The sequence below is a fragment of the Fundulus heteroclitus genome, unplaced genomic scaffold (genome assembly GCF_011125445.2).
Source record: "Fundulus heteroclitus isolate FHET01 unplaced genomic scaffold, MU-UCD_Fhet_4.1 scaffold_413, whole genome shotgun sequence".
Classification (NCBI taxonomy): domain Eukaryota; kingdom Metazoa; phylum Chordata; class Actinopteri; order Cyprinodontiformes; family Fundulidae; genus Fundulus; species Fundulus heteroclitus.
The window spans coordinates 33,114-105,202 of NW_023396828.1; the positions used below are offsets into that span (position 1 = coordinate 33,114).

Below are 72,089 nucleotides of genomic sequence, written 5' to 3' on the forward strand. Positions count from 1 at the left end.
AATCACATTTCAAGTCAGTAAAAACAGGAGCTCAATCAAGAGAACTCGTTTTTTTTCCGCATAATTAAGACATGAGGGCCTTTTCATTGGAATCAATGTAATGTTATAGCTTACAAACCACAGGACGGATTTCTTCCTGACTGCTCTATCTTTGTGGGCTATAGAGCTTTTCATTTACCCTCACTGTAATGTATAAAACAATGCCTTGTGCCAGCAATTGACTCAAACCTCCTGCTTGTTCAAGAAAAATACAAATCACCCTGCATTGTTCAGCTCCCCAGAAGTGCAAGATCTATAAAAAAAAAAGCACTCCAGGGATTCGGATTAGTATTCGACCCAGAACGGTACACAGCATTAGGTCCACCAGGCTCCTTTTGGATTTCTGACTAGGGCAACAGCAGCACGGAGGTCCTGACGAGCACCATGAATCAGAAAATTCATGACAGATTTGTTACCTGTTTGAACATTGATTTACTGGGAGGATCACTAGAGGGAAATGCTCCAGATGCAAGCTCGGAGATGGGAGTGTGCTGACAGAGTGTAATCACACTGGGGATTGATTGTGAGATGAAGGTCAAATTCCACTCTTATAGAGATTAAAACTGTCTTTACGTCAAATTTGCTGTAAAGACTTCCTCACTTTTAAATGTTGTCACATTACAAACACAAACCTCAATGTATCTTATTGAGATTTAATGTGATTGACTAAGATTTTTTTGCATATTTAGATATTTCTTTCTTTTTTTTTACTGTACAAATGAAAAGTGTGATATGCATTTTTTCACCTCTTTATTCCGATACTACCATGTAAAGTCCAGTGCAACCAGTGGCCTCAGATGTCAGCTTGGACAGTCAATAGGGTACACAGGTGTATGAGTTAACCTTTATACAAATACAACTGCAGTGTAAAAGCCTTGGAGATTTTTTACAGAACGCCAGTAAACAAACAGCATCAAAAAGGGCCAAGGAACAAACACCAGAGAGCTCAGGGAGGAGATTCTGGGGAAGCGTAAAGCGGAGGTGTGTTATAAAACAATATCCTGTGAGCTGTGAGTTCAGCTAGGCAACCCACAAATCTGGCTTCTATGGGGAGTTAAACAAATGAAGCCACTGTTAAAAGAAAGCAATTAGAACTGTTGGCAGTTTACCACAAGCCAGACTGCAGACACAGCAAACATCTGAATGAAGATGCTCAAGCCAGATGAGACTAAATTTTAAACTTCTTGCGCAGGATGCAAAACGCTGTGTGGCAAAAAAACTAACTCTGAACACAAACACCTGCACCGTGGAACATAGTGAAAAGAAATCTCAGAGTGCATTGTTTCTTGGCAGAAAGCCTGCTTCTAATAAAACAAAAAATAATTACATTTTAGAATTTATTGAGTCCCTGAGCCTTTGAAAAAAAAAATGTTTAGCAGCCTTGCATATTCAGTTTCCAGTGACTCGGTCAGGATGTGGGGTGAGCAGTTCAGTTTGCCTGGTATTTATTTAGATCTATTCACTTTAGTTTAATTTTACCTTTTAAAAATGTGTAACATTTTGCAGCAAACAATAAAGACAGTATATTCTTACAGGAAAATATGATGCTTTCAATTATTCTCAATCAGTTTGCCTTTTATTTTAGCCCTATCCTGTATCTAGAATTCATCAAGAATTTGTTTAATCATCAGAGCTGATAAACTATGACTAACAATAAATCATTGAGGTTGGTATTCTATTTATTTTTGCTGTAAGCAAACGTTTCAGCTCAGGATTTTGTGCATCAAAGAGGATTTTGAGGGGAACTGTTCCTAACCGGGCTTTTTCTCCTCTCACTTCCAGTGGCAGACTGTCGAGCCCTGGAAGGTGTACAGAGATATTCCTCCTTCCCCACATACCTCCCAGTCAACTATCAGCTGCTAAATACGGAGTTGGGTTTTTTCCTCAAGGAAGCCAACCAGGACTTCATGAGGAACTCTAGCCTGACGTCACGGACTGAGGCTTTCTTCATCTACCAAGCCAGAAACCTGCCCTCGGTGAACGCCAGCTATGGGCCTCTCTCTGTGGAGCAACCTGTTCCTATAGAACTGCTGCAGAGTCCCCGGACGTTCCCCGCTTCGTCAGTTTTCACCTTTAACTGGAAGGTGCAGACCTTCATCATGAACACGCAGATTGATTTAGCCAAGCCCAAAGTACAGGTACTGTTTTACATAGCGGGCAGGGACTGGGACGACTACAGTACGATTGATAAGCTGCCCTGCGTGCACATGTTCGCTTTCCATGAGACCCAGGAGGTACGTGGCGCCTGTCAGCTGAAAGGGGAGCTGGGGCTGTGTGTGGCCGAGCTGGAGCCACTGGCCAGTTGGTTCAGCTCCCCCAGCGTAGTGCCAGGGCGGCAGAGGAATGCTGACATGTCCGAGGGCACCCCGGTGGAGCTCTACTATTTGCTGCGGTCCACAGAAGCGGGACAATGCCACTCAGAGGAGTCCAGAAAGGAGAGCTTCCTCCGCTCCAATCAAGAAGGGCTTTTCGGTATCTATACCTCCACCCCACTGAAGAGGATTGGTGGCGTGAGGCTCTTCAAGAACCCCGCAGAGCCCCCTTTTACTGACCACTGGCTGGATAATAACTTTATGGTCATGGTTCCAGCCACACCCATGAGACAGAGGGAGACCGTGTCTGCCTTTATCGGCGTCTCTCCTTACTCCACGGTGGAGATGTTTACTCTCAGGTAAGGATGCTTTTTTTTTTTATCTTTAATTCAGCCTGTACCTTTCAAACTCTCTGTGTCATTCTGTCCTTTGCCATTTTTTCACAATTTTCTAAATTATAGATATTTTCTAGACAAAGGCTTAAAGAAAGCATTTCCACCATCAATCATGAAACCAGCGGGAGAATCCAGAAATGTCTTTCTCTCTCTTGGAGAGTTTTGCCTAGTGTCACCCATTTACCCTGTCAACCTTTAAACACCATTTCTTCTCAGTGACTTATTATGTATTTTCATATATATATATATATATATATATATATATATATATATATATATATATATATATATATATATTACAGATTCACTTGTCTCATGTGCGACTGCTGGTCTCTGAAACAGGGGAGGCTCAATGGTGTTAATTAAATTCAAATGTAACATATTGCATTAAGACGCATTACTTCTTAACAAAATCAGCCCTTCTATGAAGGTAGATTTGTGTCTTTATTATTCAATCAAAAAAAAGGTTGCTTCAATCAAAAAATATATTTTCAATTAAAAAAAAATTCACTTCAATTAAAAAAAAACTTTTCAATCAAAGAAAAAAAGTATTTGAATCCAAAAATATATTTGAGACTCAAAAAAATACATTTGAACACTGATTTTCTTTGATTGAAAATGTTTTCTTTGATAGAAGTCAGTTTTTTTTGTTTGAAGCAATGTTTTTAATTGAAGTAGCATTGTTTTTTGATTGGACCATATAATGGGTAGGACATTTGTGTCTTTATCATTCAATCAAAAAATAAGTTGCTTCAAACAAACAAACAAGGGAATCAATAAAAAAAAGTCACTTCAATCAAAAGATAAACGTTTTCAATCATAGAAAATAGTTTTGAATGCAAATAAAATATTTGAGACTCCAAAAATTGCATTTGAACACTTTTTTTTTAATTGAAAATGTTTTCTTTGATTGAAGTAATCTTTTTTTGCGTTTGGGGTATACATGGGTAGGACATTTGTGTCTTAATCATTCAATTCCAAAAAAGTTGTTTCAATCAAAAAAAATATTTTCAATTAAAAAAAAAAAAAATTAAATGCAAAAAAAAAAATTACCCGTCAATAAAAAGGTATTGAAGAGAATGTGTTTTTTCGTTGTTTTTTTTTTTTTTTTTTTGAAGAAAAAAAAAATTTGAAGTTCAACATTTTTTGATTAAATAACTTTTTTTTTTGAAGAGAAAAAAGTTTTAAAGTTCAATTTTTTTGATTGAATCATTTTTTTTTTAAGTGAAAAAAGTTTTGAAGTTCAGATTTTTTCGTTTGAATCACTTTTTTTTTTTTGAAGCTCAAAAAGTTTTGAAGTTCAAATTTTTTCGATTGAATCATTTTGGAACAAACGTACCGTGGTGGGCGGGTGCTTCTCTATTGGTCAGACATGTTTGATTGACAAGTGTCTACACCAACGACGTCTTTCTGACAAAGAAGTCTTGTTCGGCACTCCCCAGGCCAGACAGCTTTTTACCAGCAAGAGGGAACAGCGGTGAAGTTATCGGTAAGTAGATAAAACAGGTTGAAAATAATTGTTGTCATGTTATTAGCCTATTCTGTTGATATTTACAATAAATTGTACGCTTACTAACTTTGTTCACGTTGAGGAATGTTTGTAATGGTGTGAGGTTAGATGTCTAAATATTTTCAGACAGGCAAGCAAAGTGGGCGAACCTATGGCCCCCACGCAGCAGCTTGCTATGTGCTAAAGAGCTACTGTGTTGAGTAAAGTAGCCACAGCGCTGCCTGTTTAGTAGATGCTTTTATCTTGAGAGCGGGATATAGGCTGCTTAAGCTGCTGTTAGTCGAGGTGCATGCGTCTCTCTCCCCCCTCCCCCCATACATTTATCGCTGGGTCCGGTGTCGGCCAAGTGCCATGTACTGTGCAGGGTATGGCAGGCTGTTTTAACATTTATTAGCTTGACTGAATATGTATACCAGACATCTCAAATACATTCCTTCCTAGTCAAAATTTACATTTCAGACATCTACAATAACATTTGTCCTATCTAAAATGAATATTTCAGATATCTTGAATATAATTCAAAGTAGTACAAATTACGTCACTTTCCCCATTCATGTGTATAGGGCTTTTATTTACAGACATCTACAATAACATTCTTCCAATCTAAAATAAACATTCCAGATGTCTAAAACTGAATTCCGACTAGGATGAAATCTAATTTCAGATCTCCATAATCCAGTCAATACTAGTCATCATCATTTCAGATATAAAAAATAAATAAAACATTCTAGATATCCAGATATATAATTCTTGACATCAAAAATATATTTCTACTAGTAGAAATGACATTACATATATCCACTACTGATTATATGATGAATTAAATTGGAATTTCAGATATCTAAAATTTCAATATGCCTATACAAGGTTGTGTTGTGAATTGGCACTATATAAATAACATTTAAATAAATTGAATTGAACTTCTGGTCACAAAAAACCAAAACTTTTAAAATAAGATTATAGAATTGTTACATTACAGTTAATCTTTCTCCTCTTCCCATCTCTCAGAGTTACCCTAAAAGCCATTTTGTCTTAGCTGATCAGTGGAGTGGACATGAGTATTTCTCCAGCCAGCCATCAAATAAACGTCACATAGTGCTAGGGTATTTTGTATGTCAGGGTTCGTTTTTAATCATGCCTTCCTCATTCTAGTGAATTCAGTCTATTTTAAGCAGAGGAATTTAGTCTTGGGTAGTCATTTAACTAACCATCCTTTTATGTTTCTTCTGCAGCATTGGAAGCAAAGTTGTACTACTTTGTAGCAAAAATGATTACAGTCTGTGTTGTCCGTGGAGGAGTTGCCCACCATTTTTTCTCAGAAGGGCTGTTTCAGCAATTTGCGGGCTTCCAAAGGTCCCTTTCAGACCAGAAGTTCTGCATGATCACAAACTCCGGGAGCAGCTAATCAAGGTATGAGTATAAACTGTCATTTGTCACCTTCAACACTTTTTAAAATGCTTAGTCCTGGATAATGTGGGCCTACCACAGATGAGGCTTAAAAGCCTCTGTGTGAAGTTTGCATGTTCTCCCTGTGTATATGTGGCCCCCTTTAGGCACACCGGTTTCCTTCCATTGTCCAAAGACATGCACTTAGTATGAGTTTATTGGTGGGACTCATGTGTCCGTCCATCCATTTTCAGACCCGCCTAATCCCTGATGGGGTGGCGGGGGTTGCTGGTGCCTATCTCCAGCGGTCACTGGGGGAGAGGCTGGGTGGACTCATGTGTATTCATCTTTATTCAGACAAAAGAAAGTGAAATCACCAATGAGGCTAATTTTGCCATTGAAGAAGCTGCAGACAGCATTAGCATCAAGGGTTGCCTTAGGCATGTCCCAAACTGGAGAAAAAAGGACTCCCTAGTTCGCTCCGCTGTCAAGTTTATTGTCAACGGACCTATGAGAGTTGCCCACGACCAGTAAAATATTCACACCCTCTTATCTTAACAAAGGTGTTGATGTTGTCATAAGATCTGAGGGGAAAAATGGGTTCCTCCATGTTTCTGTTAGCATACTTGTGTTGTGGTGCCTTTATCAGTAAGATTGATGGACAGGGATATTAATCTATACTTCTAAAAACCACCAACCAGGCCAGAAATCTGGATTTAGTGACAGATTCAGACCTAAATTTTAAGAAACAAGTTAAGGCAATTACAAAATCAGCCTTAAGAATATCAGATGAAATGTGTGATTACTTTGCAGGACCTGGAGAAACTAGTCCTTCTTTCATCTGCAGTCAGCCTAATTATTGTAACAGCATGTTTACAGATCTACCATTTAAATATACAGGGGTTGGACAATCAAACTGAAACACCTGGTTTTAGACCACAATCATTTATTAGTATGGTTTAGGGCCTCCTATTGCGGCCAATACGGCGTCAATTTGTCTTGGGAATGACATAAACAAGTCCTGCACAGTGGTCAGATTTTAAGCCATTCTTCTTGCAGGATAGTGGCCAGGTCACGACGTGATGCTGGTGGAGGAAAATGTTTCCTGACTCGCTCCTCCAAAACACCCCAAAGTGGCTCAATAATATTTAGATCTGGTGACTGCAGGCCATGGGAGATGTTCAACTTCACTTTCATGTTCATCAAACCAATCTTTCACCAGTCTTGCTGTGTGTATTGGTGCATTTTCATCCTGATACACGGCACCTCCTTCAGGATACAATGTTTGAACTAGTGATGGGTCGATGAGGCGTCATGAAGCGTTTCAACACATTGCCAAACTGTATTAATACTGTGCCGATACTGTGTCACTGAATACTGACAACTGCTGGACCTTAAAAATCCCTACAGCCAACCTGGTTGACAGAGTTAACTGACACTGATTTGATGACCAAGTATACACAATACAATTTAAATCATTGTATGTTGCATTGTATTATTTAATATTTTCATTTGAATTAAACATATATTTGATTTTTTTTTTTTTTTAGATACAGTCAATAAATAATGTGAATGAGGATGCTTGTGGACTGGCTTTTATATTTATTTATTTATTAAAAATGTTTTGCTACATGACCTTTCAATGCCGCCCAACCATAAAGGCGTCTGCCCAACCCATCCATCAGTGGCGCGCTCCGATCAGCACCTGCTGCTCACAGAGCGAGACTGTAGTACAACACCATCACACCAGAGTTGCAACATGGTTAAAAATGAACCATTATTAACCGTTACTTTGTTTACAGTTCAACTTGGATTTTATTTACTGCGCAGCATATCTTTGCTGTGCGCGAATGCACACGCGTGCAGCTTAGAGGGAACAGAAACAGTTTGGCGCGTCAGTCAGTTCGAAACAGGTGCTGTATCGGTCACGTGACTTTTCCGTAGCAATACACACATCGACACGGGTTTTGCTCTATGAGCTCGACACATGCGCCGACGCATCGGTGTTGCCGGACCCATCACTAGTTTGAACCATTGGATGCACATGGTCCTCCATTCTGGAGGACCATGTGCATCCAATTTGTCCTCTTTTGAACTCTGGTATGTCACCCATAATGTTGTGTGCAGTGCAATATTTTGAGCAAAACTGTGCTCTTACCCTGCTAATTGGACCTTTACACTCTGCTCTTATTGGTTCAATGTGCAATTAATGAAGATTGGCCACCAGGCTGGTCCAATTTGACCATGAAAGCTACCACACTAAAATAAGAGGTGTTTCAGTTTCATTGTCCAACCCCTGTAATAGACAACTGCAGCTCATTCAGCCCTAGCTAAAAACAAACCCTTGGACCACATCAGTCTGGTTCTGAGGTCTTTCCATTGGCTCCCTCACTGTCAGAAGACAGACTTTTGAGTTATGCTGCTGGTCTATAAAGCTCTGATTGTTTTAGGACCAGGATCTATCATTGGCCTTCTGATCCAACATAAATCCATAAGACCTCTCAGGTCATCTGGATGCAATCTGGACCGGTTCCCATAGTCAGAAGCAGACCTAAAGAAGCTGCATTCAGCTTCTATGCTCCACATGTCTGGAACAAACTCCCAGACTCAGCTAAAACATTTTTATGTAAATCCAGATTAAAGACCCACCTGTTCTTAGGTCTATAGTTAATATTAGCCTGGCGGCCCACCATGCTAATAATACGCTGAGAAATGCAGAGTGGTCACCACGCCGCGGTGCAGGCAGCCTTTGAAAGCACCCATGATTGTTTTGGTCTACAGACAGTGCTAAAGCACAACCTTGTGTCAAAATAATGCTTATTGTTCCTTTAATAAATTGTTTGTTAATCATGTTTGTTTTTTTATATGTACTTTTTTAATGTCCTCTGTACCTTGCTTTAAGGTTTTTGTAGAAATTGTCTTGTACATTAGATGTGCTTTAGAAATAAACTTGCCTTGCCTCTTAGGTTTGCAGAGGGCTTCAAGATTCTGGGGCTACTGAAAGAGCTGCAGAAAAACCTAGCGGTTGTTTCTGACATGTCCGTGTGTGAGGAGAAAGCCCTCACTGCCAGGGACATGAGCCACAGTGGCCTATTCTGCTCAGGGCAGCAATCAGCGCGTTCTGGAGAACCAGTTGGTCTGCTTTTGGAGAGACTGGCTGATTGACATTGAAGGTCTGTTTTTGCATTTTAGTCAATTTCCATAAATTTAAAATTACTTTGTACAATACATCAGGGGTATTTTTTCCATGTCTAACAGTCGTATTCTTCTATTGTTTTGTCTTATAGAAGAGGAGGATGGTCCACCCTCTCTCTCGATGTTCACCTCTGGAGCCTCTGCCATCCCTCCACTTGGCTTTTCCTGCCAGCCTGAAATCCAGTTTCTGCATGACACCAAGACAATTTACCCAGAAGCCAATACTAGTGTTGTTGTCCTGTTGTATCTGTCGCTGCACTCCTCCTACAAGGCTGTTAGAATATACATGATGGAGGGAATTTTGCAAGCTCCGACCTTTGGAGTTTCTTAAATGATCACGAATGTGACTATGAAAGGTTACGCTGTAAGGTGATGACGGGTTTGCATGTTTGTCCAGCTGTTGTTAATGTTTTACTTAATTTTAAGGTAAAACGTGGTTTTACAAGTCTGAAAAGTGTACCAGTGTTTAAAAAATACTGTTCATATGTTTTTTACTAAAAGCCTTTAGCTGGTCCTGAGGATAAAATATCAGAAGACTGTGCCAGATGATTCAGGTTCTGTCATTAAACTTGTGAAATGGTTTTAGATTTTAACAACTTTCAGGAAGTTGACAAATTGTTATCCAAGACCATCATATGTTCTCTTCTAGGTTTGTCTTTATGGCAATAAAGAAAATACTCAAAATTAAAGTTTGATACATAAAAAAATATTAAACTGAACTTATCATGGCCACTAATGACAAAGAAAAAATAAACAGATATTTTTGCCAAAAGGAGGGAGAAGTTTAACACAAGAAGAGGGCCAAAATAAAAATGTGTTTCTTAAAAGAAAGAGAATGAATAAATTTCGTCCCACTTAATGATTGTGTCCCACTTGTTGATTCTTCACGAAAACATGCAGTTTTATATCTTTATGTTTGAAGCCTGAAATTTGGCCAAAGGTTGAAAAGTTCAAGGGGGCTAAATACTTTCAGAAGGTTCTATATGTGAGATCATGTTGGTCCAGACAACTCCTGTAAGACAGCAGCTCCAGATGTAAGGGAGAGGTTGAAACATAAGATATGCAAACTATATAGAATTTCCCATTAGAGTCAATAAAGAAGCTGTTTTATATTACCTAGTCTATCTGATGTGTTTGTGCATAATGTGTACAGTCCTTTGGAGTTCTTATAGAAGAGATGTTGTGAGCGTCTGTCGTCTTGACTTAGTTGGGCATCTAAATTTGCAAAACGGAATCTTTCGCTCAGAGCACAATTAAAATGTGGTAGAAACGCAAACATCCGAAGGTTAGGTTAGGGATACAGTGACGGTATTCATGCTTCTTCCTTTTTTCTGAACTAAAGTTTACAAGTTCCTCACAGCGGCCTGACTGCAAGGTTTCATCGAACCGCACCCAACAGTTATTTCAGAATCAGAAATACTTTAATAATCTCAGTGGGAAATTATTTTCGTTACACGCTGCAGATATAAAAACAACATAATTATATAAATACAACATTCCCCACAAAAGATATATATATATATATATATATATTTACAGATCTAAAATAAAGTGATAATGGCAATGTGCAAAAGAATGATTAAATGTCAATAATTGTCAAATGTATTCTGCATCAGAATTACAGACGAGCTGCTGTGTGATTACTTTCTGTGGGCAAACCATGGTGGTACCAAGCCTGTCTGAACTGTTCCAGCCTCCTTTGAATCTCAGGTGGATATACAATATGTAAAGAAAGTCTGTAGATATCACTATCTGGGTTAAGATTCTCTGCGTCCTCCAGACAGTAGAATGTATGGTAGAAATGCTGCAGCACAAGCAAAAATACATCCTGCCAAAGGTGTTCTATGCGCTGATTATGAACTGATTCTCCTGTTATGAAGCCTCTGTGTTCCAGCCCTTGAACTAGATGCATGCATAAAGCAAGCAGCATGTTTTCATCCCCATGGTCTGATCTGACTCTTGATGGTAGTCCATAGTAAGATGTTGCTTTCAAAAACTGACAGAGTACTGTTGTTGCCCTATTGTTTGTACTGCAGCTGAGGTAATCCCACACGGGTGTCCTTCGATGGCACCAAGTATCACAAAGCCCCATCTAGAAAGTTGAAACAACACAAAATAAAATTAGTACTTAAAATAAGGATACAACCCCCTACCTGGAGACAATATACGATAATGATCAGAAAACCCGTATTAGAAATAAATCAATGGTTTCAACATTTTCTGCTGAAATTATGAATAATTGAATTAGTATATCAGCAAATATTTGAAACACGTTATCACCTAGTGCTAAAAATCAACATTATCAATCTTCAAAAAGACAAAGTTATATATTCATTGCTGGAAAAACACTCAAGGTCACTATATTGTTTCATTTGATAATTTTCTGTAAAAAGCAATTCAGAGCACAATAACTCAACAATAGAACTTAAAGAGCTACTGATATCAACCTGGAGGGTATCCCAGATAGGAGGCTTAACAAATATGGAAAAGCCTGGTTTCTAGGTTGCTAAATTCTGTTAAAGTGTAACTCTTCCCCAAATCAGCTGTTTGTTGTCAATAAACTCTTAACATGGTTGTTTTATAGTACTATCTACATATCCTGGTCATTATTTTTGAAAAATGATAATGCATATTTGTTGAAATCCGGCTTTTGTGTCCAAAACTCAGTATGGCGCCTTCCTAGGGTCAAACTTCTTGCATTGAATTTCAAATTAACATTAGTTTCTGCACGTGCAACGTAATTCTGAGCGTGTGACATTGGTCCCCTGGCTGCTCAGGACTATAAAAGCCAGCTCAGTCTTAAAAAACAAAACAAAAAATAGAGCATCTTCTTGTGCCTCCATAGAGAGCACTATTGCACTTTTCAAACTCTCTAGCGACCTTTTTTATCTTCAAAAAACAAATTTACCAACTTTTTATGTGTTGTTGGGGAGTGTATGTGAAAGCAATCAATTGTTCTGCAGTTAGTGTCTTGAGGCGGCCGGCAAGGGGCTGCTGTGAGACTGTGATGTTGGTTCTAGGTTGGACATTGGACATGGGCGATCTGCGGTATCTGCCTGCTGTTTGAGACGATACAGAGAGGGTGATCTGGGGCTGACGTGTCCACATTACAAATGAATCATGATGCACAAAGCTGCCGGTGATCCCGCCTGGGTTACAAAGCAGAAAATATATGTTGATTCTGATATATGATAATATATAACAGGACCAATTCTGTCCACCATTTGACTCTGCAGCGCCAGGTTGTGGCTTCACTGAGTCAGGGCCTTGAGCCAGCAGGTCAAATTGATCAGAGTCTGGTCTGCTTGGCTCCACAAAAACCTTCCTACACCGCCGGGGATGAGGAGGGTGAAAAATCCTCCAACTCAAAAGACCGAAACGTGGCGTAACTACCAGCATAACTCTGCTCACTCTCCATGATTCAGTACAGCAAATCAAGCAGCCTGTCTCACTCTCATATATATATATAAATATCCCACAAACTGTTGGGGTACGGCATATGGTAAGCCCACCTTGCAACAGTCCGACTCCACCTTCTTGCAGCAGATGTCAGGTTTGTCCTTCCCAACATTTAGCGTACCCTGGCCCGTGTGACAATCACATCTTGAGCACGAAGCAGCACCCTCATCATCTGAAAAATACAAACATGAAAGCATTAATGATTAAAAAATACTCTCACAAGCGGATCCAACTTAAATATCAATTTTCTGTAGAAAAGAGAAACCTCATTCCCAGAGTTTGGATACTGGTCCTGCAATGTGCTCACACGCTCTTGCAGCTGATTGTCATCTAAGGCAGACAGTCTTCCTCTTATGTGTAGGTCCACCAGCTTTGATTTGTTGTTCAAAAACGACGAGGAACATCCCATCATTTTTGCCTTTTTTTTGATTGTATGTCCTTGCTTCATAAGGACGTCTATGTGCTCTCTGGTAACAATAGATGGTCTGCCACTCCGCCCTAGGAAAACAAATGTTAAGTATTACATTTTATACAGAAGACAACCCAATCTTTAACAGCAAAAAAATAAAATAGAAATCAATTAATAAAAAAAAAAAAGAAAAGAAATTTTGTTTGTGAGGACTTACCTGAACTAACCCGCCTTATGAAGAAACGACGATCCTCGGTTCGATGGAAATGAGCTATTGCTAGCACTCCAACCTCAGTCAAACTGCTTTACTGTTCATTGTAGGTTTCTGTAGACAATAAATGTTCAATTCTGTGAAGGTTTCATACACAACTTTCTATTGAACGTCGCTCTCTGTCGCTACACATTCCCTGGCTAAGGGCTCGCTCAGTTTCATGCCCTTTTCTTGCAATTCTGTCAATTACTACCAACGCAAATTGACGGACAGAAAGCGGAATTTACAAAGTTGGATGTCTTACATATTGGTTTCAAAACTTTTGATCATTGATTTTTGATATCTGAAATAAAAACTATGACCGGTAAAAAATGGATTATGGAGATCCAGGATTAGTTTTCAGACATCCAGAAAGTTTATTTTAGATAGGAAGAAAGTTATTTTAGATATCCGAAAGTAAAATCCCACTACACATAAATGGGAAAAGTGATGTAATTTCTACTATAAATAATTATATTTAAGATATCTAAAGTTTCCACTTTAGATAGCAAGAATTCTGTTGGAGATATCTGAAATACACATTAAGTCAAGACTTTAGCACTGCAAAAAGGGAACTAAAAGCGAGTAAAACTTTCTTGAAATCAGTGTATTCTTCCTTGATTTGAGCAGCTAAATAAGACTATTTGCCAATGGAATGAGTATTCTTACCCCTAAAAGAAGGTTATTAGCTATTCTGCACTTGAAATAAGATGATGTAGATGAACTGTTATTATTTTAAGTGCAAAAATCTTATTCCGTATTTGAGATGTCTGGTATACATATTCAGTCAAGCTAATAAATGTTAAAACGTACATGGCACTTGGCCGACACCGGACCCAGCGATAAATGTATGGGGGGAGGGGGGAGAGAGACGCATGCACCTCGACTAACAGCAGCTTAAGCAGCCTATATCCCGCTCTCAAGATAAAAGCATCTACTAAACAGGCAGCACTGTGGCCACTTTACTCAACACAGTAGCTCTTTAGCACATAGCAAGCTGCTGCGTGGGGGCCATAGGTTCGCCCACTTTGCTTGCCTGTCTGAAAATATTTAGACATCTAACCTCACACCATTACAAACATTCCTCAACGTGAACAAAGTTAGTAAGCGTACAATTTATTGTAAATATCAACAGAATAGGCTAATAACATGACAACAATTATTTTCAACCTGTTTTATCTACTTACCGATAACTTCACCGCTGTTCCCTCTTGCTGGTAAAAAGCTGTCTGGCCTGGGGAGTGCCGAACAAGACTTCTTTGTCAGAAAGACGTCGTTGGTGTAGACACTTGTCAATCAAACATGTCTGACCAATAGAGAAGCACCCGCCCACAGAGCCGGCCCGAGCCTCTTGGGGGCCCTAAGCAGAATTTGATTTGGGGGCCCCCCCCCTCCCACCATGCAGAATCACCTATACTAGCACATTACTGACACAAATGTCACACTATAATGTTATAGAGAATATTATAAATGAATACACTATGCTAATGTATTATTACAAAATAAATAAATAAACAATACTTACAATACTTTCTTTTATTAAACCTTTTGAATACAAACATATTAAATAAAAATGCAAAATGTGCATTAAATGTGCAATATTTTACATAAAACCAAAATAAACAAACAATAATATAGTCAAAAATAGAATGTTACAAAAACAGATACTTAATAAGGAAAGCAAACATAAGAATAGCAAGGGTTCAACAATGAATTGTACAACAATGCCTCAAAATCGTTCCTTCCTAGCTTTTCTGGATGCAAAATCACTGATGACATCATTGTATGGTATTGCTTGGCCAACTTTGTTATTAATACTAATGACTGCAAGTCCACTTAGTCTTTCCTGGGCCATTGATGATCTCAAATATGATTTTATTAATTTGAGCTTGGAAAAGCTCCTCTCTGCTGAGGCAACTGTCACAGGCAGAGTGCAGGCTATCCTGAGAGCTATCCAAAGATTTGGGTAAAGCTCAAACATCTCATTTTGTGAGAGGTATGTGAGAAGCTCAAAGGCAGTCTTCATAGTTTGGGGAAGTTCAGGAAGACTCTCTATCTCTAATGCCAGTGCGCTACCATCAATATCAGCCTCCTCTCCACAAGAGAGTTTTTCCGCAAGAAGCTCACATTGTTCCCTCCGGACTTTTTGATCAAGCTCCCTAAAATTGAGCAGCACCCCAAAGTTATCTTTAACCTCACTTAGAGATGTAAATCTATCCTCCAATGACTGAATGCTACAATCCACTATAGCATTAAAAAATGACACTTCAAGCCTCTTCATAGCATCCACTACTGGCTCATCTGCAGCCTCATAGGCAAAGTGCCTTTTTGTAGAACGCAATCGCTTCTCTTTCAGCACTGCTTCTGTGTTCATCCGCTCACAAACTTCTTTAGCAGATGTCTGTGCATCACAGAAGCCTGTTTTTCGGTAACTGATAAGTTCACCTTTGTTCTTTTTTAGAAGGTTAACTGCTACATCAAGCTGCATGTTTGTTGACTGTAGAAGCTTGCTCGTGATGTTAATTTTAGACAAAATGTCATACCAGACAACACAACAAATCTGGAACCTAAATGAACCTATCTCTTCCGCTAGGGAGTTGGCTTCAACAGCCACTACAGGGTCAGTTGCTTTACTTCTCACTTCTAGCAGGGCTTCTCTCACCTTCTCTGACTGGTACCGCAAAGCTTCAATACTTTTTATCCGGCTTTCCCAGCGTGTCTCACTCCAGGATTTGAGCGTGATGTCAACAAACTTCCGTAAGACGTCCCACCTTTGAGTGGACCCAGCGAACAAATTGTACACCTTCTCCACATTTCCAAAAAAACAAGAAGCATCTGTTGATGATTTAGCCGCATCTGACACTGTCAGATTTAGTGTATGGGAACTGCAAGGCACATAAAAAGCTCTTGGATTCTTAACCAATAGCCTAGCCTGCACACCTTTGTTTTTTCCCTTCATATTAGCCCCATTGTCATAGGACTGCCCCCGACAATCCTGAAAAGGGATGTTCAATTCCTCAAGCCTGTTAAGGATTAGATTGGACAAACCCAGGCCAGTGGATTCTGGAGCTATCAGAAATCCTAAAAAGTGCTCTTTTATTTCTGGTGTTGTGCCCAGAGTGACTGTGCGCACCACAACAGACATTTGTTCATGGTGACTAACATCAGGTGTACAGTCTAAAATTATTGAATAATATTTGCAGTCCTTGATTTCTGCCACCATTACCTCAATTATTTTGTCACTGACACACTCTATCAGCTCATTCTGGATAGTCTTACCCAGGTATGTGTTGTGCTGCATTCCACTATCAATTCGTCTGATGTGATCTTTTAACACCGGGTCAAATTTTGCCATCAGTTCCACCTCTTTAAGGAAGTTCCCATTGTTGGCCTGATGCAAAGTATCAACTGACCCCCTGAGTGCAAGATTTCTCTCTGCCAAAGACTGAATGATACTAATCAAACGGATAAGAACATCTCTCCAACGATTTCTTTCTGCATCCAAAAGGGCCATTTCTGTTGCATCAATAGTCTTCTGCTTAGAAAGACGGAGGGCAAAGTCTTTCCACTTCACCATATTATTGCAATGATCTTGACTATTTTCATGCTGTTTCAGCAAAGCACCTACATTTACCCAATCACGCAGTCCCTCTGTTGACAGCTTTGTGGACTTTCTTGAGAATAATTTGCAACAGAAGCAGTAAACTGCATCACTTTTCTTTGAATAAATTAGCCAGCTTCGCTTGATTTTTTCCCCATTAACTAATTGTCTGTATGTGTAGTGGTAGTGAAAGCTTCGTCCATCTGATTTCTTGGGGAATGTAGAGGTGTCACTGATTGGCACTGGCCCTCTTCTTACCAGTTCAGTCCTTTCTAAGTCTGAGAGGAATGCTGACCATTCAACTGGGTCAATTGGAGGAGCTGTTGATCTCTCTTGGTAGCTGGAGCTTGTTGAGGCAGTAGATGGTAAATCTATAGCAGTGGGTGCAGATGTAGAAGGACCTGTAGGGACATTAGATTTAATAAAAAAGAATGAAATAACATAGCAGAAAATGTTATTGTAAAGCCAACACAAAACAAAAACTTTTAGATTAACAGACCTGTCATGCCGGCTGATTTTGAAACCAACGTATCGGTGAATGTAGGTGCTTGTAACTGCTCCTCGCTTTCAGGCGCATGTAACTGCTCCTCGCTTTTAATCGCTTGTGCAGCAGATGAACCTGCAATGATAAAACAAACAAACAAACAAAAAATAAAGAAATAAATAAAAAGCTAAATGTTTGATGTCATATTAACAGGCTATGTAAACATTTGCCATCAAGAAAACCCTCACCTGCTGCATCATCAGCTGTGGAGGCACTGACACTAGATGAAACATTAGGGGAAGGTAAAGTTGGTTGTTCTCCAAAGTACTTCAACAGTGTTCCTGGGGGAAAAAAACATTGAATAATGCATAGTTTATTGAGTAGAATGAGTTTATTTTCCCATCTTGCACCACAAGAAACTCCACACCTAACAATTCATAATTTATTGGCAAATGAGGCATAATTGCCATATGGGGAAAACTTAACATGGTGATCTACTGCAGCCTAAATACGAGGAAAGCACTGCGTCATCACTCACCACCATATTAATAAAACTGCAGTCTATTTTCATTTTTGGTATATTTTCTAATAAAGATAAATACTATCTCCCACCAAAGATCTTAGAGCAGAGAGGCTCTCTGCATGTGCAAAGCACGTGCGTAAGCGCACGTGCTTTTTCTATGAAGGTAGTAGATTCACTTCAACACAAACAGCAATGCTAGCTAAGCTGGCATCTGTGTTTTCTCCAACTTAAACCGATATCTATCCATCCATCCATTATCTTCCGCCTATACGGGGTTGGGTCGCGGGAGTTGCAGCTTCAATAGTGAAGCCCAGTCCAGACGTCCCTCTCCTCCGGGGGAATCCCAAGCAGGCGTTCCCAGGCCAGGCCAGCCGAGAAACATAGTCTCCCTCGCCGATATGTATCAATACATGAAATACACACCTACCTAGATAAATGTATATTAATAACGGGTAATATTTCACTGTTAATGGTGGGGATTTCGCTCTGGTGATGGATGGCTGATAAATATCACGACATGAGTTATGACGACGAGCTAGCTGTTACCTTCAGTGACGTGAGTGCAAATTGTGCTGCTGCTGTACAAAATATATCGGTCCGTAAATAATCATGCAAACATACCTTTATCTTGCTCTTTTTTCTCTTCCTCTTTCCTTTTCTTTTTTCTTTTTTCTGCACCAGAGGGATACATCCTTTTTTGTGACATGGCTTAGACCTTCCTATTAACGTGACGTGCGCGCCAGCGTGAATTGTCAATGCACGCGCGCGTACCGCGAGCCGCCAGCGCCATCGCGGCTGCCGTCGCGAAGTGAATGCGCATGAGCGGTTGAATCAGAAAATTTTTTTTCTTGAAATGTTCATTTATTAATTGATATTCATTCATTTATTCATTTATATCACTTGTTTAAGTTATTTAATTGTTTAAAAAAAAAAAAAAAAAAAAAAAAAAGATTGACCAGGGCCTGGTCAATCGTTTTTGGGGCCCCCTGCTTGGGGCCCCCTGGCCACCAGGGGGCCCTAAGCGGCTGCTTAGTTCGCTTATGCCTCGGGCCGGCCCTGCCCGCCCACCACGGTACGTTTGTTCCAAAATGATTCAATCGAAAAAATTTGAACTTCAAAACTTTTTGAGCTTCAAAAAAAAAAAGTGATTCAAACGAAAAAATCTGAACTTCAAAACTTTTTTCACTTAAAAAAAAAAATGATTCAATCAAAAAAAATTGAACTTTAAAACTTTTTTCTCTTCAAAAAAAAAGTTATTTAATCAAAAAATGTTGAACTGTTGAAAATATTTTTTTTGATTGAAACAACTTTTTTGGAATTGAATGATTAAGACACAAATGTCCTACCCATGTATACCCCAAACGCAAAAAAAGATTACTTCAATCAAAGAAAACATTTTCAATTAAAAAAAAGTGTTCAAATGCAATTTTTGGAGTCTCAAATATTTTATTTGCATTCAAAACTATTTTCTATGATTGAAAACGTTTATCTTTTGATTGAAGTGACTTTTTTTATTGATTCCCTTGTTTGTTTGTTTGAAGCAACTTATTTTTTGATTGAATGATAAAGACACAAATGTCCTACCCATTATATGGTCCAATCAAAAAACAATGCTACTTCAATTAAAAACATTGCTTCAAACAAAAAAAAACTGACTTCTATCAAAGAAAACATTTTCAATCAAAGAAAATCAGTGTTCAAATGTATTTTTTTGAGTCTCAAATATATTTTTGGATTCAAATACTTTTTTTCTTTGATTGAAAAGTTTTTTTTTAATTGAAGTGAATTTTTTTTTAATTGAAAATATATTTTTTGATTGAAGCAACCTTTTTTTTTATTGAATAATAAAGACACAAATCTACCTTCATACCCTTCTCCCCTTTTCCAGGAGCTGGTCTATGACCCTGTCATACCAACTGACTGTCTTTTACATTGATTTGACCAGGTTCCTCTCAATGGCCATTAAAGCAAGTTTGCTTAAAGGCTCTTGGCCCATTTTGTTGCATGTCTATAATTTGACTCATTTTAGGCAAGAGAAGTTTTGTTCTACTCCAGCTGATGTAGCTCCTATTGTGGCAACCAAACACAACAGCTTGTACAGCTGTGATATTGCCCCATCTAATTCCATGTTTTGTTTTTTTTTAAATACGAAAAAGTCACACAGTTTTCCTCTCTTCCCTTGCTAGTCACAATTTCAACATAGAACTTGAAGTACACATTTTAGTCTCCCTGAATGAAATAAATACTGTATATTTTCCAGAATGCCTGTTCCAGAGACACTTGTTTCATATCTGGATTGACCAGTTCCAGAAACTGCAGACTTTCTAAGTTTGAACAACACCTTGAAATCTGCTCTGTCAGATTGTCAGCGATAGCCATGTACTGCTTTCTGTAGTGATCCTGAGGGTCATGCATTTGTGACTGGCAGATCTTTCTCATGCACTCATCTTGATTGTCTTTTGTGAGATATGCTGCTTTTGAATAAACAACTTGAAAAGCCTCTTCTCTTTGACAAAGGGCAAGAGATATTCAGTTTTAGTTTTACATAACCCCACATCCGTAGCCCTCGGCTGGACAATGCCACAAACAACATCAGTTTCACTGAATATTTGGTTGTTTGCGTTCAAAAGGAAAATAAACTCAAAGTCCTTCGTTATGTACCCTTTGACACAATCTATTGTCTCATCATCCATGTTTTTTTCAGACACATGCTTTTCAAAAACCTGTAGAAGGGTATCATAATTATTTGCCACAGTGCTCACAATGCGAGATGTAAAGTTTCATCTTGTAGAAGCATTTTTGGGTAATTTTGAACACCCTACACACTCAAGAAATTACATTCTCTTTGTAGACTTTGAAAAGAAGTGGCACACCCAGTGAGAGTTGCAAAAAAATCTCTAAACTAAGGCAAAAATCTTTACACCCTGAGACAACACTAGGTTCAGCCTGTGTGCATAACAATGCACAAATATAGCACTGTGGGCCATTGCTTTAACCTTGGCCTCAGGCCATTAAATGAAGAACCCCCACCATAGGTTTGGGCCACTACTTTTTTCTCTGAAATTGTAGCTCTCATGTTGTGGCTTAAAATTTCAAACACAGACTGAGCATCTTATCCTTCTGACACAACAAAATATCCAATGGAACGTTCCTGTATTGTGCCTGCACAATCCACATAATGAACAATGACAGACATCTGTGCATGGCATGATAAATCTGTAGTTGCGCAACATACTCACGAAATTAAGTGCTCAGTAAAATTGTGTTATTTTCTAAAGATGAACAACATGCAAAGATTAAACAATGACAATGTGTTACTCAGGCTGTAGAAAATATGTTTGCGTTGTTTTTCTAGTTTCTTGCCAATGAATTTCCCCACAAACAAAGAAACACACTGAAGTGCTTGGGAATTTAAATTGGAACCAAGGTAACCAGGTTTGGCAAGCTGTGAAGCTAAACAAGCAGCAGAAATTCTCCAGGCTTCTTTTTTTTTGCATGTTTTCATTTAATCACCGGCTAGTTGTCCAGGAGTGATAAGGCGTTTAAAATTTTTAGTTTTTTTTTTCCAAGCTGTGAAATTATTTGTTTCATGAGAAAAAAAAAACAAAACAAACCAGGCGGACCAAAGAGGCAATGCCTGTGGTGTTTTTATTTGGCAGCCTACAGCACATGGCAGGCGCAGGTTGGCCATCTGAGAATGACAGATATGGAAAAAGCTCTGCATGGACCTAGGTGATAAAGCTTGTCCCCCAACATGTATTTGTTAGGATGGTTAATCACCGGAACAAGAAGACCTTGATCTGTGCATTCGCAGGATCATTATCGTCTGTGTCGTACATGCTTCTCGCTCAGAAGTTGCTGGCTGAATGAGGGTAGGCAGAAGGAGCTCATGGTCTGTGGAAATTTGTCAAAGTGATCTGAAAAAACCCTTGTTTTCAATTTTTATTTTGGTGAACTGAAAATGTATTTATTTTCCACTTGTATCAAAGAATATAATAAAAAATGTGGTTTCCACAGATGCACATGGCCTGTTATTCAGAAAGGTGCATGCTGTGATGGATTTTATTGAACTCTAATTTTTCAAATTTTTTAGTAACCAATCATCCAGCCAATTTATTGCTTTGTGAGAGCTCAGCAGGGGATTTCTTACTGTGATATTTGTATGTTGACATGTTACTTTTCATTTGACATTTCCTGATTTGATTTGTCCACAACTGTCCTAATAACAAACCGTCACTGAAGAACTGAAAGGCTTTGCTTGCCATTTATGCTCCTAACATTTGTGAGTATTGTATGTGTGCAGTGCCATTCAAAAGGATTCACCTGTCTTGGCATTTTTCATGCTTTGCTGCCTCACAACCTGGTATTTAATTGGATTGTTTGATAATTTGCCCCATTTAATTTACAGAACATGCCTACAACATTTAAGATGCATTCTTTTGTTATGAAGCAAACAGCAAATGGGAAAAATGGGAACCACCTTTTGCTGCAATTCCAACTGCAAGTGGCATTGAATAAGTCTTTATGAGCTTGCCAGATCTTACCACATTTAGAATTGTTGCCCATTGCTCCAGCTCCTTTATGGTGAATGGTTTTTGCTAATGAATTCCAACTCCCAATTTAACATTAAAACTTGGATGGAGCTTAACTTCCTCTACTGAAATGGTAATAAAACTGAGCTGATATATTTTTTTTTAAAACAGACTCGTTAACTGTGGGTAGCAGCGCCATTGTTCCTTTAAATTAATTAATTAATTTTACTGCTGTCAGGAACCTAGGGTTATCTTCAGTAGCCCGGGTAGCTTTTACCAGCTGAGGTAATTCAATTCAATTCAATTTTATTTATATAGCACCAAGTTAAAACACATGTCATGTCAAGGCACTTTACAAAGTCAAATTTAATCAAATCATAAAGATTGGTGAAAAAGTTTCTTATCTAAGGAAGCCCAGCAGATTACATCGAGTTTTTAATTGTTGGTGGTGAAATTAATCGGCAAGAAACTTGAAAAACAACGTAAAGCATATTTTCTACAGCCTGAGCAACACATTGTCATTGTTTAATCTTTGCCTGTTGTTCATCATTAGAAAATAACACAATTATACTGAGCACCATTTACCTTTTACAACAAAAGTAGATTAATTGATTTTATATACATAGAGACACACTCACACACACACACACACACGCACAGCAGATTGCATTTACTTTATTACCAGAGGCCAATTTAATGTCATGTAGATTAGATGATCGATTAAGATTTTTTTTTTTTTTTGAGGACTCTGGTCCAAAGATTACAACTTCTGTCTTGTCAGAATTTAAAAGCAGGATATTTAAAGTCATCCTGGTTTTGATGTAATCAAGATATGACTGTAGTCAGAGTAATTGATTGGATTCATCAGGATTTATGGATTAATACACCTGAGTGTCATATATGTATATAGTAAAGAGAATTGGCCGAAGTACTGAACCCTGTGGTACTCCAAAAGTGACCCTAGAGTTTGAAGAAGATTTAGTAATGACATGAACAAACTGGAATCTGTCAGACAGATAAGATTTAAACCAGCCTAATGATTGTTCCCTTAATCCTACAGTATGTTCAAATCTTTCTAGGAGAATATTGTGATCAACTGTATCAATGCAATACTGAGATCTAACAGGACAACTGCTGACACAAGTCCATTATCTGAGGCCATGAGAATATCATTAGTGACCTTCACCAGAGCTGTTTTGGTGCTATGATGAGCTCTGAAGCCTGACTGAAACTCTTGAAATAGGTCATTACTTTGTAAATGTTCACACACTTGATTAGCAACTACTTTCTCAAGAATTTTATAAAGGAAAAGAAGACTAGATATAGGTCTGTAATTTATTTAGTCTTGATCAAGAGATGGTTTCTTAAGTAAAGGTTTAATAACAGCTACTTTAAAAGCCTGTGGTCCATATCCATTTACTAAGGATAGATTAATCATGTCTAAAATGGGGGCATTAATCAAAGAGAATACTTCCTTAAATAACTCAGTTGGAATTGGGTCTAACATACTTGTTGAAGGTTTAGATAAAACAAAGATTTTAGGAAACTCAGGAAGCTCTACTGCATAATAAACAGTCCAGATACCAATCAGGTTTCAAAGATTCATCCAACGCTTCCTCACTTACTGAGGATGAGGTAATCATCTTTGGGAGGATGCCAATGATTTTATTTGTAATAGAAACAATTTTATTTGTGAAGAATCCCATAAAGTTATTACTGCTGAGAGCTGAGGGAATGGATGGATCAACAGAGCTTTGACTCTGGGTAAGTTTGGCAACTGTACTAAACAGAAACCTAGGATTATTTTTATTCTTCTTTATTAATGATGAAAAACATGCTGCTCTAACACTTCAAAATGTGTTTTTATATAACAATTGACTGTTTTTCCAGATTAGATAGGATTCCTCTAGTTGTGTAGAGCGCCATTTTCTTTCCATTTTCCTACTTTGTGTCTCATAGAACGCAGCTCTAGATTAAATCAGGAGTCAGCTTCCTGTAAATAATCACCTTCTTTTTCAAGGGGGCTATGTTGTCTAAGGCAAAACGCAACGAGGAAGTAACATCATCATCAAAAGCGTCAATTTGTGAATGGAAAGAAACAACATTGCTGCCATCTGCTGGGCATTTCTGTGATACTGAGGGAATTAAAAGGGGGACAGACTCTTAAAAGTTTGATATAGCATTATCTGATAAGGATCTACTATAATGAAACTCTCTTTTGGGGTGGAGAAATAAACTAAATTAAACTCAAAGGTTATTGAAATGGTCAGACAGAACAGGGTTGTGAAATACCAATGGAACCAATTGAATCTGGGATAGTATTAAAGGCTAAGGTTATCACATTCAGTATCAACATGAATGTTAAAATCCCCCACTATAATAACCTTGTTAGTGTTTAACACCAAATCAGATAAGAAGTCTTAGAACTGATCTAAAAATTGAGAGTAAGGGCCTGGTGGATGATAATAAGCAACAAACAGAAGAGGTTTTATTGCTTTGTAGTTTGGATAAGGGAAACTAAGGGTTAAATGCTCATAAGAATTGTAGTTATTAATTGGCCTGGGACTAATTAATAAATGAGACTGAAAGATGGTTGCTACTCCTCCTCCTCTTCCCGTAGTTCTGGGAATGTGGAAATTTAAATAATTGGAGGGAGTTGACTCATTTATACTAACGTGGTCCTCTTGTAGCCAGGTGTCTGTAAGACAAAATAAATCAATCTGATTATCAGAAATCAATTCATTATCTAACAGAGTCTTTGGAGGGAGAGATGTTATATTTAATAATCCACATGTAATTGGTTTATTTTTTGGTTCAAGTTGAGTTGTATTGATTTTTATGAGATTTTTTAGGGTTTGCTCCTTTTAGATCAGTTTTTAATCTGTTTAGTTTTGGCCATGGGAAAGACACTGTCTCAATGGGCTAATGGGTGGCTAACAGTACAGAAGCTGCAGAGAGGTGTATTAAATTATGGCTCTGCTTCCTGGTCTGGAATCTGGGTTGTCAGCATTGTGGAAAAATATTAAATCTGGCCAAATTCCTAGAAAGAAGAACTGCACCATGGATGCCATCTCTCCGGATCAGACCAGGTTTTCCCCAGAAAGTTTGGCAGTTATCAATGTAACCCATGTCGTTTTCAGGACACCATCACAACCAGCGGTTGAATGATGCCATGCGGCTAAACATGTCATCACTGGTCAGATCAGGCAGGGGACCAGAGAAAATTAGAGTCCAACATTGTTTTAGCAAACTTACACACCGAAGCAACACTAACTTTAGTGACTTCCGACTGGCGTAAGTGGGTATCATTACCGCCAGCGTGAATAACAATCTTTCTGTATTTACACTTATCCTTAGCCAGCAGTTTCAGTTAGGACTTGACATCTCCCAGTCTGGCCCCTGGCAGGCATTTGACTATGGTCCATGGTGTGTCTAATGCCAAGTTTCAGACAATGGATCTGCCAGTTACCAGAGTCGGCTTCTTAGTGGGTGTGTCGCTGAGTACAGCAAACCTGTTTGAAACATAGCGGGTTGGTGGTGATCTTGTGGCTGGAATCTAGAGCTATCATTCCTTCCTATTGTCACCCTGGTTACCCCGCTGCTCGGGTACTGCTGGGGGACCATTACGTGAAGCCAATCTCTGTGGCTCAGCACTAGCTAAGGGGCGGCTAATTTGCTTTTTGTTCAACAGCACGGAGCCAGGCCTCCAATTCTGACACCCTCACCTCTATTGCTACAAAGACACTACATTTATTTCACATACCGTTATCACTAAAGGAGGCAGAGCGATAACTAAACATCAGACACAGAAAGAGGAGAAGACTTAGACAGAGATGGAGAAGCTAACAGAAGGATAGGGGAGGAAGCCATAGTAAAAGTAAGGCTAGGTTAGCCTAGCGACCTATTACCACGCCGAGAATAAATAAACCATGTCAAACACTGAGTTCCCAAATGTGAATTGCAGCAACAGGGAATTTTAAATGTGCTTATGTGTTAGAAACAGAAAGATGTCACAGCAAAGAGATTTAAGATAAAGTCTAGAGAGTCTGGAATACCAAATCACTATCCACACTGTAGCAACAGAAAGCAGGAAGTGACGCAATACACCTTACCACAACCTCAGGAGCTCAACAGCGCCTCCACTCATAAGGTAGATTGATAAAATCAAACCTATAACCACAGACAGTTATAGTATAAGAGCTGTAACCACTCTACTTATTAAAGCAATGCGTTTTAACTGTTATATTACTTTAGCAGCAGTAGATGTAATAACTGTTATTCTGCTGAAAATTGATCAATTAGATGATGTTTCTCAAGGTTATTATGCAGAGAATTTCTTAGTGCCCGATACAAAGTCCCAAACATTTCAAAAATCTTGTATCATTCTCGTGAGCCCAGTATTGTGTATCATCTTGTCTTGCAAGCTGCATGTTACGTATATCCCTTATAAGAATCATAAGCTACGTTTTGTAATATTTCAAAATCTTTTAGCACAAAAGTTTCCCTCGATGCTAAGCAGTTACATAAAAAAAGCTAGAGAAAAGAAATTTGGAACTTTATCATGTACCTTTCACTTTAATAATGCAAGCAATACATGCACTTAGATAGACCTATGTCATTGTTAATTCATTATAATATTCAAGAGCTATAGGATTCATATGCAAATCAAATGCAATTAGGGAAGTGATTTTAAAGGCTATTTCCTCTTTTGGTGTTAGATTGCACAGTGAAGGGAAAAGGAAAAAAAAAACTGTACAAAAGAAAATTGCTCTATTTTCTTTCTTGGCGCAGTGCTGCCATGCAGCATGAGTCACTAGATCGTGGGGGCCATTATATAGTGAGAGCACTGTGCACCCCAGCAGTAGTCAGACATTATTTTAACACTAGATTGTTCAATTCAAGTTACATATTTCAATGCATTTCATGAGAGGTGATATTCTCTCTATAAGATGTATTCGTTTCCCCGTATATGTAGAGCACTGGACACAAAAACATGTAGAACAGCTGCAGCCTTCTCCCATGATGTAGATGTAAAAGCAAAGCAACTAAAGCATTGCACTTTTTTTCTTTTCTGAAAATTACTCGAGTGACAAGAAACACTGACTTCAGGCAGTTTTATTTATCCCCTTTAGGCTTTTTTTGTGTTTTTTCTAAAAAGGCAATTCCCTTCCCGCCCCAGGGGCGTCATTAGGATTTAAGGATATGGGGGGCTTAGCCTCCAGGAAATTAACAGGATGAAAATGAACATAGTGGGGGAGCAGAAGATTTCTTAAACAGCTAACAAAAACTGAGAATCTGCATTTTTGGATACATTTAACAGAGATACCTTACTGTATAAAAGCTTTAAACAATAATTCTATTTTTATTGCAATAGAACAACAAACATAGGAAATATGTCTACAGCATTGACAAGTAAAACTCTGCATATACAGTCCCATACTTTACAAATACTTCTTGTTTACTAAGAGCCACATTGAATCATACAAAATTGTATGCAAAAAGAACTGTATTGTCACAAAGTACACATTTTCCAAATAACATAACTGCTATGGCCAGTTACTTGGTGGGTAGGAAGCATCAACGAATTCCATCTGTCTTTAAATCTGTCAATCACATTGTTGTGACTCAGATGCTGAAGCACATCTTTTTTAATTGACATGACTGCAAGACTGTGAGGTGCATGAGTGCAGCCGACACAGCGTACTAAAGGACCTTTCACACGAGCAGCTGCTCATAGACACTGTTAGGGCAACTCAGATGGTTGCCTTCAGAGAAGGAAATGTTTGAATCCAGGAGGATGTGAGCAGACAACATATCTGCTGGTGAACATCCAGTTTCTGTTTTCCGAGCAAGAAAGTTTCTGCCCACCAGAACCTCCTCCATTTTCAAGTCAATGGTGCACCATGAAGTAAAGGGACACCAACATATATTTGATCATTGTTGATTTAATAATCACAGTTAAAGTGATTTTTTATTTAGAATTATATTTGGACCACATTATGTTGAATTTGTTGGCAGTGTTTGTAAAAAAAAATAGATAAAAATACAGCAATTTATTTAGAGGGGCTCCAGCCCCCCTAAAATAGGCCTAGTGACGCCAGTAACATACAGATCCCTTCAAGAAAACCGCTCATAAATACCTTAAAAACAACACAACTGTGTTGTTATAGAACATTTAAACATTTCTGACTTCAAGAGTTCAAGCCTTTATTTAGGGAGGTAGGGCCCAGTCAAAAACATTTGCTGAACTACATATTTCTTTCAATTAACAGGACTCTCGTGCGACTGTGGCACATGTCATAACTAGAATAAGTCTTATTAGATAGGCTAAACCTATTTACAACATAGGCATTTGGTGACCTTAGTGGCACATTTAGAAGAAGTACTAAACTTTAATCTAAAAAGAGATCAGTTTTAAATAAGTCCAAAGCTCTGAACATTCTTTGCTCATCTGGGAAAATTTGCAGGCCAAACCGTCGTGTTCTACAGTGGCCTTGCCACTTTCCCAGGCTGACCTTGCAATTAAGGGAGAAGTTACTGGCAAAGATCCCTGCAGGTTATCTTCTGAGCTTAACATATTGTGGTGCAAGTGGCTTTTAAGCTCATTGTGTGGCTGCCTAAACCTAATCATGCAAAATTAATATTGATATATTTATGAGATATGACTCTTAATAAAATGTTTCTCGAGATGGATTTCTGATGTGCGGTGTTTTCTCAATTCTCTATTTTATTCTACTTCATCTCTCCTCTCCTCCATCCATGTGATCTGGAAATCGATTCCAGCATACCACGATGAAGGATGTCTAAACTCCTAAAATACACCAGAAGGAAGGAAGAGGCTAGGGCTCATCTTTTAGAAAGCTATGTGCCACTTAGGCTTTTAAAAAGATTTATAAAATACTTGCAAAAGTATTCATAACCCTAGAGCATTTTATATCATTCTATAGCCTTAAACCACATTGCATTCTGTTGAAATATTCTGTGATTAAAGCAAATCGCGTATTACAGTGAGGTTGTGGGAGATGGATACACCCGGTCTATTTTTGTATGGTCTCTGTGAACAGAGTATATTTTAAGTGCAGCCCTGGCCATTTTATGCTGTTACTTAATGACCCATTTTTAAATAAGAAAATTGAATTCAAACATAATCCTTTATTCAACCAACTTTTTACCAAAACTGTAAGTTTTTAAAAAAAAAATAACACATGCTCTCTGGGCTCTTTGAACCTTGGTGAAGGAGTGTTTCTGGGTCTGTGTTTTTGATTGGTTGTGAAGGTATACTGACTGTATTAACCTACATGATAGGCTTGAATGCCAAATGAAGGAAAAATTTTCTTCTATTGAACTTTTTATTGATCTCTTTTTTTCTATTGAACCACACTATCGATCAATATAGCGTTTATATGGTGTAATTGAATTATCATCCAGCCCTACATCCTACTGAAGATTCCATGCCCACAACATGATGCTGCCAATATGGTTAACTGTGATGATTATGTATTCAAAGCATTGTGCAGTGTTAGGTTAGGTGGTAGAAGAAAAGTTACATCTAGGTCTTGTATGGCCAGAGCACCTCAGTCCACAGCTTTGCTGTATTCCCCACATTGTTTGTGATAAACTGCCAACAGGACTTTTACTGGTTGTCTTTCTACAAAGGTTTTCTTTTTGCCACTCTTTAGCAAGGCAAGATTTCTGAGATGCATGACAAACAGACTGTATTGTTTGATAACCAAATTCTGCTTCAAGTCTCTCTACAACCTTATCTTTGACATATCTGTTGTGGTAATTGGTCTTTATGAAGCCATTTGATCGCTGATGTTTTCTAACAAATCTTCTCGGAGCAGCTGCATAAATTAATACAGCTATATGTACTCTGAGGGAAGAAGGTTGAGCTGGATTTTATTAATGGGTAGCAGAGTAAAGAGGGCTGAATTCAAAAGCATGTGATTGTAATGTGATAAAATGTGAATAAGTTTAAGGGGAAAATACTTTTGCAATGGACTGAATGTCACTACCTTTGTGTGCAGAAAAAACACAATAATTGTATTGGTTACGAAACAAGTAGGGCTGAATATAATTTAACCTTGAGTCTCTCCTTTGCTTGCATGTTTGGTTGGAATCAGGTCTCTAAATGTTCCTTTCTTTTGCAGTACCAGCGTGTCTGTGCACTTGTGCATGTGTGCTTGTGCTTGAGTAAATACATGGAGGTTTGTGTCCATATCCAAGTGTTTGCTCAAGTGTAGCAAGAGGTGTAAGCATATTTATTATGCTAACACTGAACACCATACGGGTTGCATGAACTGCTGGGATTGGATTAGTTTGCCTTGTCTTCAAGAGGCAATAGCTTAGTAAACAAATTGTCTACCATTACGCTTCATTATGCACGCTGATGGACAACAAGGACAATGGAAGATGCTGTTATTCCTCGTAATACAAAGTAAAGACCAAAAGGCCAACTCTGATACAGGCGGCCATAGAAAACTGAGTTGATTTTTTTTGTGTAAAGACAACAATCAGTCTGTCATTTATTTTTTTTTATTTTTTACCGGGAAAGATAGGAGACCAAGGTTTGCATTGTTGAAAAATGTGTGGGCTTTATTAACATGCTTTGTGAAGGGTCAATGTTGGAATATTAAAGAGAAAAGTGGGCTGACTATAGTTTGTCAAGCACTCCAAGAGATGTGAGAAATCATAACAGACCATCAGAGTTTAAGTTATGCCTGGGATTTTGAATCACTGCACTTTTTTGTGCAGTGATTTTGTGATTTTTTTTTTCAAAGGCCTGTAGTAATATGTAGGCCTAACTCGTTATCAGGCCACACTGTTAAGAGAAGTATTCTGATTCAAAGTTGTCCAAACGGCCCCAAAGCACTTAGGTCCCACACTGTTTTTTTTTTTTTCAGCCATGTTTTGCTTGTTGTATTTTACAACATTCGTTTTTATTTTTTTCCACGAATCCAAGTCAAGTTTCCAAGTTAAGTGTTTGAAGAGCATGTTCAAGTCAAGCCATTAAAGGGAAAATCCCAAGTCAAGTCTCAAATCCTTTCCTCCATTTGTGGGAGTGGTGGCCTATTGGTTTGAACGCTTGTGTTCTGAGAAGTCTGCAAGTACCCGGTTCAAACTCCGCAGATTGCCATTATGGGTCCCTAAAAAAGACCCTTAACCCCAGATTGTTGCCCACTACTCCCTAAGGGTGATGGAATAAATGCAGAAGACAAACTTTGTTGGAATGTACAATTGCAATGACAAATAAAAAAAACCAAAAATAACAAATACTACACCAGCAGGACATAACGTTATTTCAGAAGAAACGTTGGATTCAACCAGAGTGAGTTACTGGCATTTAAATCTTAAAAATGTCATGTGAATATGTACCTTTAAGTCTCAGGTCATTTGCGCCAAATCCTTATAAGGTCTCAAATCTTTTTCTCCCAGGCCAAGTATAGTCTCAAGTTTTTTTACTCCTAGTGTTGAAATAAGAAAATTGCAACAGACTTAAATTGTCTTTTGTAAAGGCATAGATATTTATTATCCCATGCATCTAGACATTTTTAGTTGGCATTGACTCAGAAAGCTAAAGGCAGCTGGGGGTCCATCTGATTAGCTGTTTGACTTCCACTAATTTTCTTCACTTCTCTACAAACACATAGTGATATGACATATTTCTGCCCACAGGTAAGGGCATATTTTTTGATCATAAAATCACAGAACATCATTCAAAAAATCTGTTCTATTCATTTTATTTCTTATTTAATAAGTAATACAAACAAGAAGTGCTTTTATGCAGAAAAATGCCATTTCTGTACATGTCTTTTTAGTGTCAATTCCTGTTTTCAAAATTTCCACTCCTTTATTAACTAGTATAATAGAGAGTTAAGTCCTTCTTGTGTCCAATAGTATCAGGAAACCATATTATCCAGTTTAAATCATACTCATTTTAAGGTACATTTCAAATAAGAAAACTTACAACGAGGCACAATGCAGTGAGTGTTTTGAGGATGCCAACTTAACAGCTAAGATCTTGGCAATAAATATTCTTTACATTCTTTTTTATTAATCTGAACTCATAAATCACTTAGTTCAGTTAGCGAGACATATTATGAAGCAACATTGAACAGTCAAAAGTCTAATAATAAATCAAACGCAACTTTTCTAAAGATTACAAAAATGTTGCTGATCCCATCAGCTATGTTTGTATTCGAGGCTCACATTGCATACAATGATTCTAAGTTAGGTCTTGTGTCTTCTGAGCACAGACTTAAATCTGAAGTCTTTGATTTTGAGACCAAGTCTGACACTTGAGTCGTCTCTGCTCTTAGCCATTGGTAGTGTTTAGCAACTAACAATCCTCAACGTTTTCAAACTCCAAGCATGCTGACAATTGTACAATAAAGGTAAGACACAAACCGCTGATTACTCCACATCACCACTCTTTAGCTATTTCTTTTAGAAACATCTACATCAACGTACATTCTGGGATAACAGCAGTCAGAATGGTGAGATTATATTTAATCCCTTTCTTTTAGCTCCAGGCTTTTAGCTGCCATCTGCACTTGCAAAAATAATAGTTCATGTAAATTACTGAAAACCCACTTTAGCTCGGGATTAAACCAAAACATGAAGACTAGCTAAAGTTAAGGAGATGACTTAATGATTTCACATCAGACCGCTTCAAATGGATAAAGTCAGGAGTCATGTGCATATGTCCGATTCATCGAGGAACAATCTCATTTGACAGCAATCAAATGAGTTTATAGTCCTATGAGAAGGACTATGAAATTAGTGCTATGGCCATGCTTCTGCTTGTGTGTGTGTGTGTGTGTGTGTGTGTGTGTGTGTGTGGGGGGGGGGGGGGGGGGGTAGTGATGAAAGAATAACTAAATGCCTTAGCATTGTTGGCAGGCAAGTGAGCAATAAACCATTTTCCAGCTTTTCTGTTTTTAAGGGACAAAAAAAGCAGTGCAGCACAGTGATTAAGTCTTAACATATCTAAAGCAAGCACCTTCAAAACTGCAATAAATAAATATTGTCAGCTGTCTTTCAGTCAGTCTTTTATTTGGTTTGTAAGAGGATTTGGTGTGATTTGGCATCCAGCTGCAGAACACTCCTGCATTTGTAAAACACATCGTGTTCTTTGCTGCTAAAGTCCAAGATTGTGTCAACAACAGAAAGTGTTTGAAGCTTTCTTACTTGTTTGAATACATAAATAATTAGATAAAAAAGAACAACAGATACAATCATCAAAAGCCTTTTTGAAAAACAGCTGTTTTGTTTTTAGATTAAGTTAAAGTCTCCCCACGTTTCCAGCACACCCTGTTGAATCTTACAAGGTGTCAAACCTCCTCATGTCGTATGCGGAGCTCGCTGATTTAAATATGCACCACTGCGTTCGGCACTTTTTTATGAGCTTGTAGAGTGTGTGGCTTGGCCAGCAGTTCAATTAGTCTGGCTTAGCAAATGCAGGAGCCATGGGCTGGGAACACAAAGCTGCAGTACTGCTGTAAAGGAACAGGACAGCGGGGGGGTTTAGGTCCCATATATGGCCCCCATTGTTTCCATCTAGCCCATTTGGCAGCTCTTCTGGTAAAAATTGAACATTATAGAATCAAGAACGGCATTCTTAAAGAAGTCTCCACAGATTAAAATATTGTTACTGCATTGTTTTACTAATACCGCTGATGGCATTTGATTCCACCATTTCAACACTTCAGAAATAACTATTGTGTTGTCTATGGCAGACATATGTAAAGCTTTCAGAGCTGCTTACAAATCTGGTGTACCATGACTTTGCTGCTGTGAGCCAATGCATACACCAACTGTCTTCACTGCCAACAAATCTTCTTAAAATCCATCCATTCATCCATCCACACTGCAACTTACTAAGGTAACAAATCTAAGAGGGAAACCAGACCTGGTCCCAGCAACTTTTTTCAGCACATTCTGTTGATCTTACTGGGACAGAAGGGAAATATACTCCCAAAATGATGTGGGTCTGCCTCACAGTCTCCTCCCAGTACAAGGTGCCTGGAAAATCTATTTGGGAGACCCTCTGTAGGCATCCTGATCATATCCCTGAACCATGTGAGGTCCTTTAGATGTGGATATGCAGCAACTCCACGTTGAACCTTTCCTGGATGTTGGAGCTATTCAGCCTATCTATAAAGGTGAGGAAATAATACATTTTAATTATTTTTTTGGCCAGGTTTTTACTTACAATTCCCAGTTTGGAATAGTCGGCATCGGTTTGCCTTAGCTGAGGACAGCATGGCGCAAATATCTGTCCTTGTGTTGGTGTAAAAAAAGCAAATCAAGGCTGCAAGGAAAACAAACAAGAAATTCATGGACCAAATCTGGATATGAGCAAGGTACAACACCTGCAAACACATGTTGCCAATAGCCAATGAAAAAAGCTGGGCAGACACATGCAACTGTAAGCCAGTGATTGATTGGATGTTTGTTTTCTTTGTCCTCCTTTTCTTTCTCTCCTTTAAGGTTTAATTAGTGATTCGAGAACAACACATTGGTGCATTGCCATCACCAATTAGTATGGTAATTACTAAATTTACATTTACTGTCCGTCTCACAGGATATTGTGTATAATGTGTTCAGTTTACTTTAGCCGGATTGTCAAATCCTGTACTCCATGATTTCTCATCATTATTTCTTTCAGTCACCAATCTGTTACTGTAAATCTTAGGAAAACTGTGTATTACAGGGTGTCCCTGGCTGTGCTGGAGCCCAGCAACCCACCAGAGGAAGCTCATTTCACTCTCTTGTATCTGGAATCTTGTTCTTGCAATCATGATCCATATCTCATGGTGATACGCGGGGATCATAAAATAGACAGACCTCTAAGTCAAGAGCTTTGCTTTTTGGCTTTGATTTCCTTTCCCTCACCATGACAGATGCCACTGCTGCAGACGAGGCCCAAATCCATATATCCATCTCCCAGCCCATCATATTATAAATCATATAGAAGACAACAAGAAACTTGATTTCCTCCGCTCAAGCCAAAGACAGACCTCTGACGTGTGGGGAGCAGTCCCCCTTATTTCTGTTGAAAATAATGTCCTCAAGTTTAGAGAATCTGATTCTGGCTTACTGGCTGCTTCACACTTGGCCACAAATGGCTCCAGTTCCCGCTTGGGGGCATAGCTGGAAGACGCCAACAGAACAACATATTCTGCAAGATTATCTGGGGTGAAAAGCTGGTGGCTTAAAGCCAGCCTCCAAACATTGGATGTCTATGAACATCTTTCTCGATACATATTTCAAGTTAGCCACCCCTTAAATATATTCAGTCCTGAGAATTTTGACTTTTTTAGCCCATTCTCCTTCAAAACAAAGGCATTGCAAGGAGTTGGCTCCCCCATCTGATTGACCCTAAACCACATTTAGACATCACTACACGTCTTCATCTGGACACCTTTTCACGTTTCATTTCTCAGCCACATTTTCACAGTCTCTTAGGCTTGCGAGCATGTCATCTGTTTCGTGTGTTTTTAATACAATTTTCCTGGAGGTAGAAAAGAAGAACTTCACATTTTTTTTTCTTAAACTGAGGGTGGGGCTTAAACTTGTTTCCTAATTTCTCAGTAAATGAGTATTTGATTTCTAGGTCTACAATAAGACAACACTATTTAAATTCGGATTATTTGTCTTTCTCAGCAAGCCAGTGTGTGTATGTCTTCTCATTCACTGTACTGCAGCCACCTCTGCCTCGGAGTTTGATTGAAAGAGCCACATCTGCAGACTTTGCCACAACTTATCCCTATTGGTGCCAACTCTCCTACTGTTGTTAATTTGCCCAAATAATAATCATATTAAATCGTTGTGTTCATAAAGTTCATAAACTAGATGAACTCAGGTGAATTTCACTAATAAATGCTGATTGCTCTCCTGTTAATCAGCACTGTACTCTGCAGAGTGGCTGCTCAACAGTGAGCTTGTGAACTGAAATACTTTATCGTAAGTCAAAGCTAGATCCAAACTGATATTTTTAAAGGTTTTTGATTGTTGACTGAGGTATTTGATATGCAGTAAACAGCAGCTGCACATTTTCAGTTAAACCTGGGCTGGTGTTGTTTGCACAGCTTTATAAAAATAGAAGAGCTCTTTTTCATTCTTTATTTGCATTCACTCTACATGAGCTGGATATTTGATCAGAGTTAATGTTTGTGATAATATTAAAACATTGTTTCTAAGTATTTGGTCCCATGAGGTTGGATATTAGTTTGCAAGTACTTTGTATTTTATTATATGATGATTTACAGAGGCTACTTTTGAAAACCAGACCTTGTGTCTTATAATGGGTCACCTGTATGAATAAAAGTTATGAATGAATGACATTTTATATTTACACAATGAATAGAGAAAGAATACCCTTAAACTCATAATTAGTTCTTTCTGCATTCAACAGTGGGCTTAATGATCGTATTTTATTTTTTACTTGTTTTAAAAAAAAAAATATTATTTAACAGTGAAACAGTGAAAGGCAGACTCTTGGATATTATAAGCTGGAAATGTAGAGTTCCACCAAAACTTCAAAAGACTATCTCACCATTGTTACGATCTTGTTTTCCTGTCCAAGCTGTGGAAAATCTGTGCATAAAAACGCTCCGAGCTAAACTGCTCCATCTGTGGATCACATCATTACAGCTCATCATTTTAAGCTGTTCTTACTCATACCTGGACTCAGTTTTTTTTTTTTTTTATGAGGAGTGATCAATCTGTCTGTGGCTCCAATATTAGATTGATTGTTTCTGTGGGTAAAGCTGTTTCGTATTGCTTCCACGGCGAGTGTGGCACGCGCTCCGCTGCGCTGTAAAATTCATTCGTTTGTGTTGCCGCTCCCTGCAACAATAGTTGTGAGAAGAGTGGAGTGCAGCAGCACCTCAGTGGAGCTTGGGCTGGGCTCAGGTCAGAGCTGCGATGTGACGGATATTCGAGAAGCCAATAGAGAGAGAACATCTATCAAATCGCTCCAGATGGAGCAGTAAGCAGTTGTTCAATGTGGAAACAGAGCTCTAAACGCTGCTTTCTGAATCATAGAGGCTCATCATCATTGCCTCCCGGGGTTTTTCTCTGTCTCACTATTCAAGGTTTAGCTCTATTGGTGGTTTTAGCCCGATTAGAACTGCAGCTTTGCATATCGCATATTATAGTCACATTACGCTGTCTCTGACGATCAGGCAGAAATTTCCTGAGGATGATCAATCTTTCCGTTTGATCCGCTGATAAATTTTGTAACCACCCAGTCCTGCTGAGACCGATAAGATTAGCATGTTAATTGAATGTTGATGAATAGGGTTACACTGAACCTCGCCATATAATATCCTTCTGGAGGGCTAATAGAGGCCAAGCTCCCTCCACTGATGAATATATTGACAAGAACAGAGTCTCAGAGATCACAATACATTTGGAGCTCTCTACATTATACATGCAGCTGTAATTATTTCTTTGTAGATTGACTGAATGGAATTACAATTACTCCTTGTATCTGTTAGTCAGTGCTTATTAATAGGTTAGTGTATTCAGGCCCCAGTATTTTGCTTTCTTTTGCTCTTCATGACTTTTTTATTACCTTGCAAACATGATCAAAGTGCTTTTCTTATAATTAATTAAGCACGACCCCATAAGTTTGCAGTTTCAAGCTCTTTCTCAATTCAGTTTATTATAGATGGTTCATGGCTTGTTTGCATTGTTTTTGGTTAGAATAACCTTAATTTTAATGTTGTGATTAAAAAAAAGTTATACATTTTGATAAGCGAATAAATAACCGACGTGTACTAAAACTCATACATCCACGATAATAAGCATTTCTTCACACAATTAAAACAAATTAGATGAGAGGCTAATTAGATTAAGCCATTGCTAAAGGAATATCCATCACCCTGCATATGCCCGGGAAAAATACAGCAGATCTAGCAGAATGGGCTCATGGCTTAACGCTTTGGCTCAATTTGATTGTGTTGTCCATTAAACTGTGAATGATGCTTTGCTTATTAGCAGTCTGGAGGAACGGCAGTGTGATTTAGTGCGGGAACACAGTAAGACTTAATCTATTTTCATGGACCTAAATGCGCACTAAAACTCTAACTACCGCTGTAAGGGGTTGTATTACGTCTTCACTGACTTCTGTAGCCACTTGTTTGCTGACAAAGGCTAATTAGCTCATATAGTTGCTTTACTGATCTTATTAGATGAAAATTGGAAGAATAAATAGAAAAAAGTTTGTTCAGCCCCTAAACGTGACTCTCTGGGCACCTTTACGCGTCTGTTCTGCAGACACTCAGAAAAGAACAGCCAAATTAAGAAAGAATAGGATTATCCATCTACTACATAGCAACAACATGTTATTGTGAGATGGATAGCCATATTTTTATATACTGGTGCATTTAAGGTACATGTTTATCAAAATATACTGTATTTTCATGTCTTATCTCTAAATAATAATTTAAGCTAATTTAAATTGTCTTTCAAGAAAAGCAAAAGACTGGATGCATCTGACATTGGTTTGTTTGATAAGTTCTTTAAGAAGACAACTGTGTTTTTTCTTGTTATAAGTCCTAATGATGTCATTGCTAATCAGCGATTGCTGCGTGTTGCTCAGACAGACACACATATGCATAAAAAAGCCGCAGTATATAAAGGTTTTGGCAAGTCATCTTGGTAAGGCAGCTAAAGTGATTTAAAAAGAAATACATGGAAAATATAAAATAGAGGAAATAGCACAATGGTGAATCTTCCCAGGAGTAGCCTTTCAAACTAAAATTGCACATTCATGACTCATCCAGGGGCTCATAAAGGAGCCAAGAACAAAGCACGGCTGTCTTCGCTTGGCTGGATTAAAGTCGGAGTTCATCATTCAATAAGAATGAGACTGAAGCAGAAAAGGTATGTATGGCCGAGTCCAAAGGCCAAATCCATAGTTTATAAAAAATTACACAAAGGCCCCTCTCAGGTTTGTCAAAAACATTTTGATCACTCCCAAGGCTTCGGGAAAATATTTTGAGGACCGATGAGATGAAAGTGGAACGTTTTGGAAATTACGAGTTAGGTCTGTCCGTCCGCCCATCCTTCCATTCACCCATATTCATGCTCACAAAAAACCTTCCTGTGGGGCTGCATTATAATCACTCTACAAAAAGAAGCGGTTCAAAGCTTCTCCATAGTGATGTAAGAGACTGATGGCAACTGTTGTTTCCATGGCTGAGACAAGCCGTTACTAGGTTTAGGTGGCAATTACTTCTTCACACAGGCCCAGGTTGGTTTGGATAGATTTTTTTCCTTTAAAATGGTCTTGCATCACCATTCAAGTGTAACTTTTGAGTTTGACACGTAAACAAAAGCAAAAGAAATCTGCAAGGATGTAAAAAAACAAAATTTCATAGCATGGTATGTTTCAAAAGTCCCCCAGTCTCTATCAAAAGTGTGATACAGAAAAAGATGACTTAAAGACACCACCGATATTTCATGTTGCAGCTGGATTAACAGAAAGCCTTTCTGAAAGGAGCTTAAGTGCTCCAAACAGCTGGCTATGGGCCAGAACTTAAATGACACCAAGGACATTATCATCTACCCACATTAATATTTATACTCCACAGATTTCTGCCGGGTGGATCTGATGATATTGATTCACTGAATTAAACACATTCCTCTCAGTTTCATGGTCTCTTGGCCTGGCAATGCTTCTGTTTTGGTTTGATGAGCCATGAAGTTAAACTTGAACAATGTATCCACAATAATACGCTTGATTCCAGCAGTATTCTCAAGATTAGTAAATTGCTATTAAGCAAAATATACGACTGCCTATTTATCGGTAGATGAGTCTCTTACATGTTGCCTCAGTTTTATTAGCATTAACAAAGAAGAACATCACCTTTTCTACAAGACGCTTCAAAGTGGAAAATTATACGCTGACAGGTAACTTAGAAAAAGCATAACGTCTGTACTGAGGTGAACCCTTGGTGTACTTCCTACAGAGGAGTGTGATAAGAAGTGCAGAGTTGTGAGACAGACTTAATGACAAAAATAAATTCATGAGGAAGAGGTTTTAATAATGTCCAAAGTCTTTTATTGCTCATTCATGTAATTGAATCTGGATGTAACCTCTGCTTTTAACTCATATGAATCATCTTCCAGTAATCTATGGCTTCAGTACTGTTAGCAAAGTTTTATCAATATAGATGTCAATTATTTTATTTTATTCATTCTTTTACTGTGTTTTGTATGTTGCTTGGAACCTTATTCCTCTCCTGATCTTACAACTACACATAATTTTTCTGAGTACTGTTTATGTTGTTTACCTAACACATTTTTATGTTCACAGTGCCTGTTATAATTTCATGTACTAAGATGTAATGACCCGAGGTGGGTTGGGTATTCAAAATTGTACTCAAGTATTACTAGCACTACTGCAGCATATTTTTACTTAAGTAAAAGTAATGAGTAGCAACCAAGAAATTACTCAAGTAATAGTGAAAAAGCATTTTGTAAGTAGGCTTCTCAAGGACTGAGTAACTAATCGTAACATTTAATTTAAGATTTAAGATGATGTAATCGGACAAACAAAGAACTATAGAGTTATGTATACATCCTGGTATGTCAAAGACTAACTAATAAAAAATATTGAGAAAAAAATTGCATAATTGCAAATAAAAAACAAATTTAGGCCGAAGAAAGTGTGTATGTTTTTTCAATTTAAGATTTATGAAACCAATACTTTCAGCTGTATATTAAGTATATTGCCAAATGTATTTGGTCATCTGCTTTTACATGTACATGAACCCTGAATGTGGCCATTAACAGAGAGACAATACAATGAGGAAATGGAGAGAACACAAATACAAGTGAGTACCATAACCTGACACCTAAGCATATAACATCATCTGGCTTTTTATTTCAGCTGGGCAGAAGTCTCAGACTGTTTCTATTAATAGATTATTTTCTAATCTTTTCATTGTTATAACTGCTCTTGTTCTATCAGTTGCACTGTATATGTTGCATTTTATTGCTCATTTGGAGTTTTGTTTATTTCATTTAATCTACCTGCACAGCATATTGGTCAGTTTAAGTGTGCAAACTGCTCGATTAATAAAGCTTGCTTGATTGATTGATTGATGATAGGTACCAGCTGCGCTGCAATCCTGCAGGGACATTGCATAGATGGAAAAACACCCGACCTTGCCTGCTACCAAACTTCCATGGCCCACAATCTCCTTGTCTCTCTAACGTGCGCCTACATGGAGGCTCCCTCTTTTTGCTATTTTGGCCTACACCTGGCAAGGTCTCAGGAGCCGAACCCCCCTGATGCTCACCGATGAGCCTCTCAACCAGCCCTGGGTTTCCTGGGCTTCCAAATCTGGCAGAGGTTGAACAGAAATTGTGTTTCCATTGTTGAGATCTTCAAAATACTCTTGTGTCTGACCTCTCACCTTTGACCAATGGGGAGGGGGAGGGGGGCTACCAGGGGCCAAAGTCCTCAGACCACATAGACCCCAAAATAATATGGCATCTCAAGCCACTCAATGATAAGATGTCAATTCTGTTGAGGACATACGGTGGCTCCTAATTAGCTTTGTCGGTAGGCTGACTAAGCTGACAGAGTGAGAAGCCCTGTTATCCAGGGAAGCTTGGAGTAGAGTGGCTGCTACTTTGTATCAAAATGAGTCAGCTCAGGTAGTTTGACCACCTTTTAGTGAAGCTTTTAGGGGCATGTTCCCCATAGAAGGGATGACAGGGCATGTCAAGAACAGGCCGGAGGGTTTACATTTCAACATTTCATTGAAAAATAGCTTGTCAGAAACCAAATATGCCCTTCGATGAAATCCATGGAAACATGTTTATTGGCATTAGAGAAATCAAACCCTTCCCATAGTTGCTGACCAGCTTTTACTTGCTTCATCCGGTATTTTGAAATATTCCTTGCCATTATATTTAGTTCCCACCACAGATTCACCATCAGATTCAATGTCAGGACTCTTGCTGCTCCAATAGGTCAAAATTAATGTCTTCCATTTAGCTAAGATGAGGGAAGAAGGCTGAGAAGGGGAACCCAGATGTTTGGTAAAAAAAAATGGTTTCACAAGTAAACCCCTTTTCAGAAATCTGTGATCTGCGTAGGACAGTCCTATAAAAGTTTGATTTACAATATTTTGCAATAGGTTCATCTACATTTTTAGGGTATCCTTAGTGCAAAAAAGCCTAAAAATGCTAATGTTGTGTTTTAACAAATACAGTAACTGTTTCATTAATTAATTAATTAAATTGATTTTAAAATAACCTCCCTTCAATGTAGAATTAAGCAGGTTTTACTGGTCTAAGAATTTGATATTGTGAAGATGAATGAAGTCATGACCCTTTAAAAAAAAAACAGTAGTTTGTCACCAGTAATCCAGGTGTGAACTTTTGCAATGGGAACATTTTATAACACATTTTGATGATGGTCTTGTTACTTGTGTTTGACTGAGTGATCTGCTCTTTCAGCAGACACAATGGAGTGCAATGCATGAAAAATCCAATGACACGGGCTCTACCGGGACCAACTTAATCAGAGTCTGCTATTGATTTTAAATTCTAGAAAGCACTGGAAGTCAAGCCAAAAGGTAAAACTGGAACTCTTACATTGATTTTCCCTTTTTCACCTTACTCTGTTGATTTCTTTATTTTCTGAAAAACTCCGTGCAGCACCGTGTTCCTGCATTTAGCGTGAATTTCCCACCCCACTAAATGCAACATGATTTACTCGGGTTCCAGCCTTTGTCCCAATTAGAGTATGTCTTCGTGCATTTGGATGCATGATTTCAAAATGTTAGTTGTACCAGTAAGTGTCACATTCATCCATGATCAAAACGCCCTGTCATCTCTGTCAGCACAGCCTTGCTGCTAGCTGAGCGGCATCCAATCAAAGGTTTCAGTCACAGCACCATTTTTCCATATCCTAGCTGTACTGTGGGAGTAGCAATCATGTTGAGAATGTATAATTTTAGTCTACTGTCATATTACATTGAAATAGCCTGCATTAATTTCAATGCAATTACTTGTGTCAGCGCCTCTGAGATACAGCATCAAATTAAGATTATATGTAAAAATAAGGGGCAACATAAGGCAATCCATAAACTGCATAATATATCCAAAATGGATAGAATAATCCCAATGTGACTGTGGGATTTACAGCGTGACTCAATCTTTTTATCTTGTGTATACAGTGTCATGAAAAAGTATACAACTCCTTACACATTTCTTTTGATTTTTCTTTTTTTGTCACATATCCTTCAAATCATCAAAGAAATATTAACATTTGACAAAAATAATCCAAGGAAGTTTGGGGGGAAACATTATTGTAACCAACATTGCCATAGGTGAGGATATAATTTATTTCCCTGTAAAATCAAGAGTTGACTTCAATTGTCACCTGTTTTTGATTTAAGTTTAACCAGCCACACCTAGGTTGGATTTTTGCCAGACAATCAAAAGCAAAAACAGGCCAGCTGACATCCTTACCTGGGCTCAGGACATGATAACCTGAGATGGGCCCCCCACCCATGACACTGTGTAACTAATAGCTTCATATTTATCTTTTCAAAACATGATTGGTACTCCCTTACTCTCCTCTTCCCTTCTTCGCCCAGCTATCTGCTCCAATCTTTGAATTTCTTAGCTTTCCTGGACAGAACAGGTTCTCTCAAACTCCAGTCCTCGAGGGCCAGTGTCCTGCAACTTTTATATATATATATATATATATATTAGGGCTGGGCAACGATTAAAATATTTAATCGCGATTAATCGCAGTGATTAATCGCGATTAATCGCGATTAATCGCATTGTATTTACAAACTCCAAGAATGAATTCAAAAGTAGTGTAAAGAGCACTTTTATTTTAATGTTCTGCTGCCATATGAACAAAAGTGTTGTAACATTTGTAGCACTTATCAGTAACACATATTTAGTGTAAAGCTCAACTTAAACATGTAAAACAAAAAATAGCAATAATAATAAATTAAAGCTTATTGCCACTGACAGGGAATTCTCTTTATGGGGAAAAAATCTACCAAAAACAGGCAATTTCTGAGGTAACCGCAAGGAGCAGCATTATCATTTTATGTTCAATACCAAAGTTTAACTTGGCAGTGGTTCCAACTAACTTGTTTCTGTCATATTCCATGCTGGAAGAACTTTAAACTGAAATGCTTGCTAACTCGATATGCTTGCGTTTATTTGACGTTGACACGCGGTTTTTTGTTGTTGCTTTCTCGCGCGCATATAGTGAATGGCAGGGGGAAAACAGGCAAAAATACATGGATACTTTGAAACGAGAAGCGACTTCACCGACGGCGTCGATGCAGACCCCCCCCCGCTCCGCTCCGCACAAAACTTGTTCCGGCCGCCAACTCACCGCCTCGCCTCGCCTAAGCTCGCTCGCGGTACCTGCGGGAAACACCGCCTTCCGCATGTCAGCTGTGTTTTTTTCCGGCCAGCACCTTTCTTCCTCTTTGAATCTGAGGCTGGGCTGACAGCGAGGTTATTGGCGCATTATCGCCACCTACTGTTCTGATTCAAACCCCTACACCGCAGCAACAGACCTTCACAAAATAAAAGCATGTGACCAACATGCGTTAACGCGCGTTAAAGAAAATATCGCCGTTAATAGTCTAATGAGTTAACGCGAAATTAACGCGTTAACTTGCCCAGCCCTAATATATATATATATATATATATATATATATATATATATATATATATATATATATATATATATATATATATATATATATATATATATATCCCTGGTCCAACACACCAGAGTGAATAATCAGGGTCATTAGCAGTACTCTGGAGAACTTGACTGCTTACTGAGGAGCTAATTCAGTCATTTATATTCAGGTGTGTTGGACCAGCGACACATCCGATTGTTCCAGGATACCGGACCTCGAGGACTGGAGTTTGACCCCCCTGTTCTAGATTATACCCCTGCTGATAGTTTAAAGTGACACAAATCTAAAATAAATAAATAAATAAATAATAATTACAGTTGTGTATTGTTTGTTTTTGTGTCATAATTTGATTTGAATTCAATTGGAAAACCTAAAATGTATTTTCTTTTCCTTTTTTGCTTCTTTTGCGAAAGTATGCCGTGCAATATTTGCTAACTGTGTCTCAAAAAATAAGCCCTAACATTTGACGGGTTAACCTGCACAACTTAGGGAGTTCGCCCTGTAACTGGTGGGTTGCTGGTTTGACTGCCTGCTCCGACTGTCTCAGTTGTTGTGTCCTTGGGCAAGACACTTGCGCAAGACACTTGCGCAAGACACTTTACCCAAATTGCTTGCTGGCAGTGGTCTGAGGGCCCGGTGGCGGCGATGTATGGCAGCCTCACTTTTGTCAGTCTGACCCAGGACAAGCTACAAACATAGCTCAACATTGTCAGGGTGTGAATGTGTGAGTGAATGGGTGAATGACTGACTGTATTGTAAAGTGCTTTGAGGTCATTCGGACTTGATAAAGCACGATACAAGTACAAGACATTTACCATTTATTTACTATAACTCAGCCACAGACTAACACAGTTAGAAGAGGTAATCAACTTTCCATTGCTAGTGTTAGCCCCTCTTAGTGGTTTCAATTTGTAATGTGGAGAGATGAAATAAATTCAGGAATGACTTCAGCACATTTAATTTGATTAAATTTTATCTATATAGCGCCAATTGACAACACGTCATCTCAAGGAACTTTACAAAGTCAAATTCAAATCAAACAGACAGATTGGTCAGCATATTGAACAGAGTCTTTGACGAGCAGCATTGATACCTCCTGATAGAGTGTGTAGCCACGGTGGACAGTCATCAGCATTCTCGATGGCTTTGCAGCAATCTCTCATACTGAACATGCATTTGGCAACGGTGGAGAGGAAAACTCCCATTTAACAGGAAAAAACTTTGAACAGAACCAGGCTAAGTGTGAATGGCCATCTGACATGAACAACTCGGGGTTAGAGAAGACAGCAGAGACACAAAAAGCACAGAAGCACACATTGATCCAGGAATCCTTTCTATGTAAGAGAGGGTAATGGCAGACGCTCCGGCCCCCCATGATGGTGTCACAGCTAAATACAACACCAGACCAGACGTCCCTACTACTACATGACCAAGTCAAAATATGTATTTAATTGATGCATGTGTCTGAAGGTCATTCACATATCAATGTGGGGTCTTTTAAATTTATTCAGTTGTGGCACTTTCAACTTTTTATGTGCTAGGTGATTTAAATTGTTTATGTCTCAGGCTTCTGCTTTTGTGACATGTTAAAAATTGAGTTTCAAATGCTATGGGTGGAACCTTGTTTAACAATTGAAGTTCTACTGCTTTACCCACAATTAATTCACAACCTTCAGCCTAGATCTTGTGTAAAGTAAAAACGTCAAATCTGGAGCATATTATGAAGCAGCGCAACCATTCACGTTTACCAGCCTCCAAACGTTACCTATTGGACCTAATTATAATTTCCACCAGCAACGATACACATTAAGTCCCTGACAGAAACTGCTGCGTTTGATGGTGCTATCAGAGCAGAGTACACAGAGATCAGAGAAGTCCTGCTGTAGTCTGTAGTTTACAGTGGATTGGAGACCAAGCAAGAACTCAATGTCAGAAGCTGTGTCAGCAGCCACTATTGCAAGAACAATTAGACTAGATTAGAAATAAAATGGAAAGATGCTTTACTGCACCACAGTGGGGAAATTCGGGTGTATAAGGAGCAAAGAGCAAATTTACGACATAAGAAAAAATCAGTCTCAGACGTAGCTTTGTTTGCCAGATATGTGTGCACATACGAGGAATTTGACTCTGGATTGTACAATGCTCAAAATAAGCTTACTTATACAATAATACAATAATGCAGTCATAAAACTCAACATAGTCTGCAGTATAGAGGACACATATGACCACACTATAAACAAGAAGACAAATTTACAATATATACGGTGTTGTGGTCTCTAAAGAAGGCACCTCACACCCCGAACCCTCTCCAAGTCGCAGAATGTTCCACTCTACTTTGTTCAGCCATTTTTGTAGTATGCTGGGGGACGTGTGTAATGAACAACCGAACATTTAGACTTATCTACTTTTAGATTCTGCATCACTTAGATTGGACTATAAAATCACTCACTAATTTCTGGATGGAAGGAAGATTTTACCCAGTATAACAAGCGCTTCTGAGCAGGATTACCAACTATAGCTTTAACATCAAGAGAGTTTATGGGACAAGATCTCATGACACTCCTTCCAGAAGCACATCTCCATTTTGTTAGCTCTTCTTACTCATGATTGTAATTTGTCGCCTTATCCAAAATGTATTATTTTTGCAATGCAAAGAGTGGAGTGTTACCAACCTCAATGACGCAAAGATACCCACGGTGTGTTGATCCTTCTTTGTAGTTCAGAATTCAGGTGTTTATGTAGCTTATGCAAATACATCAAATCAAAGACGGGAATGTTAAAGAAAAGCTGTTTACACCATTTACAAATCTTCCTTTTTGGAACAATCTATGCCTAATAAACAGCTGAAATCTTCACCTGCTTTTAAATCCCTACTTGTTCTAAACTACTCGAAGCTAAGACTTTCTCTTTTGAAATACAAAGAAGCTCAGGACACGCACAAGACTGCATCGTCATCTTTCTTAACATTTGCAAGATGTTTTATTCATCTTGACTTAGTCATTTCAGACCATGTTAGTCACTCTGAAAGAAATGGCTTTGCTATCATGGTCCATAGTTATTAAAATTCTACCCATCAGCTAAGAGTTATCAACTTTGCCCGGAAGACAAACAATTATAATGTGTCTTAAGGACAGTCATGGAGGAGAATTGCACTCAGGAAATAAGTAGTTAGCTTGACTGCTCTTTAGAGTTAATTATTTTTTATATTTAATTTAGTTTCTCAGGTTTACTTTTATTGCATATTTGTTCACAAATTGTCTCTGTTGTTTAAAAGTCTTATTAAGAATGTGGTTTTAGTTAGGGTCACGTTGAGTTAATTTCTGCTTGTTGATAGAGAATTTACTTTATATTTACTGAAGAATGGGCCAAGTTGGGGTTCTCAAGGTATGATAAATATGAATGAAAATAATTACAGCTCCATCTTGTTACGTTATCCCATGACAATATAAAAACAAATACAAGACCTAATTTATTTTATTTATAACAAAAAAGCAACGATTAATATATATGCTAAAGCAATTTGATTTGATATATTAAAGACAAAAATTCATACCTGCTATGATTAAAAAATTAAGTAAAGATAACTTCACTATATACATAAAATGATAATAATATATAAAAATGTATTATAATATATATGTAATTTATAATATATATAGTAAGGGCTTCTATTTTAGTGAGGCTAAAATATTCTCCATGCTTCTGGAAAAAAGCTTCTGTATGTCTTACATTAGCAGTATTTTTACCTGTTTTGCTTATAAAGACTGCTTTACGGTTACTCTTTTATTGTTTCAATTTTGGCCATTTTTTTTTTTTTTTACAGATAAAGGTTAGTAATAATGATAATAACAATAAAACTAATAATTTGACTAATATAAAGTATTTTGCCCCCTCCTCCCTCATACCTCCATTTCATCTCTGCATTATTATTTCCAGCTAACAACTTTTATTTCAACTATTATTTTTCCCAGAAACCATGGCATGTCAGTATATTTTTAGTTTTCATGGATTATAGAAAGGTATGGTCATTAAAATTGGCAAATTTCCTCTTCACTTTCATTTAATCGTATATCGTCTGAAAGCTTTGATTGGGTCTGGTCACCATTTGGTCCAGCTGACTTGTAAAATATGCAACATTATGACTTCTGATCCACCCAAAAAAGTTTTGAGTTACGCTTCTGCTACTAGACATTATTTATTGGGGTCACATTTCCCTACAAGACTATGAGTCTATTAAAGAAAAATACTTTTAAACATTAGTTGTCAAAGTGGTTATGAAACGTTACTTGACAAGCACAGTATAAATACAAGAAAAAATCTAATTCAGGAGGAGTGTATGGTATGGCAAAGGGCCCAAATTACCAGTACCTATTATAATAATGTTATTAAAAAAATGTATGTGCAGTTGTTTGGATTTGCATATAGAAACCTAGCAGAACTATGGAAAAACACATTTTGCAGAATTTTACACAGGAACACTTAGAGTTCAACAAGCTTTTATTATCTGGTTAATAAGTTGGGCTGTCTGCTTAGGTAGAGTCCGCAGTCAGTCCATTAACTAATATGCAGCTCCCCGCCTACGTAATAAGAGTGAAGGGTTGATGTTCCTTTAGTTTCCAAATCATGACCCGGAGTTTTTCAAAACTTGAATGTTTCTCAATAGACAAATATGTCTTTTTATTAAAGGAAGTAAGAGTGTCTTACTTGTCTTTTAGTCAACTGATAGGCAGTCTGCTGCAGCAGGTGTGGGAGTGGCAGTCCCTCTTTACTCTGTTGTTCAAACAGCTATATGCTCCTGCTATTCCAGTAGCTTCTCCTGTATCTCGTTAAAATGACTTTGGAACAGAATGGGGAAATGTTGTTGTAGTTCTGAAACCATAGCTTTTTAAAACTTTGCTGCACCTTGTGCCCCTTCATGCATCAGAATATCTCTGTCAGCTAAAAGCATGGCGCCTTAAAAACATGTATGACAGATGAAATCTACAGGCTTTGTTTACTACTCGTCAAATCAACAGCGGGGCTGCCGGGGACCAAAGGTGACTTGGGGAATAATGTTATCAAGAAATAAGCAATGTTCACGCAGACTGCTGTTGTGATTAAAATGACAAGCTGTTTGTGCTCACAGCTTGATTGCTGACCAGCTATAGTTTTCGAGAAGATTGGCTCACAGAGACTTATAATAGAGGTGGAAATTGCAGACAACCTGCAAAAAGAAATTCCACAACCTGTTATTTTAGCCAGTAATAGTAAATGCATTTGCTGATGCTCAGTCCTGAAGTGCTTCACAGTGCATTTACATTTAAAACCCCCCAAAAAAATGACCAGTTATGAAAGAACATTTTCATTGTTTCCAATATATTTGGTTACCACAGTGTTATGAAGGGAATATATTTTATGGTTTGAATTTTAATGCGTTTGTGTGACACACATGCAAATGCAGAGGAGCGTCTTTGCCTGTGTTACTCGCATATCAGTTGCTTTTATTAGGTATACTATTTTAATCCAGCATATTTAAATTCAGACAGTGTCTTGGTGGAAATAGAGCAGAGATCTACATTATCAAAATGCAAACTCTCTTTTCTACATTTTATTATCTTCTTCGTGTAATAACCTATGGAAGAAACTGTTATTAACCCGAGGAGACCCTTTCTTGTTAAAGAAATATGGAGATCGAACGTGGAGGGACTTATAAAAAATCTTTTTGTCAGGAAGTTGCAAAGGGATAATGTAATATTTGACTTTAACTCAATGGTTGTTACATTTTCTTCCATGGCTGCAGCTCCGATCGGGCAGCTGAGATGGCTGAGCAAGAGGTTAGGCCTAGCCTTGATTTTATGGTGTTTAATTTATTAATTTATTTATTGTTTTTGCTGTTTTTTAAAGGTTGATTTGGTTCTGGTTGTTCCTTAAGATATTTACATTTAGAAGCCTTGAATGTGCAAGGACCATTCAGCCCTGAGTATTTTATCTACCATGAGAGTTTACATTTCATCCTGCCTACACTGACTTTAAATAAGGTGGTAGAAAAAAATTGGCTTCACTTGTATATTGGCTGTGTAAATGCTCTTCTGATTGGTTAATTACTGGTTGTCACGTTACCCTTCCATAGTTGCAGCTCAGACAGAGCCGCTGAGATGTGTGCGAGAGAATTTAAGCCCAGCCAAATAAAAAAACGTATCCGATGGACTTGCCACTGAAGCAATTGCTGTACCAGGATGAGATGAGAACCAGACCGGAGACAAGCACAGGTCAAGAGAGCCGGTACATTTTACTGAAAGGTGACGCAACAAAGTCTGGATCACAGTAAAGCCTTTTGATGTGAATGGGCTATAGTTCTTTCTTCATACCCAAAATCTTTTCCCCTAATATTAAGGTTTGCTATTTCAATTGAGCATACTCAGTCAAGGAGTCCTTTCTATAATTGACTGGAGAGACCAGAAACATTGTGATGAAGGTTAAACGTTTAGAGAACAATAGTAGGGGGGAATAAACAAGAAGTGTTAGTCTATTTTTATTTTTTAACTTAAATCAGTAGGAAACACAGCTAAATTTGGTATTATAAATATAGTCCTTAATTATGAGTACATTTTTGGATTGCAAAATAAATCAAACATTGTATAATTACCTAGAACCACCTCAGTTATTTAAATGTATGATCTGGTCACTCCCAGGTATAAGTAAAGGATTCATCCTTCAGAACTGATTTTTGATATATTATGGGATTGATTATTTTTGCATGTAAAGATCATTTGAAGTAGCTAATAGACGCTACGGACTCTATGATTGGAAAAAACCATGCGCTTTTCCCCTCTGATTCCAGTCTTCTGGAGCTACATACAGTATGGAGCATCCTCCAACCCCAACATCTAGGGATTTCACCAATAAGGGACCAAACTCTGGCATTTCTCGTTCACCTCCAAATTTAGTTGTGTTATTCAGCCGGCTGGCATTTCCAAAGGTCACAAGCTTTTACTTGTTCATTCAGCGTCTTCTACGTCAGTGTTTCTATGTTCAACATGAGTTTTCCCGGGGCAGGTGTCAGAGGTTTGGGCCTTGTTAAGGCAGCAGAAAGGGCTGAAGCGCTACCATCGATCAGTTCGCAGCAGGTCCTCTGTGATCTTTTCTGCCTGTCACTCCTCCTTTGATCTTCCCGGCCAGATCGATGTGCCGAGGGTTTATCCAACAGGTTGCGGAATTTCCAGGCCTCTGGATATGTAGCATGATTCGCAGGTGCTCAGCAATGAATCTGACAAGCTGAGAGAGTCCAAAAGGAGCACCTATCCCGCAGAGAGCAGTCCTGTCCTTCGCAAATGCGTACTTAACACAGAGAGAAATTAGGAATATGACGGCTCCTCCTGTGTTATTAGGTGATCTGACAGTGAAGAAAGAGAATCAGAGAAAAGTAGTTCATCTAAGTGGCTAAGGACTGAGAGAAATGAACCGTGATGGCCTCCGTCTCTCCTGTGAAAGGAGCCGGAGCCCATCCTACAGCTGGAAGGTTAAGGATTCATCACTGGCCAGAAAATTCAAGCGTGTCCGGGGGAGGCGGGGGCTGTGGTGGTGATCGGGGTGGCCGGCCCACACAGCACTAAATGGATAACTAATGGATGGAGGGAGCGAGCCCGACGGGCCCCGAGGAGTCCTGTTCCCTCTGCCTCCACCTGTCATCCATCAAATTTCCAGTTGATACTTTGAGATGGCCATCCCACACCAGGGGCAGGGGCAAAGGAGCAGGCGCAGAGGAGGGACAGCACCAGCCGGCTGAGGAAAAGGAACAGGGATGTCACTACTCCGTGCCAGTAGAGCAGTGAGTGTTCAGCAGCAGCTCTTATCCACACAGAGGGCCAGCGATGAGCCTGCCTGTTTGGATAAGAGTGATCTTACCACACGAGCTGAGCACAGAGCCTGAGCACTGCAGCCGGACTGAGCTCAAGGAGGCTCACTTCCAACGAAGAAGTTCATTTGAATTTTTAACAGATAATGAAGCAGGCTCATTATGCAACTTGAAAATGAATGAAAGAAGATACAGTAGAATGACTGGCAAGGGCCATCATGATCTGCACCAAAGCTCACGTCAGCAAATTAGAGCATTTTGCCGCATTTTCAATTGAAAAAAAAAAAAAAGATCTGATCTTATTCATAAAGCATGGTAAAGGTTCAGCTGTTTTTCTTTTTCAGAGGGGAGGCTTTGTAAGAACCTTTTTCACATAATCACTACCACTACTTTCTCTTTGTGGGGCAGAGGACACCAGAGGAGGAAGTACACACTCACACAGGCACACACAACAAAAGCCAGCAAAATGGCTTTTTAAAGATCCTTTTATATTCGCTTAGATTAGAGTTCTTTTAAAACAGATGTCACCTTGGGGAGAAATAAAAGAGATTATGGATTTTTTGATCACCTTTCCAGCAGGAATCTTTTAATACGCATTGTCTTTGTGTTCCGTTACAGTCGTTTGAAACTAGAGGTCCTCTAAGCTTAATCACGGCATCATTGTATCTGTACAGTTCAAATATGGCAGAAAATCTACAGAAGAGCAAAATGAGTCATACTGAAAAGTTTATGAAAAACATCTTTAGTTTCTCCATGTGCAACTAGGGCAATGAATGTACCTCATACACATAAATGGACAAGAAGGTGCACAGTGGTACATGACTCACATGTACCAGCCACTTTCTTTCAGTTGAAGACATTTAGAAAACTCAACGCAGTTTTTCTTTGGTCACAAGTAAGTACATATATATTCACAAAACCAAACACTTATCCCCTGGCAGCTTTGGCGTCCTTCAGCTTGGACTACAAAATTGTTCTGAGAAATAAATAGGGCGTGGTCGTGGAAATTGGTAAACGGGACCTCCATGACCTTGTTAAGCAATTCCCCAGCAAATACTGGGGTGTAATAATAATAATAAAAAAATAACAGTAAATAGAGAAAACTGAACATAATAATATATGCACCGCGCCAGGACAGAATACATTCAAATATGCCTAAAACAGAACAAAGGTGTGCGCCTGAGAGCTTGAACTGATCAACTGGCCCCCCATCTTCACTCCGATTTTCAACAAGTACCTGAAGCTGTGTGGGTTTCCCTTGTGCTTCAAGTGCAGCACCATCATCCCAGTTCCCATGAAACACACCATTGTGGGAGTTAAATACCTGCAGGCTACTGAATACCACAGAACCCCTGCTGGACCCATGCAATTTGCTAATCAGGCAAAATGTTCACCAGGATCCTGGTTGTGGATTCATCTTGGCCTGAAGCTCCATCAACTCAGACATCTTCCACCAGAAGGTTGACCAGCTCAAAATGTGGGCCTCCACGTATCAGTGGATCATCAGCTAGGATGACCAGCAGCAGGAGGAGAGACTGCACAAGGGCACTGGCACCCTCTCCAGAAGTGTATTATTTCCCCACTCCTCTTCTCCATGTACACAAATGATGCAATCTCAGCCACCCGTCTGTGAAATTTGGTCAGAACCACCTGGAACTTAATTTGCTCAAGACAGGAGAGATGAGGCTAAACTTCCGGACTTCACCCTTCACCTCAACCCCCACTCATCCTCCCCTTGCCATTCTCCCCTCAGCTTCCTCGACAACACTGTTTGCTCTGGATTATTTCAGGTTCCCAGAAACCACCCTTTCTAGGGACCTGAGGAGGTCCCTACACAGCATAGACCCTGTTCAGAAGAAGGCCCAGCAGAGACTGTACTTCCTGTGATAACACAATAAATACAATCCTTCAACTGAGCTGCTGATCATCTTCAACACTGCTTTTCTGTTTTTACACATCCATCATTGTGTGGTTTCCACAAAACAGGACTGGAAAAGTATAATAATTAACAGAAATAAAGACTTGAAAACATCAGTCATGTTGTTTGGAAGTGAGAACTTTGTGCAGGCAACAACTACAAACGACACAGAACGGTGAAAGTTTCTTCCCGGTTCTGGGAGGAATCTGAGATGGTACTGAGGGGGAGAAGTGAGTGGTTATTGCAGGAAGTGAGGTTAGATGATTTACAAAAAAGGTGAAGAAGAAGCACAAGCTTTACTGTTGCTGAGACAATGAAGTTTCCAGAGAGGTGAGTATATCCACAGGGGCTGAGGAAGGCAAGTTCTGGTGTGTGACACTAGTCGGTAATGTTACTTGTTGTTTATTCCAGCAGAATGTGGGTGGAGTGTGGCTGGGTAGGGTGAGTGTTATGTTTGGAGTTTTAGTTGATGGACCGAAGTGCAAACAAGAGCCTGGGAGCCACATGGTGAAGTGTATTATAATTTTATAGAGAACAAAATGACAGGCTGGACAGGCGACGACAAGGACCATGAAAGTACAAGGAGCAAACCAGAACAAGGGTAGCATAATGGAGGGCCTGACAAGTAGTGAGAGGAAAGTGGTAGAATAAATGGGGGAGAAAACAAGGAACGGCAGGTAGGGATGGGTACCAAATTCTGTTCTTTTATATATACTGACCCGTTAGCATAAAATCAAATGGTACCATGTTTTGATACCTAAACGCATTGTTGTGATAATGAGGGAGAGAAAGGGTAGGTGATTTTCCATGCCAGACATGAACGCAGCATTGGACTCACAAGAGCGTAATGACGTCAGTAGCCACTGGTCCAGTTAACAAAGCAGGCATGGCTGAAAGAAAAAGCAAACATGGCTGATAGAAAGTGATTGAAAGTATTGGCTCCACTTTCTAAAATGCGATGCAGATTACACTCGCTGCAATATTTGTGAAGGCCAGCGGCAGGAATACTTCTAATCTGGGCAAGGAGGCAGATGACTGGATTGACAGAACACCAGACTGGAAGCTGGTTCGTCTGGAAAGGAGACAACATTGAGGTAAATTTGGAGCATTAGAAACAGCAACAACTAAAGGAGATCGGATTTCCATTTGACGAGTAAGAACTGTCTGGCATCTACTTTAGGGAATCAGCTCCTCTTTAAGCTCCTCTTGATTGGACCTTAACAAGCTTCAGGTGAGAAGACACACCTTTCTGTCAAACGTTGCAATAGAAGAGTTAAGGCACATGCACAAACCTGCACACAGCTCTGTTGGTATGACAGCCTGAGAAATGAATCTGTGTAATGTGTTTCACTTAGTGAATTGAGTTACTGAGATAAATGACCCTTTCAATAATATTCTAATGTATTGAAAATGACTGTGCTTTAGACTCAGCTGATTCCACACTGGTTACAGATTCTTTGAAACACATTTTCTGATCCCTGAAACCATTACCTATATAATGAGAAGAGGGGATATTCTCAGTTCTTGAAAACATTGTTAAACTCTCGTATAATTTTCATGAACCCAGTTTAAGAAATATTTTTTTCTGTTCAGCTGTGAATGTATTGCTACATTTTTTTAGCAATTACTTGTAAACAAAAAATAAAATATCTCCCTTACTCCTTGGTTAGTTAAAATACAAAATTATTATTTTCGCCATTTTCACCCCCTTCCTCCTAATGTTAATTTCTGGGAAATGGAACATTATCACCTCATGCACATGTGCGAAGATGTTCTTTTTTTGGAAATTAATTACACTCCAATATGCTCTTACTAAAATGTATGCTGCTTAGTGTTTGAATGAGACAAAAACTGTAAGCCACTTGTAAGCTTCTCTACAAGAGAGGCCCTTTGAAAATGCATTATTATGGTCCATTAACCCTGCTGAGATCCTGTGAAGCATTTTGAAAAAAAATTAAAATCTTTAACATTGGGTTTCAGTTAAACTAAAATTTCAACTTACTCAATGCACAACACAGGAAGAAAACCCATAAAAAAGTATTTGGCCATATTGAGTGATATATTGGTACTTAGACTCAATTTACTGATTTATTGCCTAAATTTTATTTTACACTCCATACGAGCCGTAAAAGTTTTCAGTGACCTTTACCTCGAGCACTTTTAAATTTCCTAAAACTCTGAACATATCCTGACTGCTCATCAGCCCTTTTGGCCTTTAATCAAGCTTGATTAATTCAAATGAGCAAATCCAACTGCTTCTCCACTCAATCAGAAAATCTACACATTTTCCCAAAGTAAACAGTGATGTGACTACTCAAGTGTGCAAGAAGCAATTGGAAACTGAAAATAAAAGCACTTAGGTTAATTATGTGTCGCACCTTAGATAACCTGGGTGGGCAGCTCCAGGAGAATTAGAAAGTTTTTACTGACTAATATTGATAAAGATCTGCATTGCAACTGCATAGCATTAACAATTTTAATTTCATGTGTATCTGTGGTTATAGCAAATAGTGATACTAATAGTAATAGTTGAAAAATGAGGACAAGCGTTCATGTATATTCAACCCTTTATATATTACCATTACATCATCTGTGTTCTTCATCCTTTCTGACAGCTAAAGAGGGTGAGGGTATGTGGAAATAGTTTTAAAATGGTCAACCTATAACCTCTGCGGTATAATTCCTTATGTGAATTTGGTTCTCAATCAGTTTTCAAAGTCAGACTCCCTTCAGATAAACTCTCCCTCACCTCATCCCCACTTTTAGTGAATCATCTTGTATGGCAGAGGCACTTGACACTTTTGTGTACTTTTGCTGTTAAAATGCAAATTTCCCTGGATCCAGCTTTCCTGCTCTGTCGGCACTTTACTGCGTGACGTCCCCATCTCCTTTGCTGCTGAGCAGAGGACGGAAACGTCAGTCATACTCGTATTCCTGAGCCTCAGTAAATAGACTACAATATTTTTTTGTGCAAACTGCAGCATTCCTCTCATGCTGCTACACATCCAGACTAATGTCATTACAGGCAGGTTGCTGCTGTCTCTATAATGTTTCAGAACATGTCTGTTGTACATTTGTTAACGCCTATGGAAGCTCAGAGGACACTTTAAGCTGCAAATTTCGAAAGAGCGCCATGTGAATATTATGTGGTCACATGTTTATTAGAGGTGGCACTAAGAGATAGGAATCAGCCAATATTAGATTCTTACTTTACAATAACCTTGAGTAAAAATATTTCCGTTTTCTTGTTTAACAGTGTTAAATGATAAACCTACTCTAATTGATATTGTTTTAAACAGAAAAGCATCCATTATGTCAGCTTTTGCCAAGAATATAAATAATTAATTAGGGCTGGGCAAGTTAACGCGTTAATTTCGCGTTAACTCATTAGACTATTAACGGCAATATTTTCTTTAACGCGTGTTAACGCATGTTGCTCACATGCTTTTATTTTGTGAAGGTCTGTTGCTGCGGTGTAGGGGTTTGAATCAGAACAGTAGGTGGCGATAATGCGCCAATAACCTCGCTGTCAGCCAAGCCTCGGATTCAGAGGAAGAAAAGTGCTGGCCGGAAAAAAACTAAGCCGACATGGGGAAGGCGGTGTTTCCCGCAGGAATTTGCTTAGGCGAGGCGGTGAGTTGGCGAACGGAACAAGTTTTGTGCGGAGCGGAGCGGGGGGGTCTGCATCGACGCCGTCGGTGAAGTCGCTTCTCGTTTCAAAGTATCCATGTGTTTTTGCCTGTTTTTCCCCTGCCATTCACTATATGCACGCGAGAAAGCAACAACAAAAAAACGCGTGTTAACGTCAAATAAACGCAAGCAACGCAAGCATATCGAGTTAGCAAGCATTTCAGTTTAAAGTTCTTCCAGCATCGAATATGACAGAAACAAGTTAGTTTTAACCACTGCCAAGTTAAAGTTATACCAAGTTTGGTATTGAACATAAAATGGTAATGCTGCTCCCTGCTGTTACCTCAGAAATTGCCTGTTTTTGGTAGATTTTTTCCCCATAAAGAGAATTCCCTGTCAGTGGCAATAAGCTTTAATTTATTATTATTGCTATTTTTTGTTTTACATGTTTAAGTTGAGCTTTACACTAAATATGTGTTACTGATAAGTGCTACAAATGTTACAACACTTTTGTTCATATGGCAGCAGAACATTAAAATAGAAGTGCTCTTTACACTACTTTTGAATTCATTCTTGGAGTTTGTAAATACAATGTGATTAATCGCGATTAATCAGGGCGATTAATCAGGGCGATTAATCGCGATTAAATATTTTAATCGTTGCCCAGCCCTATAATTAACAAAATCATTTGATTTAGTTATGTTTAACAAGTACTTCCTGCACAGAGTAATGATCCCATCTTGCCATTCAGGTCTTTAGACAGGTTGATATTGGACCATTGGCTCTGGTAGCCACCCGGCAGTCTCCTGCTTTATGGACATGCTGCTCATAGCTTTCCTAGTAAAGGTCTAAACAGCTTTGCTGTTGTTGCTAACTCCTCAATGAGAAAATTAGTTTTTGGCTGACCCAAAAGTCACTTAAAGTTGGTAGTGACGCCATTCCCTAATTTGCATGATAAACTATTTGCATGCAACTGTGTAATATTCAGAGGAATATGTAATATTGTATCATAAAGTAACTAAAAACACACTGTCTATGCTTAGAACAGCAAGTGAACACTCTTTTGTTAACTCTTGTTTGTTTTATGTTACAGATCCTACACTTGTCTTTTATCAGGGCTTTAGATAACAAAGGAGAGAAGCTGGTGGAGTTACTTAGCTGTTTTGTAGTTTTTAAAAGTTTGTTTAAAGATATTTTCAGTTTAGTTTTATTAGTCAGGTTTGGTTCATAACCTTATGGCTCACACAAGAGCCTGCAAGGTAGTTAAGCACACTTATTAACAGTTTAAAAAAAGGAAAAAGAAAAGAAAAGAAAAAAGGAGTAGAACAACTTTCAGTGGCAATTTGAGACAATGATGTCAGTCTGGCCTTAATCTTTGGTTGAGGCAAATGCAGTGATGAGAACAGCCAGTGGTGGCTTTGCACATGATCAATTCATTTGTAGTCTCCACTCAGAGCAGTGAAAATCCCCTGCTCTGACTGCAACTGCAAGTGGTTGGGTTTTCAGGACTGGGCGACCCCTTACAGCTTTAACATAGTGTAGGATTCAAGAACGGCACTTTGGAGTCTAAAACACTTTTAGGGTCTAAAACACTTTTGAATTTAGTTCCAAACCCTTTAACTTAGTATCTCTGAGGGTTACCTTAAAGTGTAACTCACCCCAAAATCCAATTTTTTTTTGCCATTAAACTGTTATCATGGTTGTCTTATAGTACTGTTTACATATTCTTGTCATTATTTTTGAAAATTTGGTGCATATTTGTGGAATACTTGCTTTTGTCTAAAATCATCAGTGAGGCGCCCCCTAAGGTTAAACTGTGGTCTTGCATTGAATTTTGAATTAACATTGCTTACGGTTGACATGACGTAATTTTGATATAGTGACGTTGGTCTTAAAAAAAAGAAGAATTAAAACACAGCTCCCTCCATTTTCCATAGTGAGCACTGTTGCACTTATCAAATCCTCTTTTTTCTTAAAAAAGTGACTAAAAACAAACCAACCATTGTTTTATGTATTATTGGCAAATTTACATCAAAGCAACCAATTGTTCTGCTGTTAGTGTCTCAAGGCAGCAGGGAAAGGGCTGGTGAAAGACTGCGGTGAAGTTAGTATTGGGATGGGCAATGGATATTCGCACTCCGCGGCGCGTGAATGGCCACTGTCCAACCACGAATTAACTTCACCACAGTTGCTGTGAACCTCCCTTTCTAAATCAACCATAATTCATGTCCACATTACAAATTAATCATGATGCGCAAAGCTGCTGGTGATCCCGCCTGGATTACAAAGCGGGAAATAAATATAATATATAACTGGACCGATCCAGTCCTCCACTGCCGCGGCAGCACCGCTTTAGGGCTCCACTGAGTCAGCGACTAGAGTCAGCTGCTCAGTCCAGCTGGGCTCCACAAAGCCTGGGTGAACCATGGCGTAACTACCAGCATAACTCTGCTCACTCTCCATGATTCAATGCCCCCCTCCCCTTCCCGTGTATCCTTGCCCACTTTCATGGAGTTTTTCAAATTTGTCTGTGGGCAGAAATGTGCTTTTACATGGGGGTGAGTTACACAAAAAGTAATTGGTGGCACTATTTCATCATCCACATCACGGATAAATGTTTCTTCCTTTAAAGCTATGGAGGCCTTCTTTCAGCCAGCTTACAAGCAGCGTGCAGCAGAGGAGCAGCACTGCTCTGCTTTCTGCTCCATACAGAAAACTCAGTAAGCCATCTTTTACAAGTATTTTGAATAGCAAGAACTGTATGAAGGACTTGTATTTTGTTTTGTTTTTGCTGTTGTGAAACTGTAACTTTAATAAACCTTCCCACGCCTTTAAACCGGTAACGGGCACATGTTCCCTCAGAGACAACTGTGATTTGTTTCAAATCCTCAACTTTAATTTAAGTGAAGTTTATTTGCAGTTTCAAATGTGTGCACACATGCTTTAACATTACCCACCTGCCTTTGGACAGTTTCTTACTGCCACTGTGCGGTCCTTGCTCCCAGATTCCTCGGCTACCTCAATGGCAGCACTTTGTAAACAAGTGGAATTAATTGCTGCTGTCTCATTAACTCACTGTGCAGTCAGAGTAAATAGCCTTAGCTAAGGTGAAATGAGGCATGCTGCAAATAATGTGCATTTTGTGGTGATTGGAAACACTGGGGATGTGTGTTTATGTGTGTGTCTTTGTGGCCATTCTGGTTTAAAATACCTGCAATGAATCGGCTCAAGGTTGCCCACAGATAACACATTGAAATGACAATAGGATGTCAGTGAGAAAGATGACTGGATTCTCAATCGGGAAGGATAGATAAGAAAAATTATAGAAGGAGACAGAGGGCAATTAAGAGTATTATTAATCTTTTCCAACCCTTCCCTACCTCTCCGACGTCATTATGTTTTCATGAAAGAGGTGGTAATTCCAGTCAGTCATACATTTGCCCTGAAATTTACATCAATTATTGAATTACCAATAAAATAAGTGTATGGCCTTCCTTTAAACACAGAACAGTATGTCTATTTGATATTAGACACAACTGCTTTATTAAGTGTTTTGTTTTTCTTAAAGCAAAGGTATATTTGTTGTTTTGGTATACTTGTCTCTATAGCATTGGGTAACCTTGAACTGATGTTTTCTTCCCCCGCTTTGGTACATTTCTTGAATCATCCTCAACATTTGCAAAACAGTCGGTGCATTTCTCAAAACAATTTGTACGGATAATAAAACACCATGGATTACCTGCAAAAGTCAGTCACTTGCTCAAAATTCTAGGTTCATCTCTCAAATGGAAATATCTGTATTATTGAGCAAGTCAGTGCCATCAGAATGGCAAGTCCATTTTGCACAGACAAGACTGTCAGTCCGCTTTGTCTTGTTGTCAATATGACAGTGTACCCTGGAGGGATGTTGTGATGTAAAATATAGCTAATGTTTTGATTACAATTGTATTGTAAATTGTAAGTTGCACCTTAGTGTATTTTGGAGATTGATTGCAAGAGACTGGACCAAATTCACATTTACACCCTAATGGTTTGTAGTTAAACTTGTTTACAGACCATGCCATTGTGATACAGAAAGGAAAGGCAACGCTGCATAGCACAAAGAAGAAAAGACAACAGTAGAAATGTGAACATAGGACACTCTCTTTCAAGGAAAACTGTGCATGCAGTGCTGTAGGAATTACAGTGCAGTCTTCCTACCCCTCCTGTCTGTTGGGACACAAATTCGTATCCACATCACAACAAATAACTTCTCTTTCTATGCAGCATGGAAAGAATCTTTTAAAGTGTCTTATCCATCCTCTGCAGGCATCTGGTGTGATGTACTCACAACACCCAGAAGGGTCATCTGTGCATGTGGCTGGTGATCATACACTTTCCATCTCCATGCTGAGAAAAATTCCTCAATGGGGTTAAGGAATGGGGAATAGGGTGAAAGGAACTCTGTCACTATCCTGTTGTGGGCCGCAGACTTTTACCTCATGATTCCACCTATTTTGGCAAGTCGAATATGCATTAGCACACCATTCTCAGGGATAGCAGCACCCATGGTTATGTTACCGCCCTGTTGGCATGGCACGTGAACTGTGGCACTGTGGCCACTGATATTTTGACCACACCTTCTGTGTGGTGAGTGGTGGTTCACTTGCTTCCAGCTCCATTATACACTTATATGTAATACAGTATTACAGAACATGTACAATGCTATGACAGTAAGTACAGTATCTATTGTTAGACTCTCCTCTTGCTCTTCTTTGTGTGAGGACGACTTTGGCTTAAAGGGTAGAGTAACTGTCTTGCGATCAGAAGGTTGCAGGCTCAATCTCCTGTCACATGTCAATGTACTCCAAGCCTACCGATTTGCGTATCGGTGCATGAATGTGTGCGTGTTAGGGAGTGCGATTGGGTGAAGCGTTTTGAGTGGTCATTATGACTGGAAAAGTTTAGTCCATTTTCTAGCTGGCTGTTGACCACATCCCATCCAACATAATTGTGTTATAATTGTGCTCCAGATATATATATACTTACCGGTTGCCGGTTCATGAGATGTGCCTTTGAGCTATTCAGAAAACTGGTTGATTTAAATCTTCACACACGTGATGTCTCTTCAATAGAGAAAGTAAATATTTCAGCACAGATTTAGACGTCTAATGGACATTTTATGACAACTTGTTTAACCATCTTGCATGTAAAGACTTATGCGATGAGCTAATGCCTGAATGTTGTGGGGCGTGAGACTATTCAACAGAGACACACTATAATAAATTTTGATCAACAAATCAGAAACAATTGATAATGTAAGAAACATCAGAGAATTGTACATTATTATTTGCATGGATGTACCAATACATTTGCAGCTTGTTCAAAGAAATGAGAAACAGCTTGTTAATGTGCACAACAGACACAATTATGTGCAAGTTGAACAACTAGTTTTGAGCGTTTCAATTCTGATCTCAGAAATGTATCAAAGCAACTAAGAAAAACTATAGCAGGTTTTCTTACAGGACCATATTTTTTCTTTATTATGAACACTGAACAGCTTCCCTGTTGCAGCTGCAGAAAAGCATCCTCACAGCGTGATGCTGTGTCCACCAAGTCTCCCTATGCAGATTCTGTGTTTAGTTTTGGTTTTCCATCCAACAACAAACTCTACTTGAACATAAATCCCTCCACAGTCACTTGCACACTGCTGAATTTTCAGGTCTGGTTGGTGCATTCGTAATTGTGACCTTTGGATCCGTGCATCTAGGCTGCCAGGGCTGTGACTTATATTGACAGGTACCATGAATTGATTTTATTGGTTGAAGAATGAGAAAAAATGTGCTGATTGGCCACAGGCTCAGAGTACTGTGCTCCAACAACAATCTTTCAGTAACCAATTAGAGACCAGGATGAAGTCACATGGAAGTGTACATACACACTGATCTGTCCGGTGGCCTTCGGGCATGATCACATTAAAATTAGGAGACCTACACAAAAAAAACAACAACAACCGAAATCAATACACCGAAAGTTTAATGGGAATACTAAAAAAATTAAATATATATTTTATGAGCGAAAAGATGCGATAATTATCTTTTTATTTTTAACACTGTGACTTTGTTGGGGACAGCACCCTAGCGCCCCCTATCAACAAGCCACCTCTGTTTCATTCAGATGCAGACCTTCAGCCAAATGACAACATTAATGCCACCTAAATACTTCAGTTCCCCCTTGTGCTGCTTAAATAACTTTGTGTGTCCAGATCTCAAGCGAGAAAGAGCAAATGGAGAAACAGACCCCCAAAAACTTCCAAAAAAACACATGACCTTTCAGTGGGCAAGTCTCCTGCTGATCAAGTCCACACAATCTGTCTTGATCTTTAATTAGGAACACTGAGCTGAAACGGATGCAGTCTAATGCAGCAGCCCTGCACTAAATCTTTTCCTCATGCAGATTTTGATGGAACTTTTTCTGTTAGGACGAATTTGAACTGAATAAAGGATTTGAAAAAACAACACAGCAAGCATTTAAAATTCTTCAGGTGTAACTGGATGCGTCTATATGATTTTAATATCCATAAAGGAGAAAACAGTAACCAAAAGTGAAGGGAAAGCTTTGATATTTTGGAAATTAGGTTATGTGAGGTACTCATCAGTAGTTAGTACCTTACCAGCAATAGAGAATTTTATCGAAGGGAGTTTGTAGAAAAAGGGAGAAATTCTCTTAAAGGACCAGTTCTAAAAGCTTGTTCAGGTACCCCTAGAAGAGTGGGTCTGAGCTACATATAACAGCTTAAATTAAAAATATATCAGTGCAAGTCTGCATACATTAGCAGGTTGTAGCGTACTCATCATTAATCGTTAATTTTACAGATTATTCTCTGATGTATCTCAAAACAGAGGGGATTCCCAAACTTTGTGTTTAAAAGTTCACTCATCTGATTTCTAAATGAGTAAATGGCCCACAACATCTAGTGATGCATAACTATTGTTAAGTTTTGAGTTCCCTAATTATGTAAGACATTTTAAATGTGGCTTGATAAACTTCACTTCTTTTTGTGCCAGGTCAAATAGAGGTATTCTTTACATAAAATAATTTTCATTGTAATGTCAAACTTCCTCCCACAGTCCAAAAACATGACTGTTAGGTTAATTGGCCTCTCTAAATTCTCTCTAAAAGTGTGAGTGTGTGCATGAATGGTTGTTTGTCCTGCTTGTCTCTGTGTTGCCCGATAGACTGGCGACGTGTCCAGGGTGTACCCTGGAGGCTCCTACTAAGTCAAGTAGTATTTCAGATGGACTAAGGTATGACGCCACACCACAGCTCTCTGTGTTGTTCTCCAGTACCTTGTTTACATACCCGGGCTGGACCATGCATGTACATGCACCAGTGTGCGTCTACGTGCATGTGAACAGCTGCCATTCAGGGCTTAGCCCCTCCCAGCCCTAAAATGCCACCATCAGAGGAGTGCAGCGTTGGAGCAACATGGCGGAGAGCACCCCAGCTGATCAAAATGTTTTTCTTGCTAACAGCATTATAAAGGGACTTACTTCTACACTTGAAATGTTCCTCTGAATGGTGAGGCTGTTTTGCTGTGTTTTTGTCCTTCACACATATGCGCATAGAAGGCGTTGCGTGAGAAGGGAAAGGAGAGGTGCGGCTTGATACACATTTTGTTTTGGTCTACAGACAGTGCTCAAGCATCACCTAGTGGTGAAATATCACTTATTGCTCCTTTAAGGTGGAGTTGGAAACTTGCTGTAGAGGGAGACTGCTATGATGATGGACATTGATCCCTTAATGCATTAATTTGTATCAAACTCTACAAATAACTGCATTACTTGTGTTTTTGCTCTCAATGGATATGAAACTAATTAGAGTTTATTAATCTGAAGATTGCACCTACCATTAGTGTAAATTTAGGTATGCTGCTATTTAGCACCACTGGGTCTTACTGGCTGGATATGTGGTCAGCTGACATTAGAAGGATTTTTTTTAAAATTTGCTTAGTTGAAACAAGATGACTGGTCTTGTAATTTGGTGCAATTGCTTGTAGCTTGTACAAACTGGTCAAGGTAAAGAATACCCCAACATGCATAGGTATTTTAACCTTTTTATTCTTTGAGAGGAATTTAACTATAAGACTGCTGCGAAAACATCAATGGTGGTTTCTCCTTGTTGTATATTTTGTAATTACTTTCTTTCTGAAAACATGCATATTTCTGAACTCTCGAGTCTCAATGAGCCTCTGGTTGCTGCAGCTGCTGCTGTTATTGGTGCTGGAAATGAAACTGGTGTCTTCCTCTTGTATGGAATTCTCTGAGCCTGAAAAGACAGCCTTGTTCTTTGATTTCGGCAGGCTTTTATGTTTGATAAGTAAGATTTTAAAAGCTTGAGGTAAGATGTCTCTTTTCAAGATATTCCGAAACCTGTTAAATATGATTACCTTTTCCTCAGCTGCTTCTTTGAAGAGCTGTCACGCTTCAGTCAGGTCGCACAAAGAAAGTATGGCAGAGAATTTGCCGTGCTTACAGCAGTGCAGTATTAATTATGCACATGTCGGTGTGTTGTTTTGTGTGTTAGAGTTAGAATCCTCAACAGCTTTGGTTATGAAAAAGAGCATAAGGCCTGCTGATCTGTTGGATGTGACTATCAGTTGTCTTCTGGTTGGTGGACGTATGGGCAAAGTCCACACAGCTTCTTCTTTTTGCTTACGGCATCACCTTGCATGTAATAGACGGTGTCACTCAGTCAGAGTTGAATAATATGTTTTCCTGGCAATGGTCCAAGGGCAACACCAGCTTTGGTAGCAATCAGCTCTTCAGAAGACCTTTGAGTCATGTTATAGTGATACGCACACCCCGCAGTAATTTTGACATTAAAAATTGGCCTCAATGAAGAGCAGGTTGATTAGAATGGCATTGCAGACATAACATGCAGCCACGGCAGCAGCAGTGCAAATGTGGCGGGGGAGAGGTGCTCCTTCACTTCTTATTACTGTACGAAAGGTCATCGAGTTGTTGGTGATGCAAATCCAATGTTGTTTCTGATCAAAACTTCTATGTCAAAATTAGTTTGGGTCTAGAACTAATCATGAGAAAAGCTTCTGCAAAAAAAATACAAGAGTCCTTTTACTAGAACAGAGCTTTCTTATAAGAGGAAAAACTAAATAAATGAAATTTGCTTACTTACTACAGCATAGCACTGCAATAAGGGAACTAAAATTAAGTAAAGTTTTCTTAAAATTAGTATATTTTCCCTTGATTTGAGCAGCTAAATAAGACTATTTGCCAATGGAATGAGTAATTGTACCCCTAAGATAAGATAATTAGATACCCGGCACTTGAAATAAGATGATGGAGATGAAATGTTCTTATTTTAAGTGCAAAACTCTTATTCCATTGGCAAATAGTCTTATTTACCTGATCAAATCAAGTAAAAAAAAAAAAATAGACACTAATTTCAAGAAAATTTTACTTACTTTTAGTTCCATTTTTGCAGTGAGTGTACAGTGCTAGTTTTTTTTTTTTTTTAATGGGGCATTACTATCCTCCCACATTGCCATAGCTTGGGTGGGGAAGGGGTGGGTTTACTGATGCTGAAGTTTATTTGTTATTCACAGTTTCAGATTCAATAGTAAATGGTTATCGTGTCTGCGGTTTGTACTTCTGAATATTTATTTGACACTAGGGTTGTCATGATATTAAAATTTCAAACTCCATAACGATAGTAAGAAAAATACTCAATACCATTTCCAATAACCCGGCAAAAAATGTTTACAAGCTTAGGGTAATTTCTAGTTAAGAGCAAAAATATTTAAATAATAAAACTTAACAATAGGAAAAAATAAACTTTTCTGAACTAAAGTAAAACCAATAAGTAGGGGACAATGAAGGATTGAAAATGGCAGAATTGAAAATAAAAGCAAAAATATATAAATGACCCACTAAATAAACCACAAGGTTGCTTGTAGTGATTACAAGTATTAAATAAATATGATGGAAATAAAACAAAACACAATACGTTGGTCAATTAAATATGTTAAAGTAAATAAAAGGTATGTTTTAAACAAGGGCATATAAAATCACATACAATTATTTCCTATTCTTTAAATTAACTAGTTTATTTTAAGTGTACTGGTTTATTTATTGGGCCATTTAATAATGTCAGCTCTTATTTTTAACTCATTCATGCATCCTTTAGAAAAATATATTTGTCACTGCCTTGTTTGGTAAAACAGTAGACCAGATAACACTAATAGTAAAGTGTTAATATCCTTTAGGGGCATATGTACCTCTGATTCAGTCATACAATCATTTTATTTTATTAGAGCTGCTTATCTATATCACTGTGTGAATGCATTGGCCTGTTTTGCTGAGGGTACAAATAAATTTCACCACTGAGAAACGAATAATCATTCTATACAAAAAAAAAAACAGATGCAGGGAGTGGACAGTTGTGGACTGGGATTTTTAATAGACCATCATGTCTTATTCTAGGCTGTATTGGCCTTGCAGTAGTTCTGTATGATTTAAAGAATTATGTTGTTACATTAGTGGCCCGTGTCTCCTCCTAATCCCATTTGCCTTGTGCTACCAAACAAGGTGCCAGCAGAGCCATTCAGCTAACAGAACAGGGAGATCCCATGCTTTATATGGAGCAGCTCTAATTCAATTGACATTACTGGCTGGCTTTAATGGATTTTACCTGGTGAGCCTGTAAATTGAATATTTTTAAGCATATGGACCCTGCTGGAGTAACTGGAGAGAAGAGAAGCAATTTTCATTTTGTGAGCATTTGATAACAAGACGGCGGATACAGGAGATTGTACTCTATTCGTCAAATTTGATTTGATTCATTTGATTTGTCTGTAAAGCAGCATCCCTCTGGTCTGTGCTTTCGGATTGTATCTCCCACATGTCATTTGATGTTTTAAGCCACTGCTTTTTTTTATCTCTTTAACAGAAATACACACACACATCCTGAGACACAATCAGAAGCACCACATGCAGACAGCTCCATCCCATACACCTCGACCCTTCCTGCTCCAGTCATGTCTTTCAGCAGGAAGTCGAGTTCCGTGCTGTGTCATCTTGTTGAGCGTCTGAGGTTGTTATTGTTTTATCTCTTACTGTGTTGATCTGGCTGCAAGGTGGGCGGCTGTGCTTCCCCTGCTCCTTCCGTAAAGGTCAGTGAGCTGCAGAAGAAGTTGTGTCGATCAGATGAGTGCCATAGACTGACAGCTAATTTTCATCAAAGCATCTGCGGGTGAACGGGCGAGGGATGAATCACGGAGCGCTCTGGGGCCTTTTGCCTCTCTGTGGATTCCCTATGACTTATAGGGCTTATTTACTCTCTTTGTTGAGATTGTCTTCTGGTCTACTGAGATCTAAAGTATGCCCTTAAAATGTCTTTGTACAGCTATAGTACAGGAGAGGTAGTAAACAGTTATTTTCCTATTTCAGGAGCAGCCTTGTCTGATGATCTGGCAGCGGTTGTTGCTCTCTGTTTTTGTTTTTTTTATCAGCCCCCTTTCTCCTCATTCCAATCACCAGCATTCTGAACATGATTTGCATTGATTTATTCTCCTCCACCAATTAAAACCAATTTTGTGAGCATTAGAGCAAGGCATGCCGGGGGGTGTTTTTATTGCGTCTTTGTGCAAACTCCTGGGTGCCACTGTTATGCATGTTTCATCCAGTGAATGTGCCTGCACAAGCGTGGACATTTGTGTTTTTGTGGGACCTCATGCACTTTTTCCATTCCTGTTTAGGTATACATGAGCAGATGGGTGAGGGTGTGCATCAGGGATTCTCTGCACGTGCAGGGTATTAGGTTTCATGCTTGCGGGCTAAATCCTCATGTTGTTGAAGCGGTGTCAGTTGCCTCTGCCACAACACAAAGCTTATCTTTTACCAACTCCCGTAGCCCCTTTGGAAGAGGAGACTTCTTGGAGGTGGGGCAGGGGTTGAAGGGATATGGGAGAGCAGACAGGAAGCCATGGGCTGTTGTAAATAATCCTGGGGTTTGGGGGGAAAGTTAAGAAACTGGCATCAGGCTGAATACTAAGCATATGGACCAAGTTTTGGGACACTTCGTAGGATACATGTTTTTTTTTTTTTTTTCCCCAGAAAATTAAACTACTGTTAAGTCTGGTGTGCGCATGTACTGAGACCTCTGTACTCAGATACCTCTGAATAAAAAAATTGTTAATTATTGTTCATAGTTCACCACATAATCGTTTTGAACTAAAATCACAACTTTTGTTTATTGACCAATAACCAATTTGTTGTAGGAGTTAAAGTTTGAAAAGTCCCAAGTCATGATGTCAAGTGGCAATTAACATGATTAAAATGTCATTGTACAGTGTTGGCAAAGTGCCTTTCTAGTTATTTCTAATTCTCTTCTGCTCTATTATAACAGAAAGGAGCTTATTAAGACTAAGTATTTAATTGCAAATAAATGTCATCATGGTCAGTTATACATAGTTGAATGATGGTCTGAAAGAAAAGCTGTATTCCACTGCCCCGTTCTGCTGTGCCTAAACATCAATAAAACTAATACCATACCTAAAGTCACTCTCCCAGGTACTCACGGACCAGGGGAGCAGACACATCTTAATTTTGATGCTTAGGGCATTAGCCATTAGCTGATGTTGCATTTAAACTAAGGGGGTTGGCAAACATCAATAATGGGTCCACAAAAAAGAGGGATGTTTGTGTTGGCTTGAACCACTCTGTACAAACAGTCACCAAGCTCTTACCTTCGAAAGGAAGTGATGCAATTATTTTCTGCATAAAGTTGCAAATGTTTTCCCTAAAATGTCTTTCTTTTCTTAAACTGTTTGTTCAATCTTGAATGCAGGACCACTGCTGTTGAATGTGGCACCTTGTAATATTTTGCATCCCTAAGATCTCCCTAAAATGTTAATGCCACCCATAAATGCACTCCTTTGAACACATCTGCATCGAACACTGTAAAAAAGGAAGATTCTTAAAGTAAAGGTTGGCCTACTCGTAAAATGTACAAAAAGAGAAGAAATTTGATGAAATTTACTGGAACATTGATAATACATTAAAAATATTGAAACTATGAAAAGTGGAAAAAAAGCATCTATATTAAATTAATGTTACAATGGCAAAATTGCAGTTTACTATAATAAAATTGACCACAGCCAAAAAGAAAATTAAATCCACTAAAGTAATTATTTTAAGCTGACTCAAGGTCAGTATGGTGTCTACAATAGAGCACAGAAAGTGCAATGAAGACATTAATCTCAATGAAAAATCCAATCAAACTTTCTTTTAATAAAGGTTTTGGTTTCAGTTGGGTCAAGATAAGAGGTTTATATCCTGAAACAGAAGCAAAAAATGTGCACATGGTTACAGGTGCCTAAGGAAAGACAAGACAAACTTGTAACAAAAAAAAAAACATGAAAAGCTCGCACATTGCTAGACTTTAGTCATAGCTCAATAACTGCTCCAAGGTGACAGTCTGTATACATATTTAATTGGTTCAACTTCACATCCACATGCTTTCCGGACGTGAATTTGTCATAGAAGCTTTGAATACGGTGTTATAATTATAATTCTTTGTAAAGCTACTTGAGCGCAAACCTGAAAGAATGTGGCTGCATGCAAGATCTCCCCATGTTACCTTGCACCTTTGACTCTTCTGAGCAAGAAAGCTGCATGAACCCATCAATAGGGGAACAGTGTGCTGGCAGCAGAGCTGGACCCTACAGGATAAATCCCCATTTACTCATTTTCTCTGGGCACACAGTTCTTTATATCTCATGTGTTCTTAAAAGGAAACTGAAAGGGTGAAAAATGGTGAACATTTTAAGATAAGGTAACTTAAAGAAGTAAAAACTGGTTTAAACTATCAAAAGCATCATCGGGACATTACCTCATTA

General features: G+C 38.7%; 2 protein-coding genes and 1 long non-coding RNA gene across 4 annotated transcripts; 1 reads left to right on the plus strand and 2 right to left on the minus strand.

The window, feature by feature from the left end:
- Positions 1-1,821: 1,821 nt before the first annotated feature.
- Positions 1,822-42,646, plus strand: LOC118560294 (transmembrane protein 132C-like; the record flags this gene model as incomplete). Its single annotated transcript, XM_036131200.1, has 2 exons — positions 1,822-2,710; positions 42,583-42,646. Coding segments are annotated over 2 exons (953 nt in total), but the record flags the coding sequence as incomplete, so codon positions are not given.
- LOC118560293 lies at positions 10,346-14,281 on the minus strand. Of its 2 annotated transcripts, XR_004929256.1 has the most exons (5): positions 14,143-14,281; positions 12,923-13,030; positions 12,562-12,794; positions 12,350-12,468; positions 10,346-10,929 (listed from the first exon to the last, which is right to left on the minus strand). It is a non-coding gene; the product is annotated as an uncharacterized LOC118560293 (long non-coding RNA). The 2 variants fall into 2 exon arrangements; XR_004929255.1 differs by lacking the exon at positions 14,143-14,281 and having other exon boundaries at positions 10,348-10,929; positions 12,923-13,060.
- Positions 14,522-18,460, minus strand: LOC118560292 (zinc finger MYM-type protein 1-like). The gene is made up of 4 exons (XM_036131198.1): positions 18,185-18,460; positions 17,289-17,381; positions 17,056-17,175; positions 14,522-16,957 (listed from the first exon to the last, which is right to left on the minus strand). The coding sequence occupies exons 1-4, from the start codon at positions 18,267-18,269 to the stop codon at positions 14,685-14,687; spliced, it is 2,571 nt and encodes an 856-aa protein (XP_035987091.1). The 5' UTR covers positions 18,270-18,460; the 3' UTR covers positions 14,522-14,684.
- Positions 42,647-72,089: the final 29,443 nt, after the last annotated feature.

Excerpts from the sequence above, each read along its gene's own strand:
- LOC118560292 (XM_036131198.1), bottom strand. The coding sequence starts at position 18,269 with ATGTCACAAAAAAGGATGTATCCCTCTGGTGCAGAAAAAAGAAAAAAG. Across the intron at positions 17,382-18,184 it reads GAAAAAAGAGCAAGATAAAG|GAACACTGTTGAAGTACTTT; the intron begins GTATGTTTGCAT and ends TTTTTCCCCCAG. Across the intron at positions 16,958-17,055 it reads AAAATCAGCCGGCATGACAG|GTCCTTCTACATCTGCACCC; the intron begins GTCTGTTAATCT and ends ATGTCCCTACAG.